We start from the raw sequence: 72,089 nt of genomic DNA on the forward strand, positions 1-72,089 counted from the left end.
TACACCTATGTGTGTGTGTATGCCTGTGTTTGTGTATGCCTGTGTGTGTGTGTGTGTGTATACACCTGTGTGTGTGTGTGTGTACGCCCGTGTGTGTGTATCCACCTATGTGTGTGTATGTACACCTATGTGTGTGTGTGTACACCTGTTTGTGTGTATCCACCTATGTGTGTGTATGTACACCTATGTGTGTGTATCCACCTATGTGTGTGTATGTATACACCTGTGTGTGTGTACGCCTGTGTGTGTATCCACCTATGTGTGTGTACACCTGTGTTTGTGTATGCCTGTGTGTGTGTGTCTGTGTGTGTATATATACACCTATGTGTGTGTGTGTACGCCTGTGTGTGTGTCTGTGTCTGTGGGTGTGTGTGTGTGTATACACCTGTGTGTGTGTACGCCTGTGTGTGTGTGTCTGTGTATATACACCTATGTGTGTGTGTGTGCCTGTGTGTGTGTGTCTGTGTGTGTGTGTATACACCTGTGTGTGTGTACGCCTGTGTGTGTGTGTCTGTGTATATACACATATGTGTGTGTGTATGCCTGTGTTTGTGTATGCCTGTGTGTGTGTATACACCTATGAGTGTGTGTATGCCTGTGTGTGTGTGTCTGTGTGTATACACGTGTGTGTGTGTATACACCTGTGTGTGTGTGTGTGTATATACACCTATGTGTGTGTGTATGCCTGTGTGTGTGTGTCTGTGTGTGTATATACACCTATGAGTGTGTGTATGCCTGTGTTTGTGTGTCTGTGTATATACACCTATGTGTGTGTGTATGCCTGTGTGTGTGTGTCTGTGTGTGTGTATACACCTGTGTGTGTACACTCTGCGCATGTGTCAGCACAGCAGCAGCTCTGCTTTCCTAGGTTTTCTGTCCCGTCCTGGCACCGTAGCAGCTGCAGAGGCTCCGCCCTATTGATGCTCCCGGGAGGAGGAAAGAATATGGCGGTGCTGCTGCCCCGGCTGGGAGCGAGAGGAAAAGGGTAGGACAGTACTGCACGGGGTGAGGTGGGATACTGGGGAGCATGGTATGGGGGCGATTTGTGGGAGAGGCTGCTGGGTGCACCGCGGCCATTACCGGAGAATGCACCACCAACATCTGTACGGGAGAAGCCACAGACAGCTGTCACATGCCACATAGACATCACACCACAGGTGTCCTAATACAATAATCATCCCCCATATAAGTGTTCTCGTACATCCCCCCCATATATACGTGTCCTCGTACATCTCCCCCTATACGTGTCCTCGTACATCTCCTCCCCATATATTTTCTGTTTTTTTCTGTCACATTATTAAAAATTATTATTAAAAAAAGCCATTAGGTCTTCATCCAGCATCATCAAGCTAATACATACATATATATATAGAGAGAGAACTGCAAGAAGATGAAAGTCTAGAAATGTAGAAATAATAACAGCAGAGTTAGTAGCAGACTAAAAATTAGATCTTTGAGTGTAGTGTGGGCTCTCCTGATGCTTCCGGATTATCATCGACCAAAGGGGCGGCAAATTTTTCGACCGCCCCGGGCGCCACAAACAGTTGCTACGCCACTGGCCGTACCCCCAATACCAATAACCAACAGCCGTGAATTATAGTTGTTGTGATAGATACTTAAAAAACACCGCAGCCACAGAATAGGTTTAAAAACCTTATTGCCCAGCAAAGTATGGTGATAGCCGCAGCCACAACACAATGAGGACTGTACAGACCAGTAATCCGCTGCATGTGGTTAACGACAAAAGGTTGTTCCTTCGTTGGTCCTCCTGGGCTAAGGTTAAACCCTGGTTAGAGATCAGCTTACCATAGTACAAGGAAATCTGCAAGACAGAGACCCTGGACTGCGGGAAGATCAAACCAATAAGTTAGTACATGGATAATGGGCAGAGCATTGGGATGCACATACACTACTCATCCAGGAGATCACATCTATTCCGAACCCTTTGATGTCTAAACCCCCAAGTAAGGCCGGGGTCACACTAACCGACGCAAAACACAGTCCGTATTTTACATGCGTAATACGGATGAATTACCCCTAAAGAGTGCTCCGTATGTCATCCGTAAGCAAGATGTGGTCGCGTATTTTGCGCATGTCAGCATCCGTATGTAATCCGTATGGCATCCGTATGCTGAGATTTTCTCGCCGGCTTGCAAAATGGACATATAATGGAGCCCTATGACAGGGTTTATAACAGAAACCAAAGAATAGATATAGACACATAGAATGCATATATATTATATATTATATATATATATGTATTCTATGTGTATATATCTATTCATTCGTTTCTTTATTAAAACTGTCAGTGTGAGTTTACTGTAAAGCGCACTGAATTGCCGGCTTTGCTAAAAGACACCGGGTGTGTATTTCTCGCAGGTCACATGTGTGGTCCGTGTGTAATCCGTATTTTTTGCGCACCCATAGACTTGCATTGGCGTACTACGGCCGTAGTACGCTGACAATCTCAGCATGCTGCGATTGGCACGGAGCCTAGAATACGGATGAGTAATATACGCCTGGTGCGAGGGACCCCATAGAGAATCATTGGTCCGTGTCTAATGCGTGCTTTTAGCGCCTCTCACTCGGCCGTATTCCTCGCCAGTGTGACCCCGGCCTAAGGGTTGATTATTATTGAAGCTAAGGAAATATGCTATCTGCCAGGTAATATCTCCTGCCATTACCCACATAGGGCTTCTTATTAGAAGCACTGAAAGGGAAACGGGGATCACGCCTGTTTTACCTACAGTATGTTAGATACAGGGAGTCTGGACTCTGGAATCGATGAAAGTGGTGTTGGTGGGGGGGTTGTTGGTAAAAAACCTGTAATACGAGAGATTATTTCGAACTGCCTCTATACGAGTCATTAGTCCGGACATTATATATAAGTCAACTTATCTATCTATCTATATATACACACATATATACACGCGTAGCCTAAAAGGCAATTTTCTCAGTGATATTTATACACCCAGACTGCCATGGTGGGAGTAACCATACCCTATAGCTAGAGAGAGTAGTTTTCTCCCCATCACAGAGGGGGATTACCTACTGTGAGGCAATGGGACTATGGGTTCTCAACTCTAAGCGTCCAGGTTACCGATTCTTTATCTCAGGAGCCCTGACTGCTGTAAGGACAGTGTGTGTGGTATCCTCTGCCACCTGACGCAGTGCTGCTGTTTCGCCACAAGGTAATGAAAAAAACAGTGTTTAAGAGCCGTGTTGCTCGAAACGCATATGGTCTCATTACACACCACCCCCTGTCATTGCTGTGCCATCTGAGATGTCTGTTTTGTCATTTTGAATTTTTTAAGGATCATCCAATAAAATTTTTTTTTTTTTAAATTTTTAAATAAGCCTTGTGAGTGAGCTGGATCCACTTCTATTTTCCCTATTGCCTTGGAGGCTGTGCAGCAGTGAGGAAGCCGTGCTCCTTCTTGTGCTTGGAATTATATCTCGGGGGTGAGCTGAATGTTCTCTTTTGTTTTTACAAAGGCAATGATGCAGTTCCTGGTAAACATAATACAACAGACTTATGTGACAAAAATCTGTCTACTGGATGTTGATCAAGGCAACTAGTCTGATTGCCGTATGTGGAGCTGGGAAAGATTCTCTCCTTCCACCTCATGGGATTTACTGCTCCCAGGACCGTAGTATGTCCTTTGTAGGATGAATCCAAAGATGTATATCTCCCTTTAAAGCTAATTATGCAAGAGACTTGCCCTTAGCACTCAAGGCAGTAGCTCCTTGAGAGTTCTGTTCCAGACGGAAGAAATGCTACTTTACTAGGCCAATTCAAGCATAGGTGTTTTTTTTTTGTTTTGGCTAAGCTCGGATGCCAAGAATGAAGCAACAAAAGTTGGATCTGGGTCCAAACTGAAGGACTCTGGGCCTGAGATAAAACGTGAAGTGGTAGGCCAACAAAACAGGGTGCGGCCACACAACAAGGCCCAAGTCAGATGGTCTAAGCCAGAGGCCCACAGCCAGCGGCACAAAGCCACAACACCCGAAGTACTAGGAGGCACCATGATGTACCATGAAGCACTATGAAACACTAGTGATACACCCTGAGGCACAGGGCCACCAAAGCATTATGATGCCATATGATGCACCAAAGCATTATGACGCAATATGATGTATAGAGACGCTATGAAGCACTATGATGCCATATGAAAAAAGGCACTTATGAAGCGCTATGATGCAATATGATGCACAAAGGCACCCTGAAACACTGATGCAATATGATGCAAAAAGGTACTATGTTGCAATATGAAGTAATATGATGAGGGGCATGAGGCCTATGAAGCACTATGATGCAATATGAAGCAATATGAAGTAATATGATGAGGGGCACTGTGAAGCAGTATGCTGCAATATACACAGAGGCCTATGAAGCACTATGATGCCTAAAGGCAATATGATGCACTATAATGCGATATGATGCAGCGTTGCTGTGAAACACTCTGATGCAATATGATGTCGAATTACTGAGAAGTACTATGGTTCAATATGCAGAGGCACTATGAAGCACTATGCCATATGGTGCAACCTGATGTACTCAATATAATGCCTAGAGGCAGTATGACAGAGGTACTATGATGCAATCTGGTGCAACGTGATGCACTCCATATAATGCATAGAGGCACTATGATGTAATTATGTACAGAGGCATTATGATGCCATCTGATGCCCCGGGCACTATGGATGCAATATGATGCACTATGATGTAATATGATGCAGAGGCATCCTGAAGCAATATGATCCATAGAGGCACTCAATATAAAGCATTGAAGTATTATAATGCAATATGAAGCATAGAGGCACTCAATATAGCGCATAGAGGCAATATGATGCATAGAGATACTCAATGTGATGCTATGTTGAAATGATATGCACAGAGACACGTCCATATAAAGCATAAAAGCACTATAATGCGATATGAAGCATAGAGGCACTCAATGCATAGAAGCAACCTGATGCATAGAGATACTCAATGTAATGCGTAGAGGCAGTATGATGCAATATGATGTCCAGAGGCACTCCATATAAAGTATAAAAGCACTATAATGCAATATGAAGCATAGAGGCACTCAATGCAAAGAAGCAACATGATGCATAGAGATACTCAGTGCCATGCATAGAGGCACTATGCAATATGATGGACAGAGGCCCTCAATATAATAATAATAATAATAATAATAATCTTTATTTATATAGCGCCAACATATTCCGCAGCGCTTTACAGTTTAACAGTTTCAAAACACAAGTCATAAGTAACAACGCTAACAATACAATAATTAAAGCAAAATAAGACGAAATAAGACGACCCTGCTCGTGAGAGCGTACAATCTACAATGAGGTGAGGGAGATACAGAGTACAGGTGTGTATTTACAATGGTGTATGTACAATGAAGGTCCAGCCATCTTGCAGGAGTGAAGGATGGATGGAGATAGTGAATGGGCTACGCACGCACACTTACACAGAGAATGACTTTGATTAGTGAATGTGATAGGCCGCTCTGAACAGGTGTGTTTTGAGGGAGCGCCTAAAACTATGCAAATTGTGGATAGTCCTGATTTCTTGGGGTAGAGCATTCCAGAGGATAGGAGCAGCACGGGAGAAGTCTTGGAGTCGGGAGTGGGAGGTACGGATTAGTGCAGAGGTTAGTCGAAAGTCATTTGCAGAGCGCAGCGATCGGCTAGGCCGATAGACAGAAATGAGAGAAGAGATGTAAGGGGGTGCCGCACTGTGGAGAGCTTTGTGGGTGAGAACAAGTACTTTGAATTGGATCCTATAATGAATGGGCAGCCAATGTAAGGACTGGCGAAGAGCGGACGCGTCCGAGTACCGATTACCCAGATGGACGATCCTGGCTGCTGCATTGAGTATGGACTGGAGAGGGGATAGTCGAGTGACGGGGAGGCCAATTAATAGAGCGTTGCAGTAATCCAGGCGAGAGTGGATCAATGCAACAGTGAGGGTTTTTGTTGTTTCCATAGTGAGAAAAGGGCGGATTCTAGAGATGTTCTTTAGGTGTAAGCGGCAAGAGCGGGTAAGGGATTGTATATGGGATGTAAAGGAGAGATTGGTGTCAAACATAACACCCAGACAGCGCACCTGCTGCCGGGGTGTTATTGTGGTACCACCCACGGAGAAGGAAATGTCAGATTTAGGGAGGTTAGTAGACGGCGGGAGCAGAAGAAGTTCAGTTTTGGAGAGGTTGAGTTTCAGATAGAGAGTGGACATGATATTGGAGACTGCGGACAGACAGTCACTGGCGTTCTGTAGTACAGCGGGGGTAAGGTCGGGGGAAGACGTGTATAGTTGTGTGTCATCAGCATAAAGATGGTACTGAAAGCCAAATCTGCTGATGGTCTGTCCAATTGGGGCCGTGTAGAGAGAGAAAAGAAGGGGGCCAAGGACTGAGCCCTGAGGTACCCCGACAGCAAGAGGAAGAGGAGATGACGTGGAGCCAGAGAACAAAACACTGAAGGAGCGGTCAGAGAGATAGGAAGAGAACCAGGAGAGTGCAGTGTCCTTAATGCCTAGTGACTGGAGCCTAGAGAGTAGGAGATGGTGGTCAACAGTATCGAAAGCTGCAGATAGGTCAAGAAGAATGAGCAGAGAGTGGTCACCGTTACGTTTTGCTGTCAGAAGGTCATTGGTCACTTTGATGAGTGCAGTTTCAGTCGAATGAAGGGGTGGAAGCCGGACTGTGAAGGGTCTAGAAGGGAGTGAATGGAGAGGTAACGGGTAAGGCGGGAGTAAACTAGGCGTTCCAAAAGTTTAGAGATGAAGGGGAGATTGGAGACTGGTCTGTAGTTGTTTGTGCAGGATGGGTCGAGAGCAGGTTTCTTTAGTAGTGGAGTAACGATGGCGTGTTTGAAGGAGGATGGGAAAATGCCGAGGAGAGGGAGAGATTAAAGATTGTAGTTAGGTGGGTTGTGACGACTGGAGAGAGAGACTGGAGGAGATGTGAGGGAATGGGGTCGGTAGTGCATGTAGTCGGACGAGAAGAAGAGAGGAGTCTGGAGACTTCTTCTTCTGTTATGGGATCAAATGTGGAGAGTGAGCCAGGGGAGATGTAGGAAGGGATGGGAGTCACAGCACTTGGTGGTTGGGAGCAGATTTCTTGACGGATATTATCTATTTTTTCTGTAAAGTGGGAGGCCAGGTCATCAGCACAAATGTCTGTGATAGGGGCTTGTGCTTTTGGCCTGAGGAGGGAGTGAAAAGTGTCAAAAAGTTTCTTGGGGTTGTTGGCTAGTGAGGAGATCAGGGTGGTGAAGTAGGTCTGTTTGGCAAGGTGAAGGGCAGCGTTATAGGTTCTTAACATAAATTTGAAGTGGATGAAGTCTTCTGGTGTGCGGGTTTTTCTCCATAGGCGTTCAGCACTCCTGGAGCATCGCTGGAGAAGTTGAGTTTGCGATGTGAGCCAGGGCTCTTTTACTCTGTGTTTGGAGGTTCTGAGGGTGAGGGGAGCTACTTGGTCAAGGGTGCTTCTAAGAGTGTCATTGTAGTGATGAACAGCCAGATTAGGACAGGAGAGGAGATTGGGGACAGAGATGAGTGTAGGGAATCTGAAAGTGTCTGAGGGTTAATAGCTTGTAGATTTCTGACTGTGTGGTAGGTAGGAATGAGCTGGGGTGGGCGAGGATTTGTGAGTGTGAAGGAGAGAATGTTGTGGTCAGAGAGTGGAAGCGGTGAGTTGTTTAGGTGGGAGATTGAACAGAGCCGGCAGAAGACCAGATCAAGGGTGTTACCGTCCTTATGTGTCTCAGAGGTTGAAAGCTGTGAGAGGCCTAGAGAGGTGGTTAGTGATAGAAGCTGGGATGCAGATGTGGAATTAGGGCTGTTAATGGGGATGTTGAAGTCTCCCAGGATGAGGGTTGGTAGTTCTGAGGACATGAAGTGTGGCAGCCAGGCTGAAAAGTGGTCAAGGAAGAGGGTGGGTGAGCCTGGGGGCCGGTATATGACCGCTACCCTGAGGGAGAGGGGACGGAAGAGCCTGATGGTGTGGACCTCAAAAGAAGGGAATAAGAGTGATGGGACTGGGGGGATGACCTGGAAAGTGCATTGTGGGGACAGGAGTATGCCAACTCCACCACCAGGTCTGTTTGTGGGTCTCGGGGAGTGAGAGAATTGTAAGCCACCGTAGGAAATGGCAGCAGGAGAGACAGTGTCAGAATCCTGAATCCAGGTTTCAGTGAGGGCCAACAGATTAAGAGAGTTGTTCAGAAAGTAGTTGTGTAGGAAAGGAAGCTTGTTACAAGCAGACCGTGGATATATATAAAACATATATATAAAACATATATATATAAAACATATATATAAAACAATATAAAACATAAAAGCACTCTAATGCGATATGAATCATAGAGGCACCCAATATATTGCATAGAAGCCATATGGTGCAGAGAAACACTCAATGTAATGCATAGAGGCAGTCTGATGCAATATGATGTACAGAGGCCCACAATATAAAGCATGGAAACGCTATAATGCAATCTAAAGCATAGATGCTCAATATAATCCGTAGACCCAACCGTTGCTCTCAATCCTGTTGAGTGGTGGGATTTTCTTTCTTTACCTTTCCCTCTGTGTCTCTACGGCTAGGGCCATGAGCTGCCACTCTGAACGGAACATCTCATTTGTCAGCCTGACCCCACCCGAAGGAGCTAATTACTGAGCTGCAGCTGGAGGGCCTTCATGGAGACACTGTGCTGCATTAACCCCCTGTGTCCTCCTATGGATAGAGTAGTTAAGTCGAACCATGAGATGTAACCTGGACATATGGCCTTATTATAGCCTAGAGGTGCAAGGCTTATCTGCATATATGTGAACAAATACCTCATCACCTGAGCAGCTTTCAGCACAAAGGCATGAGACTAGCATCCGTCCAGAGGCCTAGGCCATCAACAGCATTCCACCATGCACTTACCTGTGCTGGCTCCATACCTGCTAGAAAACAGGGGGAGCTGGTAATGCCGAGTGCCCACCATGGAGGGAAGCGGCGTCCCGTCAGGCATGCTGCATTACTGCCAATGATTTCTTCTCCTGTGCCCCACGAGATCCAGGAAACTCGCCCGTTGCCTGTCTCGTTCTGCACAACCGCGTTCTACAGCGGAACGCACGCCGACCTGCTCTGGCATTACCGGAGGAGCGACGCCTTCTTCTCCCCCGATTTCCGTAAGTAGCAGTGGCTTGCAGGCCGGCATCAGAGCCGAGAGCCTCGACTGTGGGAGGAAGCGGCTCTACCCAGGAGCCTCGTCCGCACCCTGGTCTCTGTGGCTGAGGGACCCCCCTAGGAGGGTTTCAGCCCCGGGCTGCTTGACAGGGGGAAGGTTTGGCCCAGCCGCCCGATCCCCCTGGGCCCCGTCAAACGTTCACCTTCTATCTTCACTCCTCCTGGAGCAACCTCTCCTATGACTGTCCCTTTTGGGACAGGAAAAACACTGGAGGCTGGAGGGACCTTTTAACCTCTCTGTGATCCTGTCCCGCTATAGGTCAAGGGAGGACTTCCTCCATGGTGTTGTCCAGAGGGACGAAATGGAAAACATGAATATTTCAATGTGAAGCGAAAAAAAGAGAAATATGCAGCACTCCAGTCTTGGACCCGTAGAAGCGAGTAATCGCGAAATGGCCGTTGTCCGGCACCTCCCTCCCCTAGCATTCCTCTAACATCCTGCATGTCCACTTAACTATTGATGGAATTTATGTGAAATAAAGACGCACAGTTTTTCAGCTATATCGGTGAGTGCTGCATATTTCTCCTTTTTTCGCTTCACATTGAAATAGATCTGTGGCTGACACCGCTGAACCCACAGCCAGGCATGGTTGTATGTGACAATGGCTGGAACCTGGTGGCTGGTCTGTGGCGATGCGAGCTCACACATGTGCCATGGCTGGCTCATGCGCTTAATCTCATTAGTCAATGTTTTCTGAAAAGCGACACAGAGCTGACAGATCTGCTAGAAAAGTACAACTCTCTGCGTACCCATTTTGAAAGTCATCTCCATCTTCATCCGCCCTTGCTGTGCCTCAGCGGCGCTTGCAGCTTCTGGCTCACTGACTGGTGTGTGATGTCCTCAGGGGATGGAACTCTACACTGCAGATGTTGGAAAGGATTTGTGAGCAGAAGAGGGCATTTGGTGACTAATCTACCAGCATCAACAAGGTTGTCGGTAATCAGTTCTGACTTCACACATAAGATCTCAGGAGTGGAAATGGATTTCAGACATATGTGCCATCCTCCAAAACTTTGAGGAATGCACCAAGTTGGTGGTTATTTATATAGAGCAAACATATTTGCAGTTTAACAGTTTCAAGCACAACAGTCCTAAGTAATAACGACAACAATATTACAATAATTAAACCAAAATAAAATGACTCTGCTCGTGACAGCTTGCATTCTACACTAAGTAACAACGATATCAATAATTAACCCCCAAAAATGCAATCCTGCTCGTGACAACTTACAATTTACAATGAGGTGGGGGAGATAAAAACTACAGGGGTATATTTACAAGAATGAATTTACAACTAGCTGAAGAGCCCGGCGCTGCCTGGGCATAGTTACTAACTGTGGTTAGTTATAGCAAATTATAATTATCCTCCATCCCATAGTCCCGTGCCCATATACCCATCGTACATAACCACTATCCCATAGGCCTGTGCCCATATACCTGTAGTACATATCCTCCATCCCATAGTCCAGTGCTCATATACCCATCACACATCCTCCATCCCATAGTCCCGTGCCCATATACCCGTCATACATATCCTCCATCCCATAGTCCAGTGCCCATATACGCATCACACATCCTCCATCCCATAGTCCCGTGCCCATATACCCGTCATACATATCCTCCATCCCATAGTCCAGTGCCCATATACCCATCACACATCCTCCATCCCATAGTCAACCATTATGACATCATAATGAGCGGCAGGGCTTGCAACCTATGATGACATCAGCGTCGCCATGGCAACCATTATGACATCATAATGAGGGTCGGGGCTTGACATGCACACACTCTTTCCCCATTATGTAGATAGGGGCATTATGACATCATAATGAGGGGCGAGGCTTGACACGCACACTCTTTTTCCACATTATGTAGATAGGGGCACAATTATTTGGTAAATTGGAATGCGCAGGGTTAAAATTTCACCTCACAACATAGCTTAGGACGCTCTCGGGGTCCAGACATGTGACTGTGCCAAATTTTGTGGCTGTAGCTGCGATGGTGCGGATGCCTATCCCGGACATACACACACACACACATGCATACATACACACTTTGAGCTTTATATATAAGATGATGTTTTTACAATGATATTACTGAGGTTAGTCGAAAGTCGTGGAGGCCTGAGGACAAGGAGGAGGAGATCATGGTCAGTCGTACTCTTGGTAAGGACACGGAAGTATTGACTGTTAGCAGTCTTACACGCATGGCTGAGTTTATGTTACGCTGCTTTTCCCGTCACCCTTGCATTTTCAAAATTTTGCTTGATGGGCAATACTGATTGGTGACACTTATAGACCCACGCTACAAGGAGAACTTTATATCTCTTATTCCAGAGGCAGACAGGTGTACTAAAATGTTGGAGGACCAGAGGGCCCTTCTTGCGGAATTATGAAAAAAATTCTCATATGAAAACGCTGACAGCAGAGGTCTCAGTTCATTGGCGAAGCAAGGAGTACAGGTGAGAGAGACACAACTCCAATCCAGCAGACGCAGTGGTACACTGGCAAAGTTCGGGGAGAGTTTTCTCAGACCATCCCATCGCCCTGACCCCGAGGCACGGGGGACTCTCACAAAGAGTGCAAAGTTTGGGAAAATGCTGCGGGAGTACCTTGCTGACCGCACCAACGTCCTCTGTCATTCCTCTGTGCCTTATAATTATTGGTTATCCACGCTGAACACGTGGCATGAACTTGCTCTCTCTACTGCGCACGTGCGTGGTACTCATGGTCAAGGAACGCACAGCGCCTCGCTCTCTGGTGGTCAGTGGGCACACAGCGCCTCGCTCTCTGGCAGTATCACTTTTAGCGGCGGGAGCCAACGGTAACAGCCCTTTGCAGCGCCAGTGCTCTAAGGATGGAGCACACTGCTCAGCCTCCTATGCGCTGCTTGTCCACGCCAAAAATCTCTGCTGTCATGCCCGCTTTCTCTTAAGCTGGCCCCCTGCCTCTAGGTCACTGGGTCTGTCCGTCTGCTACAGTTTGACGCGGCGTTGGCACTTTGGGTGCGTAGTGCACTGCCCCCCTTGCTGCTCACACGCTCACAGCTGGGGACTCACTCCTACTTTGCATTTTTTTCCTCAGCTTCCGGACAGGTTCCCTGTCTAAACATGCCCCCTCTTCCTGGGTAATGGGGTCTGTCCGTTCCCCTATTCCTTCCCCTGGGAAATAGGGGACGCAGCCTTGACAATTCCGGACCCGATGCAGCACATGTACCCGCAGCCCGGTCATCCTGACCCTGTACATATCTGGCCAATCAGTTCTTTAATGCAAGCATCATTACATCCAGAACAGTTTCATTTTGAAGGACTTTGTGGCTCATATCAATCCACAAGATGACACTAGTCATCTTGTCTCCTAGTCTCCAGCATCCATACTACCCAGTTGCACACAGTATGTTACCTGCCTCACTAGAGACAACAAAACAATGGACTTGTTCTTTGCCAATGTGAGAGGGGCATATGCCTCGTCAGCCCTACCGCCCCTTGGAAGATCGGATCACAACCTAGAGCACCTCCAACCCGTGTACAAGCCACTTGTACAGAGAACCTGCTGTCACTCGCACAGTGAGGATATGGACTGAGGAGAGTGATGATGCTCTGAGAGACTGCTTTGAAACAACCACTTGGGAAGTGCTGCAAGATTCATATGGTGATGACATGGATGGTCTCACACACTGTATAACAGACTACATTAATTTCTGTGTAGACAACATGGTACCCACAAAAGTAGTGAGGTGCTTCTCTAACAATAAACCAGGGATCAGCCCCGGAATAAAGGCTCTTTTCAAAGAGTAGTTGGCCTTCAGATCAGGTGACAAGGGCAGGCTGAGAGAGGTGCAGAAAGATCTGAAGAATCTAATCAGGCAGGGAAAGGCTAATTATAAGACAAAGATTGAACTGAAATTGTCACAGAAAAGGATTCATGAAGTCTGGGAGGGTCTAAAGTCTATATCTGGGCATAGACAGACTGTCGCCAGGATGGTTGTAGATAAAGAGGGGCTTAATGAACTTAATCTATTCTTTAACAGATTTAATCACACACTGGCTGCTCCTGCCCCTGCATATCATTCACACCTCTCTGCTACAATAACCTCACCCCCTGCTGCAACTTGTCAACTGAGCCAGGGTCTGTTCTTCACAAGTACCCAGGTTGCAAAAGAACTGGATAAGATCAAAGTTTTGAAGGCTGCAGGTCCTGACGGTGTTGAGGTAGGGCTAAATTAACCCTTCACGGTTGAGCCAGTGATTTCCAAATTAATTCACAGGGCGTTGCTAGCAACTGGGAATGACCACACGGAGACGGGGGTCTCTGTACGGGAGGATCGAGGCAGATCACTGAGCCCCTTTACTGAATCTCACATTACATGGCATTCTGCTTAATTATGCAAAGTATACCGCTACCAATAGAATCGTAATACATGTAAGCCAATAGTATTGCAAGAGAATCAGAATATGTCCCTAGCTGCGTGACGTAGAATATAGAACAATAGCACATTCTTTTAGGGTCTCATCTCATATCTCATATCTTGTACAAGCTGGAACAGTCTGGCTTCATAACAGCCGTGAACTTTCATCTAGTTAAGTTACAAAATTTAACTCGTAAACAGCAAAATGGCGTCGCAAGCACAAAAATGGATCCCGGAGAACAAGATGTCCTGTACATCTGAATACTGTACTTCACAATTCCCCCCTAGATAAATTTTGATAACACATATGCAGCATCAGAGGTGCTATCCCAAGCTAACAGCTTGAGGGGTACTGGTCTTCACATGACTGATGCCGTGTTACCAGTCATGGCTGTCGCGGCGCACCCGTCCCCCCCTGTATACTGCAGTTCACGAATAACAATTTTTGATGCCGGTGGTGGAGATCTTTTGTAGGTAGCCATGCGCTTGGCTTCAACTTCTTCATCAAGTAGCCTTTTAAGATTGGTGTAGAGAAGAGCAGGGGCAACGACACCTTTGGTATCATCATTATCTGGCTTAGTGCAGAATTTCCTAATACATACAGAAATACACCAAAGAACAAGTTTTAGTATCACATATACAACAAGGATACAGGCAGCAATGTGTAACAAGCTCTGTAAGATCCCAGCTCTCCAGCCCCCAATTCCCTTAAACCAATTGGCTGGATTGAGAAAGGAGAAGGTGTCTGACCACCAACTGTCCTTAGTACGATCATTGTCTTTATCGTATTGATCTCTGAGTCTTTGAATGTCTTCTAACTTTAACTTCATAGTACTGTTACGATCTATATAATGACAGCAAGCGGGTCCAATGACCTGACACATACCACCTTGTGCTGCTGTTAAGTAGTCCAGCACTATAGTTTGTTGATTAGTGACTATAATAAGTTGATTTTGGACAGCAACAGTAGTGTTAAGTATGTCCAATATATCCCAAATTTGATCATCTAGATAATCTGTGGCCCTAACCAATTTATCCCACATTTGTGTAATCATAGGGTAAATGAAAATGGAACTGACAATTTTATTGGCCACACTCATCTGTACTATATGTGGTCTCCCTGAAGGGCGGGGTGAATTGTCCGCAGCTCTTTTGTATAATAATAATAATAATAATCTTTATTTATATAGCGCCAACATATTCCGCAGCGCTTTACAATTTAACAGTTTCAAAACACAAGTCATAAGTAACAACGCTAACAATGCAATAATTAAAGCAAAATAAGACGAAATAAGACGACCCTGCTCGTGAGAGCGTACAATCTACAATGAGGTGAGGGAGATACAGAGTACAGGTGTGTATTTACAATGGTGTATTTACAATGAAGGTCCAGCCATCTTGCAGGAGTGAAGGATGGATGGAGATAGTGAATGGGCTACGCACGCACACTTACACAGAGAATGACTTTGATTAGTGAATGTGATAGGCCGCTCTGAACAGGTGTGTTTTGAGGGAGCACCTAAAACTATGCAAATTGTGGATAGTCCTGATTTCTTAGGGTAGAGCATTCCAGAGGATAGGAGCAGCACGGGAGAAGTCTTGGAGTCGGGAGTGGGAGGTACGGATTAGTGCAGAGGTTAGTCGAAAGTCGTTTGCAGAGCGCAGCGATCGGCTAGGCCGATAGACAGAAATGAGAGAAGAGATGTAAGGGGGTGCCGCACTGTGGAGAGCTTTGTGGGTGAGAACAAGTACTTTGAATTGGATCCTATAATGAATGGGCAGCCAATGTAAGGACTGGTGAAGAGCGGACGCGTCCGAGTACCGATTACCCAGATGGACGATCCTGGCTGCTGCATTGAGTATGGACTGGAGAGGGGATAGTCGAGTGACGGGGAGGCCAATTAATAGAGCGTTGCAGTAATCCAGGCGAGAGTGGATCAATGCAAGAGTGAGGGTTTTTGTTGTTTCCATAGTGAGAAAAGGGCGGATTCTAGAGATGTTCTTTAGGTGTAAGCGGCAAGAACGGGCAAGGGATTGTATATGGGATGTAAAGGAGAGATTGGTGTCAAACATAACACCCAGACAGCGCACCTGCTGCCGGGGTGTTATTGTGGTACCACCCACGGAGAAGGAAATGTCAGATTTAAGGAGGTTAGTAGACGGCGGGAGCAGAAGAAGTTTAGTTTTGGAGAGGTTGAGTTTCAGATAGAGAGCGGACATGATATTGGAGACTGCGGACAGACAGTCACTGGCGTTCTGTAGTACAGCGGGGGTAAGGTCGGGGGAAGACGTGTATAGTTGTGTGTCATCAGCATAAAGATGGTACTGAAAGCCAAATCTGCTGATGGTCTGTCCAATTGGGGCCGTGTAGAGAGAGAAAAGAAGGGGGCCAAGGACTGAGCCCTGAGGTACCCCGACAGCAAGAGGAAGAGGAGATGACGTGGAGTCAGAGAACAAAACACTGATATAATGTATGTTTGGGCATAGCCTGTGTATCCAACTGTTTGTTCGGAATAACTAAGGTGGCCGGGGTCAAGCGACCCAGAGAACAAGTACCTCTTACCCCTACTGGCAACCATTTATAAGCATTGTCTCCACATACCCAGAACATGTCATCAGGTAAATCCCATAGGGCTGAATGTTGCAGTACCAATCTATAAGTTAAGTCTATGAATGCAGATGCATTCTGAAGCATACACCAAGCTGGAGATTGTCCTAAAGGACTACAATCACCTACATCGGGATTTCCACAAGTGGGGGTTCCTGGCACATATTCAGAGGACTCATTACAAGATATATTGCCAGAAATACTGGCACAGGTTTCGTTAGAACCCTGGGGAAACAAATTAGAAAATTCCCATGACGTGTTATGTAACCTTCTTTCTAGCAACATTGGTTTGAAGGCATCAGTAGAGTGTGAAGTTACATTGAAACTGACTTGTAGACCATACGTTGGAACTTGCCCCAGATTGGTTAGACTAGTCTTATTCTTAGGGACCCAAGCCCCCCCTTTGTAGGCCAAATATTGAAGTTGTGTATTACTTCCTGAAAGGTTACCTTGCCACCAGGGGTATCCCACCCATCCCACAATAGGTATACCAACAGTTAAATTCCATAATTTAGCATTATCTGTGGCACTATTAGCGACTGTGTCAGAACAGTCAGTCCAAGCAAATAACTCCTCGGGTGGAACAGGGATAGCCAAAAAGGGGATGCTTGTGGCTGACACTGGTGAATACGTGCAGATCCAACAGTCTGCCAGAGACTGGGAATTGTCCAACAAATCTCTCAGTAATTTTTCATGATGTTGTATAAACTTATTATTCAAGGACGTTGGGGAATTTAGGCTGTCCCATGCGGTTACCAATAATAACATGGAAAATGCGAAAGACCAAAACATTATGCCCCTTCATTTGCTATTGGCTTGTTGGGTGATGTGGAGGACTTCATAGGGACCGTCATACAAAGGTTCTAGTCCGTGCTTCCTGACATGCCTTTTCACGACTACCAAATCACCAGGCTTCAGGTTATAGCAGGTGTCGGTTTCTGCTGAATCTGGAAAAGAAGAGGAAACTAGAACATGGGCACATGGGTGTTAGTAAAAGATCTTGCTAAGCTGAATAACATATTGAACAGCACGGTCAGTTTCTTCTGATAACTGCTGAGGCTGGAAATTTGCAACTGGGGGCCTAGCACCAAACAATATCTCATATGGGGACAGGCCATATTTTACAATAGGGGTAGTACGAATATGGTATAGTACAATGGGTAGGAGCTCTGGCCATGGAGCCGTAGTCTCCTGCATCATTTTGGTCAATTGTCCCTTCAGTGTGCCATTCAACCTCTCAACTTTCCCACTGGATTGTGGGTAGTACGGAGTATGGAGGGCTACAGTGGATCCAAGCATTGTCAAAACTTCTTGGTACACATGAGAAGAAAAGGCCGGACCTTGGTCACTTTCAACAACTTCTAGAACCCCATATCTGCATATAACTTCCATCACCAGTTTCTTCGCTGTGGTCTTTGCAGTCATGTTGGTAACAGGGAATGCTTTCGGCCAACTGGAGAACCGGGGCCCAGTAGAATTTTTGCACCAGTGCGAGGGCCTGATTCTTTCCTCGATGTGTAGGCTCATGTGCCCATATGGCAATAGCAGGGTACATCCGCTTAGGGAGACACACGAGTTGGTCCTTTTTCCAGAGACCATTATCCATACGTGCCCCATCAGTCTTCCATTGCTTCACCTCTTCCTTTGGAGACATTCTCTGCATCGTCATTAAGCGGTCTCACGGGGTTCGACAGAAAACTTCAGTCTGTTGTAGATCCTCAGGTTCTTGTAGGGTCAGTGCTTCTTGTAACTGTTTACGCTAAGAGCGTGTGGTCACCACAGTTGGTATGGTTGGTTCAACGGGTTACAGAGCGACGGCTTTTGCTTGCATATCCGCAAATGCGTTGCCAACAGTCTGTGGTCTGGTCCTAGGACCGTGCACCTTAACTTTGATAATGGCCAACTGAGTAGGTAATTTGATCGAGTCCATGAAGGTTTTAACAGCTTCAGCATTTTTCACTGGGGTTCCGGCAGTAGTAATAAACCCTCGATTGGCCCATAGAGCCCCAAAATCGTGAGCAATACCAAATGCATACCGTGAATCCGTGTATATATTAGCCCGTCTGTTCTTGGCCAAAGTACATGCAGTAGACAGAGCCTGGAGTTCTGCTTCTTGTGCTGACTGTGAGGGCGGGAGGGCAGCTGTGTGCACTACAGTGTCCTCTGTGGTAACAGCATATCCCGAGTGGAATCTACCAAACTCGTCAGCATATCTTGAACCATCCGTGTATAACACCAGATCAGGATTTGGGAGTGGATTCTCACTGACATTTGGTGGAGTAGCTGTTTCTTCAGTCAGAAGTTGGGAACAGTCATGTTGGAGGTAATCCTCATCACTGCCATCTTTCCTTATAGTTCATTATACCGTCTTTCAAGGCGTTGTAAAGGGGTTGCATTATGCGGGATGCATCCGGTATCCACTGACAAAAATAAATACATAGTCCAAGAAAACGCTGGAGTTCAATTTCATCTTTTGGGATAGGAAGGGAGCTGACAGCTATTTTTCTTTCTTCTGCGAGGTGTCTGGCACCCTGAAGGAGACAGTGACCCAAGAATATCACTTGACCAAGGCAGAAGTGAAGTCTCGAGGCCGAAACTCGACAGTTCAGTGCTTCCAGATGCTTAAGGAGGCTAGCAATGGCAGAAATGGCAAAAGACACCTGCTCATATTTTTTTTTTTTTTTTTGCAAACTGGTTGGGATTGTTTTAGGCCCCTTGTGGCATAACTGTCCATATTAACTGTCGGCCCTGATAAGTGAATGCAAATAGAAACTGGCAGTCTGGGTGTAACGGAATGCTAAAGAAGGCATTGGTAAGATCAATAACTGTAAACCAAGCAGCATCCTGGGGTATTTGGGACAAAAGAGTATGAGGATTAGGCACCAGGTTTGAGAAACACTTTTACTGGTTCTACAGGCATTTTCCCTATATCAATTGACCCTTTTGACCAGAGTTTAGATAGTATCTCTGAGAGGTATGGGGTGAGTCGTTGATCCTCAGGCAATATTGGGAGTGGATCTGAGCCTATCAGGGCCATCATAACAGTAGGAAGGGCATGCAAAATACAGATTTCCTCACTGTCTTCATCTACATAGGGATTATATAACAAAAAAAAACATCTGACCATCATCTTGGAATTGTATTCCAGAGCGGAACTGTGATAATTAATCTACCCCTAGTAAATTTACTGGACATGTGGGAGAGATCACGAACTGAGCAGTAACGAGAATTAGCAGGGAGGGGCCGAGGAGCAAGATTCCCACTAGCTGAAGTCTGAAGAAGGGGGGCGAGAGTTTGCTGTGTGGGCTGAAGGGCACACTGTGTGCTCGCAGCTGCGGTGGGGGCTAGAGGCTGCTGTTTGCTCTTTTTTTTTTTTTTTTCTCTCTCTCTCTCCTGAACAGAGCAGGTTAAAGTCTGAAAACTTTTTTTTACTTTCAATGCATCAGCCGGGGTGGAATTCTCAACGTCAAGTCTAACTGAAATTATTGCCTCTTGCAATTCGGGTCTGAGGCCGGACATCAAAGCTGCCACAAAAAGATATGTATGGGCTTCATTATACAGTGAGCATCCTGGGGTATTTGGGACAAAAGAGTATGAGGATTAGGCACCAGGTTTGAGAAACACTTTTACTGGTTCTACAGGCATTCTCCCTATATCATTTGACCCTTTTGACCAGAGTTTAGATAGTATCTCTGAGAGGTATGGGGTGCGTCATTGATCCTCAGGCAATATTGGGGGTGGATCTGGGCCTATCAGGGCCATCATAACTGTAGGAAGGGCATGCAAAATACAGATTTCCTCACTGTCATCATAACGTAAGAGCCATCTGACCATCATCTTGGAATTATATTCCGGAGCGGAACTGTAATAATAAATCTGCCCCTAGTAAATTTACTGGACGTGTGGGGGAGATTACAAACTGAACAGTAACCTTGGGAAAAGGTCCCACAGAAATAGGGTTTATAAAAGTATATTAATTGGGTCTACCATCTACTCCGATTAAAATAGCAGGGGAATGACAATCTCTGAAAATGTTCGAGTCTGGCACAGTGCCAGCATTAGCAGGGAGGGGCTGAGGAGCAGGTTTCCCAGTAGCTGAAGTCTGTGGGGGGGGCAGAGTTTGCTGTGTGGGCTGAAGGGCACACTGATACTGATAAGGGACTGTGAACTCGCAGCCTCGCTGGGCACAATGGTGGGGGCTGGAGCAGCTGCTGGCTGCTAGCTTGCTTTTTTTTTCTCTGTACGCTGAACAGACGGGTTAAATTCTTCTGAAAACTTTTTTTTTTTCTTAGCGGGGACTGAGGCTGTCAGCGGTGGCTGATAATAGATACTGTGAGCGTTTAACAAAGAAAAGGTGGGGGCTGCCTCTCGGTCTTCTTGTACAATTCTCATCTAGCAAGGAGACCTCTTCTTTCAAATCATCACTTTTAACTATTAGTCTGCCTAACACATTAGTATCATTAATCTCAGTTCCTTCTTTTAATCACTTCCTCACACCACAGACACTTGCTTGAACCACAATACATCCCGTCCTTGCCATAATAATAGACAATTTTTCCTTCTTCAACATAGCAGTAACAGAAACAATCAGAATTCACTTCCTCTGTTCTTCCTAACACCTTCGTCACACAATTCATGTGCCAAGCCACAAAATTCTTCTTTTCCTTCCACAGATTCTCTCATTTAGAGCTAAATATCCTTTAGTTGTGCACAATACTGGAGCGGCCGTCTCAGTTTGTTCCACCAGGTCAACCCCATCTGGGAAGCCCAAAATTCGCGGTACTCAGTGAAAGGAGGAGGGCGTCTCAGACTATCCCTCCGGACACCTCTGGTTATATACAGTTGTGGCCATAAGTATTAACACCCCTGCAATTCTGTCAGATAATACTCAGTTTCTTCCTGAAAATGATTGCAAACACAAATTCTTTGGTATTATTATCTTCATTTAATTTGTCTGAAATGAAAAAACACAAAAAGAATTGTCCTAAAGCCAAATTGGTTATAATTCCACACCAAACATAAAAAAGAGGGTGGACAAAAGTATTGGCACTGTTCGAAAAATCATGTGATGCTTCTCTAAATTGTGTAATTAACAGCACCTGTAACTTACCTGTGGCACCTAACAGGTGTTGGCAATAACTAAATCACACTTGCAGTCAGTTGACATGGATTAAAGTTGACTCAACCTCTGTCTTGTGTCCTTGTGTGTACCACATTGAGCATGGAGAAAAGAAAGAAGACCAAAGAACTGTCTGAGGACTTGAGAAACCAAATTGTGAGGAAGCCTCAGCAATCTCAAGGCTACAAGTCCATTTCCAAAGACCAGAATGTTCCTGTGTCTACCGTGCGCAGTGTCACTAAGAAGTTTAAAGCCCATGGCACTGTGGCTAACCTTCCTAGATGTGGACGGAAAAGAAAAATTGACAAGAGATTTCAACGCAAGATTGTGCGGATGTTGGATAAAGAACCTCGACTAACATCCAAACAAGTTCAAGCTGCCCTGCAGTCCGAGGGTACAACAGTGTCAACTCGTACTATCCGTCGGCATCTGAATGAAAAGGGACTGTATGGTAGGAGACCCAGGAAGACTCCACTTCTTACCCCGAGACATAAAAAAGCCAGGCTGGACTTTGCCAAAACTTACCTGAAAAAGCCTAAAACGTTTTGGAAGAATGTTCTCTGGTCAGATGAGACAAAAGTAGAGCTTTTTGGGCAAAGGCATCAGCATAGAGTTTACAGGAGAAAGAAAGAGGCAATCAAAGAAAAGAACACGGTCCCTACAGTCAAACATGGTGGAGGTTCCTTTATGTTTTGGGGATTCTTTGCTGCCTCTGGCACTGGACTGCTTGACCGTGTGCATCGCATTACGAAGTCTGAATACTACCAACAAACTTTGCATCATAATGTAGGGCCCAGTGTGAGAAAGCTGGGTCTCCCTCAGAGGTCATGGGTCTTCCAACAGGACAATGACCCAAAGCACACTTCAAAAAGCACTAGAAAATGGTTTGAGAGAAAGCACTGGAGACTTCTGAGGTGGCCAGCAATGAGTCCAGACCTGAATCCCATAGAACACCTGTGGAGAGATCTAAAAATGGCAGTTTGGAGAAGGCACCCTTCAAATATCAGACACCTGGAGCAGTTTGCCAAAGAAGAATGGTCTAAAATTCCAGCAGAGCATTTTTAAGAAACTCATTGATGGTTACCGGAAGCGGTTGGTCGCAGTTATTTTGGCTAAAGGTTGTGCAACCAAGTATTAGGCTGAGGGTGCCAATACTTTTGTCTGGCCCATTTTGGGAGTTTTGTGTGAAATGATCAATGTTTTGCTTTTTGCTTAATTCTCTTTTGTGTTTTTTTCATTTAAGACAAATTAAATGAAGATAATAATACCAAAGAATTTGTGTTTGCTATCATTTTCAGGAAGAAACCGAGTATTATCTGACAGAATTGCAGGGGTGTCAATACTTTTGGCCACAACAGTATGTATATATCTATATATACCTGAGTTACGTATCCTACCCATACTGATTGGTGACACTTATAGACCCACGCTACAAGGAGAACTTTATATCTCTTATTCCAGAGGCAGACAGGTGTACTAAAATGTTGGAGGACCAGAGGGCCCTTCTTGCGGAATTATTAAAAAAATTCCCATATGAAAACGCTGACAGCAGAGGTCTCAGTTCATTGGCGAAGCAAGGAGTACAGGTGAGAGAGACACAACTCCAATCCAGCAGACGCAGTGGAACACTGGCAAAGTTCGGGGAGAGTTTTCTCAGACCATCCCATCGCCCTGACCCCGAGGCACGGGGGACTCCAAAAAGAGTGCAAAGTTTGGGAAAATGCTGAGGGAGTACCTTGCTGACCACACCAACGTCCTCTGTCATTCCTCTGTGCCTTATAATTATTGGTTATCCACGCTGAACACGTGGCATGAACTTGCTCTCTCTACTGCGCATGTGCGTGGTACTCATGGTCAAGGAACGCACAGCGCCTCGCTCTCTGGTGGTCAGTGGGCACACAGCGCCTTGCTCTCTGGCAGTATCACTTTTAGTGGCGGGAGCCAACGGGAACAGTCCTTTGCAGCGCCAGTGCTCTAAGGATGGAGCACACTGCTCAGCCTCCTATGCGCTGCTTGTCCACGCCAAAAATCTCTGCTGTCATGCCCGCTTTCTCTTAAGCTGGCCCCCTGCCTCTAGGTCACTGGGTCTGTACGTCTGCTACAGTTCGTCGCGGCGTCGGCGCTTTGGGTGCGTAGTGCACTGCCCCCCTTGCTGCTCACACGCTCACAGCTGGGGACTCACTCCTACTTTGCATTTTTTTCCTCAGCTTCCGGACAGGTTCCCTGTCTAAACATGCCCCCTCTTCCTGGGTAATGGGGTCTGTCCGTTCCCCTATTCCTTCCCCTGGGAAATAGGGGACGCAGCCTTGACAATTCTGGACCCGATGCAGCACATGTACCCGCAGCCCGGTCATCCTGACCCCGTACATATCTGGCCAATCAGTTCTTTAATGCAAGCATCATTACATCCAGAACAGTTTCATTTTGAAGGACTTTGTGGCTCATATCAATCCACAAGATGACACTAGTCATCTTGTCTCCTAGTCTCCAGCATCTATACTACCCAGTTGCACACAGTATGTTACCTGCCTCACTGAGAGACTGCTTTGAAACAACCACTTGGGAAGTGCTGCAAGATTCATATGGTGATGACATGGATGGTCTCACACACTGTATAACGGACTACATTAATTTCTGTGTAGACAACATGGTACCCACAAAAGTAGTGAGGTGCTTCTCTAACAATAAACCAGGGATCAGCCCCGGAATAAAGGCTCTTCTCAAAGAGAAGTTGGCCTTCAGATCAGGTGACAAGGGCAGGCTGAGAGAGGTGCAGAAAGATCTGAAGAATCTAATCAGGCAGGGAAAGGCTAATTATAAGACAAAGATTGAACTGAAATTGTCACAGAAAAGGATTCATGAAGTCTGGGAGGGTCTAAAGTCTATATCTGGGCATAGACAGACTGTCACCAGGATGGTTGTAAATAAAGAGGGGCTTAATGAACTTAATCTATTCTTTAACAGATTTAATCACACACTGGCTGCTCCTGCCCCTGCATATCATTCACACCTCTCTGCTACAATAACCTCACCCCCTGCTGCAACTTGTCAACTGAGCCAGGGTCTGTTCTTCACAAGTACCCAGGTTGCAAAAGAACTGGATAAGATCAAAGTTTTGAAGGCTGCAGGTCCTGACGGTGTTGAGGTAGGGCTAAATTAACCCTTCACGGTTGAGCCAGTGATTTTCAAATTAATTCACAGGGCGTTGCTAGCAACTGGGAATGACCACACGGAGACGGGGGTCTCTGTACGGGAGGATCGAGGCAGATCACTGAGCCCCTTTACTGAATCTCACATTACATAGCATTCTGCTTAGTTATGCAAAGTATACAGCTACCAATGGAATCGTAATACATGTAAGCCAATAGTATTGTAAGAGAATCAGAATATGTCCCTAGCTGCGTGACGTAGAATATAGAACAATAGCACATTCTTTTAGGGTCTCATCTCATATCTTATATCTTGTACAAGCTGGAACAGTCTGGTTTCATAACAGCCGTGAATTTTCATCTAGTTAAGTTACAAAATTTAACTCGTAAACAGCAAAATGGCGTCGCAAGCACAAAAATGGATCCCGGAGAGCAAGATGTCCTGTACATCTGAATACTGTACTTCACAATGGCATCAGTGCAAGGCTAATCAAAACCTGCGGGCACCAGCTGAGTGAGATCATTACATATCTGTTCAATATGAGCCTGAGAATAGGTATAGTACCACAATTGTGGAAATTATCGTGTGTAGTACCAGTTCCGAAGAAACCTTATCCGAAAGACCTTAATGACTATAGACCTCTAGCATTGACATCACACCTGATGAAGGTACTAGAGAGATTGGTTCTCACACGTCTCCGTCCTCTAGTGAGCTCGGATATGGACCCTCTCCAGTTTGCCTACAGGCCGGGCATTGGTGTGGATGATGCCATTATCCACCTTCTAGATAGGACTCTCTCTCACCTGGAGAAACCTGGTGTCACGCTCGCGCCTTGGCTGAATGGCGCGAGCCGGGGGGTTGTGGCCCCACTGTGCCACAAACCAGACTACCCTGGAAGGGGCGTAACTACGGCAGCTTCCTTGGTCTTCACTGGAGCCTCTGATGGTGAGGTCAGGCTTGTGCGGCAGGTAGCTGCCGGGTGCCACTCCAGGGTGGTGTCTGGCTGTGGCTGCTGATTCCACTCGGGAACAGGACACCTTGACAGAGGCTATAGACAGGCAGGCAGGTGGACACGGCAGGCACGGCTTGGAGACACAGGACAGGCGGGCACGGCTTGGAGACACAGGACAGGCGGGCACGGCTTGGAGACACAGGACAGGCGGGCACGGCTTGGAGACACAGGACAGGCGGGCACGGCTTGGAGACACAGGACAGGCGGGCATGGCTTGGAGACACAGGACAGGCGGGCACGGCTTGGAGACACAGGACAGATTGGCGTGGTATGAAAAGGAGCAGGTAGGGACCTGTTCACACAGCAGGTGTAGGCAGGAGGGAGTAGTGCATTCTGGAACAAGATCTGGACCTGTTCACACAGGAGGTGTAGGCAGGAGGGAGTGGTGTAAGCTGGAACAGGATCTGGACCTGTTCACACAGGAGGTACAGGTATGGATATAGGCAGGAAGGAATGGAGTATGAAGGAACAGGTTTGGGCCTGTTCACACAGGAGGTGCAGGTAGACAGAGCCGCAGGAGTGCGGAGCAGGCAGACAGAGCCGCAGGAGTGCGGAGCAGGCAGAGGCGCAGGAGTGCGGAGCAGGCAGAGCCGCAGGAGTGCGGAGCAGGCAGAGCCGCAGGAGTGCGGAGCAGGCAGAGCAGCTAGGGAGCTGTGCAGACAGAGCTGCGAGCGTGCAGATGCACAGATAAAGTGGACACAAGGAAAGACACGGCAGGGAAGGAACCACAAACAAGGAGACTGACAGACAGAGGTAAGACTGAGTTCAGACAGAGGCACAGGGACAAAGACACTAGGACCAGGATATTCAGCCTCCTGGTAGGCAGACAGGGTACAAAGCAAGACTAGAGAATCCTCCAGAGAAGGAGACACACAGAACAGGGCCTGGCTTCCTCAGCAGCGAGATACTAACTGAGTATAGACATTGCTCAGGCAATGTTTCAGTGGGAGTGGCGAAACTAAATAGTCAAGGGCTCCAGGTGATTGGTCAGGGACAGATTACACAGGTGCACCCAGACTGCATAAGAACCAGAGAGTTCAGGCGCCGCCCCCCTATACACACAGTCTGGAAACATGGAGAGCAGAGGCACAGAGCTGGCAACAGACAGAATTCACAGCATGGCTTGAAGCAGAAAGTAAGTTGGTGTGCGAGGGATGGGAGACCATGCAGTGATGCCAGCAGGGTTGTTACAGTACCCCCCCTTTACGGCCCCTCTTCCTCAAGCCTGCCAGAATGACCAGAAGAAGGAGTACGGGACCACACACAGTCCAGGTTGACATGACATCCTTCAGGTAGGGTGGAGTATGTGTGCCATCAGGAATCACAGATTGCCCGGTTTCTTGGTGCCTAAGGGAGTCAGTTTCCAACACAGAGGGTACAAAGACTTCTTCCTCCTGATTGGCAGAGAGCAGGGACCTGGAAGCTTTGACCCCTACATCAGCCGGCCAGCTAGAAACAGCAGACACCTTCACCAAGTCCGACTTCAGCCAGACATGCCAGAAAAATTGGACCTCCTCCTCCCGGTTGGTGAGAATCGGAGATATGTGGGTCACTGTTCCAACCTCTTCACCCACCTGCCAAATGGAAGCTGGAGGCATACATACAGGGAGCCACTTCCACCTGTTACCCTGAAAAAACTGGGCTTCCTCTACCAGGTTAGAGGGTGAAAAAATCTCTGTCTCAGTATCTTCACTCACTGGCCACACAGGGGTTGAAGGCATATATTTAGGACCCATCTTCAGCCTGAAATCCAGGGGAGGACAATCAAGAGACAGGGATGCTCCTGGGAGCAGATCACTGGTATAGTCGCTGGAGACGTGTGAGGAGACTGACACCGCCTCCCCTTCTTCGGAGACGTCATCACCCCTTGACTCGACGACTAGCAGACCAGATGAAGAAGGTGACATTGCTGACCGACTCTGACGTAAGGGAACCAGACACTTCTTGTCACTTGATTGTTTCAAGCGCGGTGCCCTACTAGGTTTCCAGACATGGACGGGTACTAGAATCTCTGGATCAGAATGACCCATGGGCATACCAGTCAGCAGATGGAAGATGAACTTCTTCATGTATAAAGCTCCGACCTGGAGCTGTAGTTGTCCCTGCAGGACTAGACTGTTTTCCAACAGGGCTCGGCCACCTCGAGACAACGCCCACGTCGGCTTCGAGAGCTGTATGACAGAGACGACACACTGACTCCGTATGGCTGGCGGTTTATACACACCAAAGCTCCCAGAAGGCAGAGAAACAGTCATTGGCTTCACAGAACAGAGACCGTCGGGATGTTCCTTCATGAGACCAGATTGCGGCTGTAAGCTTGCCAGCCGCTTTTTCTTAGACCTCTTGGACCTTACACGGGAGGCCGCCTTAGCAGGCTGAGGAACAGGAGTGTCAGGGACGGTCACAGACGGATGAGAGGATTCACCCATAGGTTCCTCTTGTCTGGCCTGTATCTGGAAGCTTGAAGAGGAAGACTTTTCAAGAGCAGCTGGACGAGGCACGTCGAACACTTTACGGAAGGCCACCAGGAAGGCCCCCAGGCTCATGACGACAGGGTCCCCTGCTTCCCAAAGGGGACAATCCATATCAAGGCATCACCAGCTAGGTAGGACATGATGTATCCCACCTTGACCCGGTCAGAGGGGAAACAAGCTGCATTCTGCAGGATGTAGTGCAGGCATTTCTTCAGGAACCCTTGGCACTCTTTAGGGTCCCCATAGAACCTAGGCAGATCTGCTGGGTTGTGCTCTTCATAGGCCAGGAGCTGATTGTAGAGGGCATTGGAGACGATGATTGGTTCAGAGGTCTCCACAATCGGAACCACGCAGGACGGAACAAATTCCTCTGGTTGCTCATACTGGTGGAACACAGGTTCATGACGCTCTGCGAGCGTAAGGACATGGGACTCAGCGGGGACCATGGCCTGAGCAAACTGTCACGCTCGCGCCTTGGCTGAATGGCGCGAGCCGGGGGGTTGTGGCCCCACTGTGCCACAAACCAGACTACCCTGGAAGGGGCGTAACTACGGCAGCTTCCTTGGTCTTCACTGGAGCCTCTGATGGTGAGGTCAGGCTTGTGCGGCAGGTAGCTGCCGGGTGCCACTCCAGGGTGGTGTCTGGCTGTGGCTGCTGATCCCACTCGGGAACAGGACACCTTGACAGAGGCTATAGACAGGCAGGCAGGTGGACACGGCAGGCACGGCTTGGAGACACAGGACAGGCGGGCACGGCTTGGAGACACAGGACAGGCGGGCACGGCTTGGAGACACAGGACAGGCGGGCACGGCTTGGAGACACAGGACAGGCGGGCACGGCTTGGAGACACAGGACAGGCGGGCACGGCTTGGAGACACAGGACAGGCGGGCACGGCTTGGAGACACAGGACAGGCGGGCACGGCTTGGAGACACAGGACAGGCGGGCACGGCTTGGAGACACAGGACAGGCGGGCACGGCTTGGAGACACAGGACAGATTGGCGTGGTATGAAAAGGAGCAGGTAGGGACCTGTTCACACAGCAGGTGTAGGCAGGAGGGAGTAGTGCATTCTGGAACAAGATCTGGACCTGTTCACACAGGAGGTGTAGGCAGGAGGGAGTGGTGTAAGCTGGAACAGGATCTGGACCTGTTCACACAGGAGGTACAGGTATGGATATAGGCAGGAAGGAATGGAGTATGAAGGAACAGATTTGGGCCTGTTCACACAGGAGGTGCAGGTAGACAGAGCCGCAGGAGTGCGGAGCAGGCAGACAGAGCCGCAGGAGTGCGGAGCAGGCAGACAGAGCCGCAGGAGTGCGGAGCAGGCAGAGGCGCAGGAGTGCGGAGCAGGCAGAGCCGCAGGAGTGCGGAGCAGGCAGAGCCGCAGGAGTGCGGAGCAGGCAGAGCCGCAGGAGTGCGGAGCAGGCAGAGCAGCTAGGGAGCTGTGCAGACAGAGCTGCGAGCGTGCAGATGCACAGATAAAGTGGATTATCTTATCTTATCTTAGTCTCATACTTCAAAATTTTGGTGGTAAATCAATTCCCCATTGTTAGGTTGTGTATGTTTTGATTTATGACTTTGGACGGCTCAGTCCACATACGCTTTCCAGACGCCAGCCATTTAACATTTCCACTGGCCATCCAGACTCTCTACTTTGTCCTTCTTTTGGCTACCATTGCAAGGATTTATTTATTTCAGTAAACGAGATTTTTCTGATGAAGGTCCTATGCTGGACCGAAAACGTTTAAACCTTTCTGTCTGGATGCACAAAATAAAAGTGTCTGAATATTTCACATATTGACTGCAAAGATTTTTGTCATTTTTTGATTGATGGGTTGGATACCCGACTTGAGCACCAACAACCAAGCTATTCCTGAGTGCCGTGCTCTCTTTATAGGATTGATTTGACTTATGTAACATCAATTGGGTGATAATTATTCACACCTATTTGCTTCACAATATATTCATCTTTTTCTTCAAGGCTTCGGAATATAATGTTGTAAAAGTGAAAGCAAATTGGTGAAGAGAGTTTTAACTCAAATGTGAAACTAATTGTCATCTTTACTATTTCTCCATTCCGTGTGCGGCTAACCACCTCATTGATCTTATTGAGTTTCTTTGGCAGGAAAACAACAGCTCCATCAATACCATGTGTTTTTCCTATTAATTCATCATGCTGGTAAAGCAGAGGTGAGATTAGGGATCTAAATTACATTTGTGGACTGTAGTAAAAATGACACTGTGCAAGACCCACTAGGGTCTAGCTACCAATTTGACATACCATATATACTCGAGTATAAGCCGACCTGAGCATCACCCGAGGCCCCTAATTTCGTCACAAAAAACTAGGAAAACTTATTGACTTGAGTATAAGCCGAGGGTGGAAAATGCAGCAGCTACTGGTAAATTTCAAAAATAAAAATAGATACTAATAAAAGTAAAATGGTGGCCCCATAAGATGCTCCATATTAATATATGCCCCATATAATGCTGCACAAAGGTTAATGGTGGCCCTATAAGATGCTCCATATTAACCCCTTTCTGTCATATGATGTACTATCCCGTCCATGTGACCTGGGACTTAATTCCCATGGACGGGATAGTACGTCATAGCGATCAGCAGCGCTCACGGGGGGAGCGCCGCTGATAGTGGCCGGGTCTCAGCTGATTATCACAGCTGACACCCGGCACTATGTGCCAGAGGCGGTCACGGACTGCCCCCGGCACATTAACCCCTGGCACACTGCGATCAAACATGGGCATAGGGAAGAATCACGCAGGGAACAGTGCAGGCCCCCGGATCCAAGATGGCCGCGGGGGCCTTCGGGGTCCTGCAGGGAGGTGGATTTCTCAGTACCTGCTGAGATTAGGCGTTGAGAAAGCCTCCTGCAGTACATGTCAGATCGCTGATCTTACACAGTGCACTGCAAAGTGTCAGATCAGTGATCTGACACTTTACAGCAGAGGTCTCAAACTCGGCAGAATAAATGTGCCGCACATAAAAAAAATTTGAGCTGGCGGGCGCCATTCCTTTCAAACTTAATACACCTCGTACACACACGGCTCCGCTCCATCCACCTCATACATACGTGGCTCCACTCCGTACACCTCGTACACATGCGACTCCGCTCCGTACGCCTCGTTACTGTAGCCATTATCAAAGTGATCAGACCCATAGAAAACCTTGAAATAATCTTAAGCCAACCTGTTAATAATCATATCAAATTATAGATGCCGATACAGTTGAAAGCAGTAATGAAGGAGAGAGCATCATGTGATGGGGGGACTGCACTATACTTTGGTGTGTGTGTGGGGTTGACTGCACTATACTGTGTTGTCTGCACTATACTGTGTGTAGGGGGCTGCACTATACTGTGTTGAGTATGTCTGCTGCACTATAATGTGTATGGGGGGACTGCACTATACTTTGGTGTGTGTTTGTCTGCTGTACTATACTGTGTGTGGGGGACTGCACTATACTGTGTTGTCTGCATTATACTGTGTGTGGGGAGAATGCACTATACTGTTTTTTTGTGTGTCTGCACTATTCTGTGTGTGTGGGGGGACTGCACTATACTTTGTATGTGTGGGGGCTGCATTAAACTGTGTGTGGGGGCTGCATTATACTGTGTGGGGGGCTGCATTATACTGTGTGTGGGGGCTGCACTATACTTTGTGTGTGTTTGTGGGGGGATGAATTATACTGTGTGTGTGGGCTGCATTATACTCTGAGGGGGCTGCTTTATACTCAGGGGGTCTACATTATACTGTGTGTGTGGGGGGCTGTATTATAATCTGAAAGGGCTGCATTATACTCTGAGGGAGCTGCATTATTCTCTGAAGGGGCTGCATAATACTGTGGGTGTGGGTTCTGCATTATACTGTGTGTGAGGGCTGCACTATGTGTGTGTGTGTGTTTGTGGGGGGCCGCATTATACTCTGAGGGGCTGCTTTATACTCTGAGGGGGGTTGCAGTATACTCTATCAAGGACCATGGGAGCGCATTTTACTATATGTACTATATGGGACCTGCATTATACAGTATCAAGGACTATCTGCACCAATCATTCTCCCTCAGCCAGAGTAAGGGTAGGTGCATACGGTCAGTAAATGATGTGGGTTGGATGCTGCGTACCTGTGCAGCATCCAGATGTTACAGCATAGCGGATGGGATTTCAAGAAATCCCATGCCTACTGTGCGTGCACCGATGCCCGCGGATCACCCAGAGATGGACATGTGGCGTGTCTCTCCAGTTCGCAGCATGTCTATTTATCTTGCAGAGACACAAGCCTCCGTAAGATAAATCTCACCCGTACAATGTATTTGAAGGTTTAATTCCGCACAGTTCAATGGACACATTCAGAATCACCTGCATTCAATAGCTGGCAACACTATGGACGTAGCGGACATGCGCTGCATACAAATCGCTGCCAATTACTGAACGTGTGCAGATACCCTAAAAATTCCAGGAAACAAGCGTTGAATGACTTCAATATTGTCGATCGGGCTCGTTTAGCGGCCTGAACTCAGTGCAAGTAAATACAACAGAAATGTTTCTGAGTGATGGAGCGATATGTGAGCATTTGCAGACCCACTTTAAGCTTTTGCCAAGGGCCCCACTTTGTCTAAAACCGACCCTGCATGGCGGACGCATCCCTCAAAGATCAACCCAACCCACCTCGTCAAGGAATCTCTGAAAAGGGACATCTCATTTGGTGTAAAGTTCATTAATAAAACCTAGTTGATAAAATGATTTTTAGCCCCAAATACATGAATTTTAAGGAAAAAATACCCATATCCCAACAGTAGAAAAGTGAAGGGTATATGTCAAAGACTGAAATAAAAAAAAAAATTGAGAGTTAAAAAAAATTGGGGGCAATAAATATTATAATATGATTACACAGACAATATTTGTCACAGTACGTACAGGTATAAATGTGAAACTATCACATTTTCTGCTTTTATTTTTAAGAAAGTTTTTTGCATTCAGGAAACTTTCTGATGTTCTATTCTCTTTAGATTTATTTGTGAGAATACTGACGATCTGCTGACAAAACCGTTCACTGGTGGTATTGATGATGATGGTAGTGATGATCTCACTGGTGGTAATGATGATGATGGTAGTGATGAGCTCACTGGTGGTAATGATGATGATGGTAGTGATGATCTCACTGGTGGTAATGATGATATTGTTGATGTTGTCCATCTTGAACTGTCCTCCCACCTCTCCTCCTGCTCCCTCTTTGACCGCTTACAATCAGGCTTCCGACTGCACCACTCAACTGAAACTGCCATAACTAAAGTCACCAACGACCTACTAACCGCCAAGAGCAAGCGACAATACTCAGTCCTTCTTCTCCTGGACCTGTCTTCTGCCTTCGACACTGTGGACCATTCCCTCCTGCTCCAGATTCTCTCATCTCTGGGCATCACAGGCTTGGCCCTATCCTGGATCTCATCATATCTAACAGACTGATCATTCTGTGTCTCCCTCTCCCACACCACCTCCTCACCTTTCCCATTCTCTGTCAGTGTTCCTCAAGGCTCAGTTCTAGGACCCCTACTCTTCTCCATCTACAACTTTGGCCTGGGACAGCTCATAGAATTCCACAGCTTGCAGTATCATCTCTATGCCGATGACACGCAGATCCACCTATCTGGACCTGACCTCACCTCCTTACTGACCAAAATCCCACAATGTCTGTCCGCTATTTCAGCTTTCTTCTCTGCTCGCTTTCTAAAACTGAACATGGACAAAACAGAATTCATAATCTTTCCCCCATCTCACTCTACCCCTCCACCAGACTTATCCATCAATGTCAATGGTTGCTCACTTTCCCCAGTCCCGCATGCTCGGTGCCTCGGGGTGATCCTCGACTCTGCCCTCGCTTTCAAGCCACTTATCCAAACCCTAACCTCCTGCTGTCGCAATCTCAAAAATATTTCCCGGATCCGTGCATTCTTGACCATGACACCGCAAAAACACTAGTGCATGCCCTTATCATCTCCGGCCTTGACTACTGCAACCTCCTACTCTCTGGCCTCCCCTCTAGCACTCTGGCACCACTCCAATCCATCCTACATTCTGCTGCACGACTAATCCACCTGTCTCCCCGTTATTCCCCAGCCTCTCCCCTATGCCAAGCCCTTCATTGGCTTCCTATTGTGCAGAGGCTCCAGTTCAAAACCCTAACTATGATATACAAAGCCACCCACAGCCTGTCTCCTCCTTACATCTGTGACATGGTCTCCCGGTACCTACCAGCATGCAACCTTCGATCCTCTCAAGATCTCCTTCTCTACTCTCCTCTTATCTCTTCTTCCCACAACCGCATACAAGACTTCTCCTGTGCTTCCCCGATTCTCTGGAATTCCCTCCCCCTACACATCAGACTCTCGCCTACCATGGAAACCTTCAAAAAGAACCTGAAGACCCAGCTCTTCCGACAAACCTATAACCTGCAGTGACCCACAGTCTACTAATCCGCCGCACAACCAGCTCTACCCTCTCCTAGTGTATCCTCACCCAACCCTGTAGACTGTGAGCCCTTGCGGGCAGGGTCCTCTCTCCTTCTGTACTTATGTGTGTCTTGTACTGCTCATGTTTATTGTACTTGTCTATATTTGCCCCTTTTCACATGTAAAGCGCCATGGATAAATGGCGCTATAAATTGTATAATAATAATAATAATAATAATAATAATGTTGTCTATAAATCTTGATTGTATTCTTTCTTCGTCTCTTTCAGCCTTCCACTGACCTTACCCAGTCCACTATTTCCTCTTTTCTGATATTGAAGGGACGCTCTGCGAAAAACAGGAGAAGATAATGTAATTATTTCTTTGGGTGTAATGGAGGAGGCCAACTCAAAATTAGTAAAGGTACTGTCACACTAAGCGATATCGCTAGCAATATCGCTATAACTTGTGACGTTATAGCGATATTGCTAGCGATATCGCTGTGTGTGATACCTACAACCCGCTCCCCCCTGGTTATCGCTGATCGCGCGAGAACGTTCAGGACCGCTTCTCGTCGTCAGCTTCCTGTTGTGATGACGAGCGACGCGTGGAGCCGGGTGGGAGGACGCAGGATCGCCTGGTGTGACAGGTAAGTAGCGACCCCCGTCCCCAGCGATGTCGCTGGTGAGATCTGCCAGTGTGGCAGCTCACTAGCGACCACTTAGCGATGCACCAGCGATCCTGACCGCGTCATATCGCTGGTCGGGATCGCTGGTACATCGCTAAGTGTGACAGTACCTTTAGGCCTCATTCAGATGTTTTGGGGTTGTTTTTGCATGCAAAGAGAAAATTTTCATCCATTTTTGGTCAATGTGTCCGCTTTTTCCATCACGGTACAATCGTTTTTTCCTCTATCCAAAAAATAAGTTCTCCTACCCTTTAAGCAGTAAAAAAAAATATGCAGTTCATTTGCTTTTTTTTTTATAGACCCACATTATTGTACTTACCTGGGTCATCACTTATTATTTCTATCAGCTCATCTTCTTCCTGAACCTTTGTTTTGTTACTGAAAATAGGAAATAGAGAAAATCTTTAATCTCCTTATCATGGGCAGGAATTCTAGAAGGAAGCAATGTGCAGAATAATGCATTGTCCAACTCCAGGAAATGCACCCTATTAAGAGCGGTTATAGGAAGCTTCGCCCCCAGCAATTTGCCTCCAGCAGTTCGCCCCAGGTACATTTTGCCCCCAGCATTTGGCCCCCAGGATGTTTCGCCACCGCACATTTCGCCCCCAGCGTTTCGCCCCTGGATGTTTCGCCCCCGGATGTTTCACCTACAGCATTTTGTCCCTGGATGGGTCGCCATCTGATGTTTCGCCCCTAGCATGTTGACCCCTGATGTTTCACCCTCAGCTTTTGGGGTCAACATGCAGGGAACAAAACATATAGGGCTGAACATACCTGAGGGTAAAATATACAGGACCCCAATTGCTGGGGATTCCTGTGGCTGCCTTTTCAGCAGCTCACCCAGTGTCTCATCTGGCTGGCCTTAAAGGAGTATTATCACCCTAGAACACAAAAAAACTGACATACTTACCTGTCACAGCTGCAGCTCCTTGGGTATGGGGCGAAATGTGCGGGGGTGAAATGTGCGGGGTCGAAACACCCTGGGGGCAAAATGCTGGGGGCGAAATGTGCGGGGGCGAACTGCTGGGGGCGAACTGCGGGGGGCGAAACATCCAAATCTCATATAACACAGTCCACATAGTATATAACACAGTCCACATAGTATATAACACAGCCCACATAGTATATAACCCAGCAACATAGTATACTTTATAACACAGTCACATAGTATATAACACAGGCCACATAACATATAACATAGCCTATAAAGTATGTAACACAACCACATAGTATATAACACAGTCCACATAGTATATAACACAGTCCACATAGTATATAACACAGCCCACTTAGTATATAACACAGCCACATAGAATATAACACAGCCCACATAGAATATAATACAGCCCACATAATATATAACACAGCCCACATAGTATATAACACAGCCACATAGTATATAACACAGCCCACATAGTATATAACACAGCCACATAGTATATAGCACAATCCACATAGTATATAACACAGCCACCTAGTATATAACACAGCCCACATAGAATATAATACAGCCTACATAGAATATAATACAGCCCACATAGTATATAAACACAGCCACATAGTATATAACACAGCCACATAGTATATAATACAGCCACATAGTATATAACACAGGCCACATAGTATATAACACAGCCCACATAGTATACAACACAGCCACATAGTATAAAACACAGCCCACATAGTATATAACACAGCCACATAGTATAGTGTATAACACAGCCACATAGTATATAACATAGGCCACATAGTATATAACACAAGCCACATAGTATATAACACAGCCAACATAGTATATAACACAGTCCACATAGTATATAACACAGCCCACATAGTATATAACACAGGCCACATAGTATATAACACAGCCCACATAGTATATAACACAGGCCACATAGTATATAACACAGCCCACATAGTATATAACACAGTCCACATAGTACATAACACAGTCCACATAGTATGTAACACAGCCCACATAGTATATAACACAGCCCACATAGTATATAACACAGTCCACATAATATGTAACACAGCCCACATAGTATATAACACAGCCACATAGTATATAACACAGACACATAGTATATAACACAGCCCACATAGTATATAACACAGCCACATAGTATATAACACAGCCACAAAGTATATAACACAGCCACATAGAATATAACACAGCCACATGGTATATAACACAGCCACACAGTATATAACACAGCCCACATAGTATATAACACAGGCCACATAATATATAACACAGTCCACATAGTAAATAACACAGTCCACATAGTATATAACACAGCCAAATAGTATATAACACAGCCACATAGTATATAACACAGCCACATAGAATATAACACAGTCCACATAGAATATAACACAGCCACATGGTATATAACACAGCCACATAGTATATAACACAGCCACATAGTATATAACACAGGCCACATAATATATAACACAGCCCACATAGTAAATAACACAGTCCACATAGTATATAACACAGCCACATAGAATATAACACAGCCACATAGTATATAACACAGGCCACATAATATATAACACAGCCCACATAGTAAATAACACAGTCCACATAGTATATAACACAGCCACATAGAATATAACACAGCCCACATAATATATAACACAGTCCACATCCCCCCCCCCCCGAGAATGGCCCCACAGTCCAGAACTCACTGATATATTAAAAAACTCCACAATTTTCACCTCTCCTCGTGCCATGCGCTGCTCCCGTCTGGCTCCTACATAAACATAAAAAGTACCAGCACAAAGTCAAGAAAATTTCATGTATATAAACTCAGATACATATCAGAAAATACAGAGAAAAAAATGAGTTTACCATATACAACGAAAAATAAGTATTTATTAATACAGAAGTTCATCAATTACATAAATAGTAAAATGTACAATAAAATATATCATATGTCAATTAGTATGTATGAATACACATGATCCACAAGACTGATGGCCACAGACTATGAGCAGAACATAATAGCAGGACAGAGCAAAAAATAACCTATGTCAAACCAATAGTAATAGAAAGAGTTAATGTAAACATCAGGCAGCTGATTCACTCAGTATCAGGAGGCTCATATAGCCAACCATGCAGTGCAATGGTATGCTGAACAAGTGCCCCTAAATCATAAACATCACCATGGTAGTGTGGGAGGAATGGCCCCCGTCGAGTGTCCGGACCGGAACCAAGGGAGCCGTCATCTGGGTTCCGGGGGAAACTGTCCCCGGGGCACAGAGTTCGAGGACAGGCTGTTGTGACAGACAGATGGGCTGGAGGAGGGAACAATATAAAGGAGGCAGGGAATCCCCAGGACGATGAGTGAGCAGACTGTGACAGAGGCAGCAGGAGACTGTGGGAGCGACTGCAAGATAGAGCGACCTACCAGTGCCAGGGAAGATGCCGACTGAGGACTCCAGAGGGACGGTGGCAGGGCGATCATCCGAGATTTGCTGCCCCGCTCCAGCCCGCGGCTGCAGCCTACCCGCGGTCGCCCGCGGCCGCTGCCATCTCGCTCCACCCCGCGGCAGCGACCTGTTCCCCGCCACCCGCAGTCGCCCTGCTCTCACCAGTGTTCGCGGCAAGTACAGTGCCGCCGCCGGCCACCACTGTCCCGCACCGGTTCGCAGCAGGGGCCGAGCCTCTGCTGGCCGTGGACTCCCCGTCGCAGCCGTTAGCTGCGCGGGTGGTCTGTGATTCGCCACCCTACATCGCTGCCACTTGCCCCAGTCTGGGAACTGCGGCCCATCCGTCCAAGGACTCAGCCGGGGCCTGTGGGGCTCCAGTGTCATCAGAGCGCTGGAGCGTGCGAAGACTACGCCAACGCCTCAGCAACTGGGCCCAGCGACTACTACGCCGAAAGACCACCATCCCGAATGGCGAGGGACGCCTGGACGGCTAAGTTGACTATATATTTACGGACCCGTAGTCAGCCATACCGCGGCCCTATAGTGACCGGCTATTGCCGGAAGTAGTCGTGTTCTACCCGTTTGTGTTTGCTTGTTTTAGAGCCCCTGCGAGGGCAACCCGTGTTACTGTGGCACCCCGGAGGCTTCAGTCGCCACAGAGGTACTGCACCTCCTCCTGAGGTGTGGTGCCCCACCATCCAGGTAAGGTGAGAACTCCTGACCACGCTGCAACACTCGCATCCCACACAACATGGTAGTTCAGCAAAGCCACATTGCGGCTCCTTGCTTAGAGGGTAGCAGAGCACCTTTGGTGGTTCCCTGCTTGGAACACGAAACGTGCTGGGAGGCAGGTGGAGTTTAGACTACATAAAGAGCAGGAAGAGTTAGTTAGTCAGTCAGTCAGCGAGAGAGAGAGAGAGTCACTCGGAGAGGAGTGAGGATTCCTGGAAGAGGGATGGAGGAAGGAGTGCTGCAGCTGCCTCAGTGATCTGAGCCAGCTGGCACAGGAAAGGAAAGAAGGAGAAAGACATTGGACTGAAACCTGACCTTCTATGAGAGGAATTAGTACAGAATGAAGGAGAAAAATGGAACAGAGAGGACGTTGGTTAGAGGAGAAACCTGCCTAGAAGTTCTAAACGCAAGGCCGGGGCCCAGTCCCCGAGGTTGTATGGATACTGAAGGCTCTGCAGCAGACACCGGTGGAGTAGTGAGCTACTCCCATCTAAGACTTGGGGGCACAACAGCAACTTGGATAGTGAGCTGGGACTCAGGAGTAAGGCGTCCCCGAAGCAGGCTACAGCTGTCTGCTGTACAAGTAGAGTTCTTGGGAACATCTGTCAGGAGGCACTCCAGTGTAACTCAGTACTAGGAGTACTTCAGTAAAAGGCGCTATAGAGGAGACATTCAGAAAGGTACATGTTGGCGGAGTGTTCGAAGGGAGCATCCTATCTTGCCTGGAGGTTGACTGAGCCCAGGACCCGGAGGACACAGCACGGAGGCAGGCATCTGTGTGAACTGCAGACTGTGAGTAAAGCTTTGGAACTACATGCCCTGGTGTCCTCCACTTATTCCCGCATCACTACACCCTGCAAAGCTACATCTGGGCAACGGCCTCTACACCGCCTGTGCCTCTCCTCCATTGCTACATCTACACTGCCCTGGGACTACGGCTCCACCTGTGGGGAGCTTCACCATCTTGGCTGCAACCCACCACCAGTCCCAGAGGATCTGCATGCAGCGTCGGTCTAACACCTCACTTGCCGAACACCACAGGTGGCGTCACAAACTATTCATAAACTTTATTTCATTGTTCATTCACCCCCTTTTTTGCCATGGAGCCCCAGGGCCACGGACCGGGTCACAGCTTCCGTGACACTCCCATTGAGATCAACGGGCCCGATACCGAGTACCCCGCTAGGCCCTGGTGTCGGCGCTCCATTACCGCTTTTGGTGATCAAGCCGTGACTGAGGAAAGTTCCCTCTAGTTTTATAAAAGTTATTATAGAAAGCACCAAATTGTCTCGCGACTCGTCACTGCATCCTGCGTACCTGCAATTACCACAGTATCAACAATAAATATATTTATGTATACATTACGTATGCAAAGACCGCTACATGACTAAGTAAAGAATGAAGAGGTTAATTACCCATAATGACTGCCCGTGCTGTGACCACGTTCCCCAACGCACGTTTCGCTTGATATTTCGTCGCTTCCTCAGGGGGCTCCTGTCTCAACGGCTGCACTGCCTGGCACACAGTGAGTGCGCGATGACGTCATCACACACCCGCAATGTCAGAAGCAGAGGGGAATGATGGGAGAGGAGGCATCAGCTGACGCTCTCTCCTCCATCATTGCTTTGAACCGGAACCACCATGAGCACCGCAGGAAAGGCTATTAAATGCAAGGCCGCTATTGCCTGGGAACCATGCAAGCCCCTCAGCATTGAAGATATTGAAGTAGCTCCTCCAAAGGCTCATGAAGTCAGAATAAATCGTGCAGAGCTTGCGATGGCCAACACAGTAACATCTGCAAAAAATTAGAGTTTGCATTTGGAGCTCAATCAGGACTGATGGATGATGGTACAAGCAGATTTACCTGTAAAGGGAAAGCGATTTATCATTACTAGTGTTGAGCTTTCCGATACCGCAAGTATCGGGTATCGGCCGATATTAGCTGTATCGGAATTCCGATACTGACTTCCGATACTTTTTTCGTATCGGATAACGGAATGGGAAGTTCCCATAATGCTATCAGCCCGCTCGCTTTGATTCAGCCAATGGGAATCCTCAGAAGTGTGGGCACATCCTGTTAGGCATGTAAACTATTGGCATGGCTGTGATTGGCTGCTGAAATGATGTCATGATGCACTATAAAAGCCGCCGCCATTTCTGGTCACTCGGCTGTGAATTCAGTTAGGGACAGGCTGCTGTTGAAGACTGTGAGGGACAGTTAGAAATAGCGATTCTCAAAACAATATTGTGCTTTACCCAGGCTACATAAACCACCACTGTAGCTTTCTTTTCCCTTGCAGCAGTGTTTACAGCTGTCTGCAAGGGCTGTGTGAGTGCAGCTCACGCTGTGGAGTGGGTCCTGCAGCCACGTCTGGTTGTAGGCCGCCCAGCGTGCCTCACTGCTGCCTCATACATATTTTTCTTTTTGAGCTGCTTATTTTTAAAAAATTCTATCTAGTGTGCTTCCATCCGTATCAATATACGTTGGTTGCAAACACTAGTAGTAGACAGCGGAGCCTTTCTGCAGCCTTTCAGTGCTAGTGCCCACTTAGCTGCACTATTCACGGCTGTCTGAGAGGTCTCTGACTGTGTGTGAGTGCAGCTCACGCTGAGTAGTGTGTCCTGCAGCTATGTCTGGTTGTAGGCTGCTCAGCGTGTCACTGCCTCACACATTTTTCTTTTATTGCAGCTCATTTTTTCTCCTATTAGTGTGCATCCATCCGTATCCATATATGGTGGTTGCAAACACTCTAGGAGTACACAGCAGAGCCTTTCTGCAGCCTGTCAGTGCTAGTGCCCACTTAGCTGCACTGTTCACGGCTGTCTGAGAGGTCTCTGACTGTGTGTGAGTGCAGCTCACGCTGAGTAGTGTGTCCTGCAGCTACGTCTGGTTGTAGGCTGCTCAGCGTGCGTCACTGCCTCGCACATATTTTTCTTTAATTGCAGATCATTTTTTCTTCTCCTATTAGTGTGCATCCATCCATATCCATCTACATTGGTTGGTTGCAAACACTATATAGGAGTAGAGGAGCCTTTTTTCTGGCTTGTGCCCTTCAGCTGCAGCCAGATTAGTATTACCCAAATTTTTTGGAGCCTCATCTTTTGCATTGTAGGTTACCTGCCAGCATTGTAATAGCTCCAGAAAGTTGGTGATACTCTCACTTTCAAATATTTGATCACATCATTTTAGTTTTTTTTCCCCCCAAAAAAAACAGCAAAGTTCACCAAACACTACATTTGAAAGTTGTGTAGGCCACATTAGCTCCCATTAAAGTGTAGTCGATACACACACTTCATAAAATTAGTGTTTCTTATACCTGTAACCAGCTGTTCAAGAATAAGCACACTAAGTCCCCCCTTTGTACTTTTCTGCCTATCTTTCTCAGTCTAGCAAGATGAAGAAGGCAGGGAGTAAGGCACGTGGGCGTGGAGTTTCAGCAGGGAGAGGGCGTGGGGATTCTGCAGGGAGAGGACGTGGGGATTCTGCAGGGAGAGGACGTGGGGATTCTGCAGGGAGAGGACGTGGGGATTCTGCAGGGAGAGGACGTGGGGAGTCTGTGCCTGCTGTTGGCACCAGTGAGTCAGCATCCCCCAGTTTTAGCAGGCAACAGTCCTTTATGCGCAGCTTTGTAGGACCTCACCGTACCCCACTGCTGCGGGAGGAACAAATTGAAGCCGTTGTGGGATGGATGCCAGCTAACGCATCGACTTCACTTACTTCCACATCCTCTCAGGACCAGAGCACCGAAGAGCAACCATCTGTCTCTTCACCACCTGCCAAAGTGCCCAGGCAGTCAGAGAGCACTGGACAGGAGCCATCACAGTCTCTACTTCTGTTCTTGGAATATGTTGGTTTGGAAAGAGGGGGCCAGCCAAGCAGCATTCCAGATTGTGAAGAAGAGGGAGTATGCAGTGATGCGCAACTTCTTTGTCCCTCTGAATCTGAAGATGGGGGTGGGCCAGTGCCTATGATCAGCACACCTCAGTACGCATCAGATGATGACGAGACACAGTTGCCACTTTCTGTTGCGTACGGTGCTGGCGAGACAACCCAGGAGAAGCAGGTGTTTGAAGAGGGGAGTGTAGATGATGAGGTCCTTGACCCATCATGGCGTGAGGAACAGGAAGGTGGTGGGAGCAACTCTGAGGAAGAGATTCCCCGAACGGCCAAAACCGGAGGGAGAGGGAGAGGGGCAGACTTGGTTGCCTGTAGCCTCCACTTCGGCACACGTTAGGAGCATTCCACTTTCAAAAGGCAAAACGGGCGCTCCCAAGACTTGCAGTGCGTGGTCCTTTTTTGACACAGTTGCAGATGACATTTGCTTTGTCAAATGCAAGCTGTGTCATCAGAGAGTCAAAAGAGGGAAAAATGTCAGCAACCTCAATACCACTAATATGTGGAAACATGTGCGGACCAAGCACGAGGTGGAGTTACACAGACACACTGAAGACGTAGGCCAACGTACAGCACCACCTACCACCTCTTCAGCTCGTGTTGGGGCCTCTTCCTCCAGCTCACACACAGCTGGTTCGGCTTCCTCACAGGATCGCCAAGGAAGAACCTCTGGCACTGTTGTCCGGAGACCCTGTGACATTCCACCCACAGCACCACATTCCAAGTCATCCTCACACTCCCAGGCCACTCGACAGCCATCGGTAGCACAGGCATGGGAGAAAGGTGACCATACTCGGCAAACCATCCCCGAGCACAGGCTCTGAATGCTGGCATTGCCAAACTACTGGCACTTGAAATGCTGTCATTCAGGCTGGTGGAGACTGACACCTTCCGGGACTTCATGGCATTGGCGGACCCACAATACACGGTGCCCAGCCGCTTTTATTTCAGCAGGCGAGCCGTCCCTGCCCTGCAGAAACATGTGGAGGCAAACATAAAACATGCGCTACTAAACGCCGTCAGTAGCAAGGTCCACCTGACCACCGATGCGTGGACCAGTAACCATGGACAGGGACACGATACCTTTCCCTCACTGCCCATTGGGTCAATGTTGCTGAGCCGGGTACAGATCTGGAGAGTGGCGCTGTACGTGATCTGCCAATTCCACGGATTGCAGGAATCCAGTCTGTACACATTGACTCCTCCTCCTACTCAAGTTCCTCTGAAACAGCGCAGCAGGAGCCTGTTATGACCGATATGAGCACAGCCGTGGCCAAACGTCAACAGGCCATACTGAAATTAATTTCTTTGGGGAATCGAAGCCACACAGCGCAGGAGCTCTGGAATGCCATCAAGCAGGAGAGCGACGTGTGGTTTCTGCCAGCGAATCTCCAGCCGGGCTTGGTAGTGTGTGACAATGGCCGAAATCTGGTGGCAGCTCTTGGCCTTTGCAACCTCACTCACATCCCATGTCTGGCACATGTGCTCAACTTGGTCGTGCAGAGCTTTCTGAGCGACTATCCGGATCTTGATGCACTGCTGCACAAGGTCCGCATAGAGTGCGCTCACTTACAGCGTTCCAGCACGGCAAGGTCGCGCCTTGCTGCTCTGCAGCGCCGATTACGCCTTCCGGAACATCGCATCATATGTGACTTACCCACCAGGTGGAATTCTACGTTACATATGTTGGAGCGGTTGTGTGAGCAGCAGGCAGCAATCATGGAGAACCAGCTGCATCAGGCGCAAACAAGTCGCACTGTGCGCCAGTCACACTTCAGCACCACTGACTGGGCCTCTATGAAGGACATCTGCCTCGTTTTGCGTGCCTTCGATGATTCCACGCGGATGGCGAGTGCAGATGATGCACTAGTCAGCATGACTGTCCCCCTTATCTGTCTGCTTCAAAAAACACTGCAAGCACTAAGGGATGAGGTTTTGGAAGAGGTGGAGGATGAGGAGTCCCAAATGCCATCTGCTACTGGACAGTCTGCGCTACGTGCTTCCTCACAAAGGCCTAGGCAGGGGACACTTTGTGAGGCGGATGAGGAGGAGTCGATGGAGGAGGAAGACATCTCTCCAGAGGAGGGAGGTACACAAAGCTCTAGTCAGTATGTACAGCGAGGGTGGGGTGATGCAGAGCAGGCAGAGATCACGCCTCAAGCAGGGGACAGCGGTTCTTTGGCAGTTGGGAGTCTTCAGCACATGGTTGACTTCATGCTGCAGTGCCTGATAAACGACCGTCGCATCGCCCACATTCTCTATACGGCTGATTATTGGGTGTACACCCTCCTAGATCCTCGCTACCGGGACAACTTGCAAACCCTCACACCAACGTTGAACCGGGAGTGTAAACTGCGGGAGTACCAAGACACACTGGTGCAGTCCATCATGTTTTCCATTCCACCCGACAGCAGTGGAGCTAGTGCTTTACAAAGCACCTCTGTGCGTTAAGCCAGTGGAGGAAACTCGGCACAAAGAGGGAGCAGAGGCAGCGCCTCAGCACAAGGCAAGACCACTATGGCCCAAATGTGGCAAAGTTTTGTGTGTCCGCCACAATTGTCTACACCATCACTGACGGCTCCAGTCAGCAGGAGGCAACGTTTCCATCAGATGGTGACAGACTACATGTCTTGCCCTGTGAGTGTACTCCCAGATGGCTCTTCCCCCTTCAAGTTTTGGGTCTCTAAGCTGGATACATGGCCAGAGCTTAGCCAGTATGCATTGGAGGTGCTGGCTTGCCCTGCTGCCAGTGTATTATCGGAACGCGTCTTTACTGCCGCAGGTGGTGTACTAACAGACCGTCGCACGCGACTTTCTTCCGATAACGTTGAAAAGGCTTACTTTTCTGAAAATGAACAAGGCCTGGATCTCCCCAGAATTTGCCAGTCCTCTTCCCGACTAAATAATTGGTTGGCAACTGTATCCAGGTCTCCTGTTGTGTTCATGTTTCTACCACCTGAACTATAATCCCTGGGCTTCAACACAGCCAGTTGTCGCTCAGATGTGTCGTCTGCACAGAGAAAAACACTAGCTCCTGTGTTATTGGGGTTCAGTAATGCCAGCTGCTCCCCTGCTGTGTGGACTGCAAAGTCTCCTGCTCCATCCACATTCAAACTACTACTGATTTTTAACCATGCTTCACTTAGGCCTCTGGCTCCACTGTCTCTAGTATTTCCCCTGGCCTCCAACCCCGCCAGTTGCTGCTCTGAAGTGGCGTCTGCACAATCCACACTTCTTCCTGAGTTACTGGGACTCAGTCACGTCAGTTGATCCCCTGATGTGTGTCCGGCAAGGTCTCCTGGTCTGTCCACATTCCCATTACTAGTAGTATGAATGAGGACAGAGCAGGAGACCTTGCCGGACACACATCAGGGGATCAACTGACAGGACTGAGCCCAAGTAACACAGGAACAAGTGTGGATTGTGCTGACGCCACTTCAGAGCTGTCACTTGTGGGGTTGGAGGCCAGGGGAAATACTAGAGACAGTGGAGCCTGAGGCCTAAGTGGAGCACGGTTACAATCAGTAGTAGTCTACAACCTCTATAAAACGTGCTGCAAGTTGGCCTCAGCCTGCTCCATGCTTCATCCAGGGCTCCAACAACGCCAGTTGGTGTTCAGAAGTGCCGTCTTCACAGAACAAAACACACTAGCTCCTGTGTTAGTGGGATTCAGTAATGCCAGCTGTTCCCCTGCTGTGTAGACGGCAAAGTCTCCTGCTCCATCCACATGCCAACAACATCAGACCTCAGCCTGCTCCATGCCTCATCCTGTGCTCCAACAACGCCAGTTGGTGTTCAGAAGTGCCGTTTTCACAGAGCAAAACACACTAGCTCCTGTGTTAGTGGGGTTCAGTAATGCCAGCTGTTCCCCTGCTGTGTAGATAGCAAAGTCTCCTGCTCCATCCACATGCCAACAACATCAGACCTCAGCCTGCTCCATGCCTCATCCTGTGCTCCAACAACGCCAGTTGGTGTTCAGAAGTGCCGTCTTCACAGAGCAAAACACACTAGCTCCTGTGTTAGTGGGGTTCAGTAATGCCAGCTGTTTCCCTGCTGTGTGAATGGCAATGTCTCCTGCTGCCTCCAAACTCACACTGCAACGCATTTTCTCCTCGCTCCAAGTAGGCCTCAGCCTGCTCGGAGCATTGATCCTGGGCTACAACACAGCCAGTTGTAGCTTGGAAGTGCTGTCCGCACAGATTCAAACACTCGCTCCTGTGTCTGTGGGGTTCAGTAACGCCTGCTGTTCCCCTGCTATGTGGATGGCAAAGTCTCCTGCTGCCTCCAAAATCACACTACTACTGATTTTCCACCGTGCTCCACTTAGGCCTCTGGCTCTACTGTCTCTAGTATTTCCCCTGGCCTCCAACCCCGCCAGTCGCTGCTCTGAAGTGGCGTGTGCACAGTCCACACTTGTTCCTGTGTTACTGTGGCTCAGGCACGTCAGTTGATTCACTGATGTGTGTCCGGCAATGTCTGCCGCTCTGTCCCCATTCCCATTACTAGTAGTCGGAATGTGGACAGAGCAGGAGACCTTGCCGGACACACATCAGTGGATCAACTGACGTGACTGAGCCCCAGTCACACAGGAACAAGTGTGGATTGTGCACACGCCATTTCAGAGCGGCGACTGGCGGGGTTGTAGGCCAGGGGAAATACTAGAGACAGTAGAACCAGAGGCCCAAGTGGAGCCCGGTTAAAATCAGTAGTTGTGTACAACCAATATAAAACTAGCTCGAAGTAGGCCTCAGCCTGCTGCATGATTGACCCCTGGGCTCCAACATCGCCAGTTGCAGCTCAGAAGTGTCTTTTGCACGGGTACTCCCTCCTGCTCAGCCTGGTTCCAGCACCGTCAGCTGGTTCCCGGCAGAGCCTTTGGCCTAGGTGCCTCCTTCTTGGTATCCGAGTTCCAGCAACGTCTGCTGGTCCTTGGTAGTGCTTTTTAGCACAGGTACCTCCTGCTTAGAAACCGTGTTCCAGCACCGTCAGCTGGTCCACGGTTGTGCCATTGGCTCTTGTTCCTTGTGCTGCCCCTCTGAGTTCCAGCACCGTCAGCTGGTTCTCGGTAGTTCCATTGACTCTTGTAGCTTCTGCTACCCATCCGGGTTCCAGCACCGTCAGCTGGTTCTCGGCAGTGTCTTTGGCACGGGTACTCCCTCCTGCCCAGCCTGGTTCCAGCACGCCTGTTTCCGGGTAGTGTCAATGTAACTTTGCCACCGATACGTTGTCCTGTCGTGTTGCGGTCGGGTTTGCCGAGTCTATGGTGCCTGCAGTTTTGGTGCTTTCTATGTGGGCTGCGGGTTCTGGTAATAAAGGCTGGTTCTGTAGTGCCAATAGGACAAGCACCCCCTGTTGGACTGTGGGTTTCGGAAACTGCGTCCTGCTCGCGGCCTTGCAACTTTGTTGATCATGGGTACCTTCTGCTACCCATCTGGGTTCCAGCACCGTCTGCTGGTTCCCGGCAGAGCCTTTGGCATTGTTGCCTCCTTGTCGGTATCCGAGTTCCAGCAACGTCTGCTGGTTCTTGGTAGTGCTTTGCAGCACAGGTAACTCCAGCTTAGAAACCGTGTTCCAGCACCGTCAGTTGGTCCACGGTTGTGCCATTGGCTCTTGTTCCTTCTGCTGCCCCTCTGGGTTCCAGCACCGTCAGCTGGTTCTCGGTAGTTCCATTGACTCTTGTAGCTTCTGCTACCCATCCGGGTTCCAGCACCGTCAGCTGGTTCTCGGCAGTGTCTTTGGCACGGGTACTCCCTCCTGCCCAGCCTGGTTCCAGCACGCCTGTTTCCGGGTAGTGTCAACGTAACTTTGCCACCGATACGTTGTCCTGTCGTGTTGCGGTCGGGTTTGCCGAGTCTATGGTGCCTGCAGTTTTGGTGCTTTCTATGTGGGCTGCGGGTTCTGGTAATAAAGGCTGGTTCTGTAGTGCCAATAGGACAAGCACCCCCTGTTGGACTGTGGGTTTCGGAAACTGCGTCCTGCTCGCGGCCTTGCAACTTTGTTGATCATGGGTACCTTCTGCTGCCCATCCGGGTTCCAGCACCGTCTGCTGGTTCCCGGCAGAGCCTTTGGCATTGTTGCCTCCTTGTCGGTATCCGAGTTCCAGCAATGTCTGCTGGTTCTTGGTAGTGCTTTTCAGCACAGGTAACTCCTGCTTAGAAACCGTGTCCCAGCACCGTCAGTTGGTCCACGGTTGTGCCATTGGCTCTTGTTCCTTCTGCTGCCCCTCTGGGTTCCACCAGCACCGTCAGCTGGTTCTCGGTAGTTCCATTGACTCTTGTAGCTTCTGCTACCCATCCGGGTTCCAGCACCGTCAGCTGGTTCTCGGCAGTGTCTTTGGCACGGGTACTCCCTCCTGCCCAGCCTTGTTACAGCACGCCTGCTGTTTCCGGGTAGTGTCAACGTCACTTTGCCACCGATACGTTGTCCTGTCGTGTTGCGGTAGGGTTAGCCGAGTCTATGGTGCCTGCAGTTTCGGTGCTTCCTATTTGGGCTGCGGGTTCTGGTAAAAAAGGCTGGTTCCATAGTGCCAATAGGACAAGCACCCCCTGTAGGACTGTGGGTTTCGGTAACTTCGGCCTGCTCGCGGATGCAAAACTTTGTTAATCATGGGTACCTTCTGCTACCCATCCGGGTTCCAGCAACGTCAGCTGGTTCCCGGCAGAGCCTTTGGCCTAGGTGCCTCCTTGTCGGTATCCGAGTTCCAGCAACGTCTGCTGGTCCTTGGTAGTGCTTTGGAGCACAGGTACCTCCTGCTTAGTAACGGTGTTCCAGCACCGTCAGCTGTTCCACGGTTGTCCCATTGGCTCTTGTTCCTTCTGCTACCCATCCGGGTTCCAGCACCGTCAGCTGGTTTTCGGCAGTGCCTTTGGCCTAGGTGCCTCCTTTTTGGTATCCGAGTTCCAGCAACGTCTGCTGGTCCTTGGTAGTGCTTTGGAGCACAGGTACCTCCTGCTTAGTAACTGTGTTCCAGCACAGTCAGCAGGTCCACGGTTGCGCCATTGGCTCTTGTTCATTCTGCTGCCACTTCGGGTTCCAGTACCGTCAGCTTGTTTTCGACAGTTCCTCAGCCTTCTTGTAACTTCTGCTACTTTTCCAAGTTCAAGCTTGTGGAAATGGTTTTTGATTCTCACTCTGGATCTCCATGAAAATGACCCTGAAGACAAATACCCTGAAGACCACACAGAAGAATACCTAAAAGATGACCCTGAAGAAGATGACCAAGAGGACAAAGAACAGGAAGACAACCACCAAGATGCAGAACAACAAGAGACAGAAGACCAAGAAGCATAAAAAACAAAAGCAGAAGAACATTAAGCATAAGACTAAAAATCTGAGCAAAGGATATTATCAAATTTATTAGCAGAAGAAGACTAAGCAGTGTATGGGGGGGTGTTATGAAAGAGTCACCGAAGGAGGAAAAAACAAAAATACAAGCCAAGTCCAGAAAAACTGGAGAGGTTGGTAGCTATCGGATTGCAGACCCCTGATCCTATCCACAACAACTAACAGTAGCCGTGGGGGGTTCCTACGATGCCCTAGACCCCTCGATCACAGCCAGAGAACAAAATAGGCCTAAAGAAAGAAAGGTGAAATCTAAACTGCCCCAGAGCAGACCCCAAAGCAATAGGCAGCCCCCAACAAATAATGACGGTGAAGCAAGATGAAAACACTAACACAGATAGAAAGATAGGTTGAGCAAACGATGGGGCCTAAGCTAACTAAAAAGGACAGGATAGAAAAGCTGCTGTCTGCAATCCGTAAAAAACCCTACCAAAAACCCTACCAAAAAATGTCCCAACCGTCTGATAGGAAAAACAGGCCCTGAAGTCGCTATATCAGCACTCAGGTAAATTCTGAAGACAGAGCCAAGAGACAAAAATGGAACTCAGCACACCCCCGACCGGGGATGGCTGAACTCCAAAAAACAAGGTAAACAAAACAAAACTAATAAGTTCAATAGCAGAGCAAAAATTTATCTTTGGGAAGCAGGAATCAGACTGGTCTCCAAGAATCCAGCAGAGAAATCACCAGCGACTCAGAAGGGCGTCGGCTGCCTTATATCCAGTCAGAATTTCCTGTTACCCAGTCATCATCTACCAGAACAAGTTTTTGGTAATCAGCCTCACTACCTTCCTTCACCAGAAGAGGGAGTTCATCAGACAGCGACGGTGAAGGGGAAAATGAACTCACAACAGGGGTGTGTCCGTTCCTCCTCGTGGTGCCCCTGGAAAAGGCCTGCTGCTGCAGGACAAACTGAACGCGGACAAATCCTGTTGTAAATCTTTTGTGACAGGCTGAACGGAAGGTGTAATCTTCAAACTTTTATAGATAACAACTACAGGAATGCCTGACACAAATAAGAATATGATGAAGAAGAATAGGAAGAAGATGAAGAAGTAGAATATGATGAAGAATAATAGTTGAATAAGAAGAATATGAAGAATGTAAAAAAAAAAAAGAAAAAGAAGAAAAAAATGAAGAAAAAGAAGAAGAAGTTGATGAAAAAGATGCTGCTGCTGAGGATCATGAAGGAGAAAGTGTGGGAGAAGTAAAAAAGAAGGTAAAGAGCATGGAAGTAGTGAAACATACATATCTGACAAAAAATTAAAGACTTTAACATAGTCAATATCTTTGTAACTACGAACGTCTTTAAAAAAAAAAAAAATCCTGCTATTCCATTTGATTGGGCTAAACCTCTATGGCTTTAATGTCTCCTACACCTCCCGCAATACATTCTACATTATTATTAGTTGTTTTTCTTCATGTAGAATTAACCTACAGGGAAAGAAAGGGTTTGTTTTAATTCCGATATTTCTGTTCCATTGACTTGAATGGGACTTCCGGGATCGGAATCTGCGATACCCGATACTTTTTTTTAGATCGGCCGATCCATTCCGATACGATATTTTTCAGTATCGGGTGGTATAGCTCAACACTAATCATTACGCATGCACAAGTACATTTACTGAATACACAGTGGTGTCTGACATTTGCGTTGCCAAAGTGGATCTGTGGCGCCCCTGAGGCTCAGTCGCCACAGAGGTACTGCACCTTCTCCTAAGGTGTAGTGCCCCACCACCTAGGTAAGTAGGGAACTCCTTTCCACACTCCAACACCTGCACCCCACACACAGGATAGTTCAGCAGGACCACATTGCGGCTCCATGCTTAGAGGGTAGCAGCGCACCTTTCGTGGGTCCTTGCTTCGTAACACGAGATGTGCTGGGAGGTGGGTGGAGTTGAGATATATAAAAGGTTGGGAAGGTTTAGAATTACAGATCAGTCTGGAGGTTCAGTCTGACAGAGGGTCAGAAAGGAAGGAAGGGAGCCAGTCGGGAGGCGTGGGGATCCCTGGAAGAAGGGATGGAGGAAGGAGTGCTGCAGCTGCCTCAGTGACCTGAGCCATCTGGCACGGAAAAGGAATAGAAGGAGAAAGACGTAGAACTGCAACCTAAGCTTCCATAAGAGAGAGAAGAAACAGTGCGGAACGAAGGAGTAGTAGAACAGAGAGGAGTTGTGGGTTGGAAGAGGAACCCTGCCTATAGGTTCTCAGCGCAAGGCCAGGGACCGGTCCCCGAGGTTGTATGGACACTTATGGTTCTGCAGCAGACACCGGTGGAGTAGTTGGCTGTAAATGCTCTACTCTCATCTAAGACTTGGGGCACAACAGCAACTGAATAGAGAGCCAGGACTCCGGAGAAGGGAGTCCCCAAGAGAGGCTACAGCTGTCTGCCATACGAGTAGAGTTGTTAGGAACATCTGACAGGAGGAACTTCAGAGTACCACGGTGCTCGAGCTCTTCACACTAAAAGGCGCAATAGAGGAGTCGTTCAGGAAAGGTACATGTTGGCGGAGTGTTGGAGAGGATAATCCTGACTAGCCCGGGAGGTTGATTGAGTCTCTACCCCGGAGTCAGGCACCAGTGTGTACCATGAACTGTGAGTAAAGCTTTGGAACTGCAAGCCCTGGTGTCTTCCATTCATTTGTGCGCCAACACTGTCAGCACCGCTACATCTGGCTACCAACATTCCTCACACCGCCTACGCCTATACACTGTCCTGGGGTTACAGCTTCACCTGTGGGGAGCTACACCATCTATGCTGCAACACACCATCAGCCCCAGAGGATCTGCACGCAGCGTTGGCTTACCATCTTGCTTGCCAAACACCACAGGTGGCGTCACAAACTATCACATAAACTATATTACAAACCACCATTGATTTGGGCGCCCAGGGCCACGGACCGGGTCACAGCTGCTGTGACTTATCCCACTTACATTGGCCCGGTACCGAGTACCCCACAGCCCTTGGAGGGCGACCCAGATGCCCGTGCCCTTGTTGAAGTTTGTCTTATAGGCTGTGGATTTGCTACTGGATATGGTGCAGCTGTCAACACTGCTAAGGTGACCAAGCGCTCTAGTTGTGCTGTTTTTGGCTTGGGAGGAGTTGGTTGTTCAGCAATTGTAGGATGCAAGCGCTACACGAATCATTGGCGTAGGTTCACATAAGGATAAGTATCCAAAAGCCCTACAACTGGGAGCCACTGAGTGCCTAAACCCAAAGGATTATGATAAACCCATCCATGAGGTCATTACAGAGCTAACTAACGGAGGAGTGGATTTTGCCATTGAATGTGCAGGACGCACTGAAACCATGCTGACTGCTCTCCAGTGTACTTACTGTGGAAATGGTGTTGCTGTTGTGTTGGGTGTGGCATCTCCCAAGGACACACTTTGTTTGCATCCAGGTTTGCTTGTCACAGGGCGTACCTTGAAAGGATCTATATTTGGAGGCTACAAGGGTTCTGATATCCCAAAACTGGTTACAGATTATATGAACAAAAGGAACAATCTGGAACATTTAGTAAGCAAGAAGCTAGCCCTGGAAAAAATCAATGAAGCATTTGAACTGCTTAGCAGTGGGGCAGGAGCTCGGAGTATTGTGATATTCTAATCGTACTGCAAGTGAAAATATGGAAGTAGACCATGGAGCTGTCCTTGTAGAAATGCACTTTACAGCTTCTGATTAATCATATCTTATATGCATACATTCTCCTATCTGATTGGTGTATGATTTTTTTGTTCACAGTGATAGAATCCACTTAAGAATTTCGGCATTTGCTTTGGTTCAACTTCTATACTAATGCAGACACCGGTATAGTTCAATGTGGCGGCGGTGGGGGGAGTCGCCACTAGCGGCAGGTGGGCCCCCCCGCCTCACGGGCCCCCCCGCCTCACGGGCCCCATAGCGGATGTGTGATGTGCCGCTACCCGGGGGCCCCTGGGTTAGCGGGGAACCTAGGCAGCTGCCTGGTCTGCCTGCCCCTAACGCCGTTACTGCTCCTGGGACTCGCCATGGTGGGAGGAAAGAGGATCAGGGTGAGGATTCTGTGGTCCAGACTCCTGGCTAGTGAGACTGGACCGTGTGGAAGACAGGTAGTGCTGGGAAATACTGGAAGCATTATCTGCCATTTAACCAACCACCTGTTTGCACTGATCTGGCTTTAAGAGTGGTGTCCTGCAACCCTCTGCAAAATGGGACAGGAACCTACGTCTCATGGATGATCGTGTTTGTTGTGTTCCCAAAGCATGCATAGTTTCACTTGGCCAACGGCTTTGGCCTCTGCGTGCACCATCAGCAGCACGTAAACTTCTCTGTCCCTTACCCCACGCCTTGTGCTTTTTTAAATTACGTATATAATTTATGCATGCAAATTTTCTGGTATTAATAGGTAAAAGAAAATATGTTGCCTTGAAAAGGACTTTTGTTTTTAGCTTACAGCAGCAGTATACCTATGGAAGGCCTGTAAGGCAATAAATCCTGCCTGTATGCCTCTAATCCAAAACTACTTGAGAATGGCACTTGAGCACCCGCGATACTCAATCGAGTAACGAGTGTAACCAAGCACCACGATCAGTGGCGTAGCAACTGTTTGTGGCGCCCGGGGCGGTCGAAAAATTTGCCGCCCCTTTGGTCGTTGATAATACATAAGGGGCTGGGGGCCCCACCTATAGCGTCAGACAGAGGGCCCCCACCAAACAGCGCCACACAGAGGGTCCCCACCAAACAGCGCCACACAGAGGACCCCCACCAAACAGCGCCACACAGAGGGCCCCCACCAAACAGCGTCACACAGAGGGCCCCCACCAAACTGCGCCACACAGAGGGCCCCCACCAAACAGCGCCACACAGAGGGCCCCCACCAAACAGCGTCACACAGAGGACCCCCACCAAACAGTGCCACACAGAGGGCCCCCACCAAACAGCGCCACACAGGGGGCCCCCACCAAACAGCGTCACACAGAGGGCCCCCACCAAACAGCGCCACACAGAGGACCCCCACCAAACACAGTCACACAGAGGGCCCCCACCTACAGCGCCACACAGAGGGCCCCCACCACATAGCAAGTGCCAACCATGATGCTACCAAAGAAAGGAAACCAAAATAAATGTCTCACGAAGATAAACCCTGTATACCCGTCATTGCGAGGTGGTCACCTGCCCAGGACCCCCATGTATTAGCAAGAGCTGTGTGGATTAAAGATGTTTGTGTATTAATACCACAAATATCTGGCCGTCCCCAGTAAACGTGGATTAACAGCGAAACCCTGTCTGCAATGAAACAATCCAATAAAATATCACAGAAGAAAATAATAAATCCAAAACCTGTTGGTCGCGTTGCTGTACGTCCTGGTGTGCAGTAGCGTGACAGCGCAAACACCGGCACCAGGGCATCCAGAAAGCTCATCCAGCAATTTGACCATTCTGCATTTATAATGCTTTTGCTTAAATTCAGCTTACTTACAGATGTAGCAGAGCCATGTTTGTCATTTGGCATAACTCACTCATCTAATATATAAAGCTCAAAGTGTGTATGTATGTATGTATATATGTACAGTTGTGGCCAAAAGTATTGACACCCCTGCAATTCTGTCAGGTAATACTCAGTTTCTTCCTGAAAATGATTGCAAACACAAATTCTCTGGTATTATTATCTTCATTTAATTTGTCTTAAATTAAAAAACACGAAAGAGAATGAAGCAAAAAGCAAAACATTGATCATTTCACACAAAACTCCAAAAATGGGCCAGACAAAAGTATTGGCACCCTCAGCCTAATACTTGGTTGCACAACCTTTAGCCAAAATAACTGCGACCAACCGCTTCCGGTAACCATCAATAAGTTTCTTACAATGCTCTGCTGGAATTTTAGACCATTCTTCTTTGGCAAACTGCTCCAGGTCCCTGATATTTGAAGGGTGCCTTCTCCAAACTGCCATTTTTAGATCTCTCCACAGGTGTTCTATGGGATTCAGGTCTGGACTCATTGCTGGCCATCTTACAAGTCTCCAGTGCTTTCTCTCAAACCATTTTCTAGTGCTTTTTGAAGTGTGTGTTTTGGGTCATTGTCCTGCTGGAAGACCCATGACCTCTGAGGGAGACCCAGCTTTCTCACACTGGGCCCTACATTATGCTGCAAAATTTGTTGGTAGTCTTCAGACTTCATAATGCCATGCACACGGTCAAGCAGTCCAGTGCCAGAGGCAGCAAAGCAACCCCAAAATATCAGGGAACCTCCGCCATGCTTGACTGTAGGGACCGTGTTCTTTTCTTTGAATGCCTCTCTTTTTCTCCTGTAAACTCTATGTTTATGCCTTTGCCCAAAAAGCTCTACTTTTGTCTCATCTGACCAGAGAACATTCTTCCAAAACGTTTTAGGCTTTTTCAGGTAAGTTTTGGCAAACTCCAGCCTGGCTTTTTTAATGTCTCGAGGTAAGAAGTGGGGTCTTCCTGGGTCTCCTACCATACGGTCCCTTTTCATTCAGACGCCGACGGATAGTACGGGTTGACACTGTTGTACCCTCGGACTGCAGGGCAGCTTGAACTTGTTTGGATGTTAGTCGAGGTTCTTTATCCAACATCCGCACAATCTTGCGTTGAAATCTCTTGTCAATTTTTCTTTTCCGTCCACATCTAGGGAGATTAGCCACAGTGCCATGGGCTTTAAACTTCTTGATGACACTGCGCACGGTAGACACAGGAACATTCAGGTCTTTGGAGATGGACTTGTAGCCTTGAGATTGCTCATGCTTCCTCACAATTTGGTTTCTCAAGTCCTCAGACCGTTCTTTGGTCTTCTTTCTTTTCTCTATGCTCAATGTGGTACACACAAGGACACAGGACAGAGGTTGAGTCAACTTTAATCCATGTCAACTGGCTGCAAGTGTGATTTAGTTATTGCCAACACCTGTTAGGTGCCACAGGTAAGTTACAGGTGCTGTTAATTACACAAATTAGAGAAGCATCACATGATTTTTCGAACAGTGCCAATACTTTTGTCCACCCTCTTTTTTATGTTTGGTGTGGAATTATATCCAATTTGGCTTTAGGACAATTCTTTTTGTGTTTTTTCATTTAAGATAAATTAAACGAAGATAATACCAAAGAATTTGTGTTTGCAAAGATTTTCAGGAAGAAACTGAGTATTATCTGACAGAATTGCAGGGGTGTCAATACTTTTGGCCACAACTGTATGTATGATGTATGTGTGTATGTATGTATGTGTGTATGTCCGGGATTGGCATCCGCACCGTCGTAGCTACAGCCACAAAATTTGGCACTGTCACACGTCTGGACCCCGAGAGCGTCTTAAGCTATGTTGTGAGGCGAAATTTTAACCCTGTGCGTTCCAATTCACCAAACAATTTTGCCCCTGCCTACATACTGGGGAAAAAGTGTGTGCGCGTCAAGCCCCGCCCCTCATTATGATGTCATAATGACCCTATTTGCATCCTGGGGAAGCAGTGTGTGCGTATCAAGCCCCGCCCCTCATTATGATGTCACAATGGTTGCCATGGCGACGCTGATGTCATCATAGGTTGCAAGCCCTGCCTCCGCTCATTATGATGTCATAATGGTTGACTATGGGATGGAGGATGTGTGATGGGTATATGGGCACGGGACTATGGGATGGTGGATATGTATGATGGATATATGGGCACGGGACTATGGGATGGAGGATGTGTGATGGGTATATGGGCACTGGACTATGGGATGGTGGATATGTATGACGGGTATATGGGCACGGGACTATGGGATGGAGGATATGTATGACGGGTATATGAGCATGGGACTATGGGATGGAGGATGAGTGATGGGTATATGGGCACTGGACTTTGGGATGGAGGATATGTATGACGTGTATATGGGCACGGAACTATGGGATGGAGGATGTGTGATGGGTATATGGGCACTGGACTATGGGATGGTGGATATGTATGACGGGTATATGGGCACTCGACTATGAAATGGCGAATATGTATGATGGGTAAATGGGCACGGGACTATGGGATGGAGGATATGTATGACGGGTATATGGGCACGGGACTATGAGATGGAGGATGTGTGATGGGTAAATGGGCACGGGACTATGGGATGGAGGATGTGTGATGGGTATAGGGGCACGGCACTATGGGATGGAGGATATGTATGACGGGTATATGGGCACGGGACTATGGGATGGAGGATGTGTGATGGGTATATGGGCACGGGACTATGGGTTGGAGGATGTGTAATGGGTATATGGGCACGGGACTATGGGATGGACTATGGGATGGAGGATATGTATGACGGGTATTTGGGCACGGGACTATGAGATGGAGGATGTGTGATGGGTAAATGGGCACGGGACTATGGGATGGAGGATGTGTGATGGGTATAGGGGCACGGGACTATGGGATGGAGGATGTGTGATGGGTATATGGGCACGGGACTATGGGATGGAGGATATGTATGACGGGTATATGGGCACGGGACTATGAGATGGAGGATGTGTGATGGGTATATGGGCGCGGGACTATGGGTTGGAGGATGTGTGATGGGTATATGGGCACGGGACTATGGGATGGAGGATATGTATGACGGGTATATGGGCACGGGACTATGGGATGGAGGATGTGTGATGGGTATATGGGCACTGGACTATGGGATGGAGGATATGTATGACGAGTATATGGGCACGGAACTATGGGATGGAGGATGTGTGATGTGTATATGGGCACTGGACTATGGGATGGAGGATATGTATGACGAGTATATGGGCACGGAACTATGGGATGGAGGATGTGTGATGGGTATATGGGCACTGGGCTATGGGATGGAGGATATGTATGACGGGTATATGGGCACGGGACTATGAGATGAAGGATGTGTGATGGGTATATGGGCACTGGACTATGGGATGGAGAATATGTATGACAGGTATATGGGCACGGAACTATGGGATGGAGGATGTGTGATGGGTATATGGGCACGGGACTATGGGATGGCGGATAATTATAATTTGTTATAACTAACCACAGTTAGTAACTATGCCCGGGCAGCGCCGAGCTCTCCAGCTAGTTGTCACATAATAAGGCAATTGTTTTTGCATTGGGTCCTACTATATATCAAGCAATTGCATTGTGAGCAATTCCCTGGCAATCTTTCTTTTTTTCCCCTCAGTTCTCATCAGTTGTGTCAACCGCCTGCTGTACGACATGCACAAGGGGTGTAAAAAAGTCAAGTCGTAAGGGTACGTAAAATTCAGGCTCCTAAACTGGGCTAAAAGATGTGGAATGGGAAAGTGCTTACAATGCAATTGCTTCACTGCTTGTACAGCATGCAGTTATATGACACACCCAACTCTGCTATATCTGTGCATAACCACATCACTATTATCAGCTCTGAGCTGCTGCTGCAGAACCTCTTGGCAGGGATCACACATACAGAGGGCATGCAGCCTGGTGAAGCAGTTTCTTCCATTAATAATAAAAAAAGAAAAAAAAAAAACTTCATGAGTTTTCTACTAGTTGCACATACTAATAGGATTAGCAGGGCTGCCCTGCTCTCCCCCCATGCCTGGGGCACAGATCCCTGCAGCAGAGCTTCCTGGCACTCTATAGCCCCTCACCCACACAGTGCCCCCAGCACAGCAGGGGGGCAGCTTACCTGCAGGGCAGGAGTGGGCATCAGCCTGGCAGAGGACTTGGTTCCCAGGCTGTACAGCTCCTGTCCCGGGCACATTCAGCATGAGTGAGAGCATGGAGCAAACCCTGCCCTGGATCCAGTGTATACACATCAGACTGGGCTGGCCTACAACAATCCCAGCCACCCCCATAACTGGAGGAAGGAGGAGACCTCCAGCACTGCTGCACCATCCACAGCCAGGGAGACTGGGCGGAAATGAGTTCTCCCACAGAGGAGAGGAATTGCTGCGGCTGCTACCGCGCCGCCCCCACACACGTGCCGCCTGGGGCGGACCACCCCCCCTGCCCCCCCCATGCTACGCCACTGACCGCGATGCTTGATCAAGTATTGAGCAGTGGCAAGCAGGCTTGCTCATCACTTCTAGATACACCTCTGGCTCATACTGTATATAGGGGGCTATGTGTGGTCTCATACTATATACAAAGTGCTATGTGAGGGCTCATATTGAATATAGAGAGGCTATGTGGGGGATCATACTATATATAGAGTGGCTATGTGGGGGCTCATACTATATATAGAGTGGCTATGTGGTGGCTCATACTATATATAGAGTGGCTATGTGGTGGCTCATACTATATATAGAGAGGCTATGTGAGGGCTCATATTGAATATAGAGAGGCTATGTGGTGGCTCATACTATATATAGAGTGGCTATGTGTGGTCTCATACTATATACAAAGGGCTATGTGAGGGCTCATACTATATATAGAGAAGCTATGTGAGGGCTCATATTGAATATAGAGAGGCTATGTGAGGGCTCATATTGAATATAGAGAGGCTATGTGGTGGCTCATACTATATGTAGAGGCTATGTGGGGGCTCATACTATATATAGAGGCTATGTGGGGGCTCATACTATATAAAGAGTGGCTATGTGGGGGCTCATACTATATATAGAGGCTATGTGGGGGCTCATACTATATTTAGAGTGGCTATGTGGTGGCTCAAACTATATGTAGAGGCTATGTGGGGCTAATACTATATATAGAGGCTATGTGGGGGCTCATACTATATATAGAGTGGCTATGTGGGGGCTCATACTATATATAGAGGCTATGTGGGGGCTCATACTATATATAGAGTGGCTATGTGGGGGCTCATACTATATATAGAGGCTATGTGGGGGCTCATACTATATATAGAGTGGCTATGTGTGGTCTCATACTATATACAAAGGGCTATGTGAGGGCTCATACTATATATAGAGAGGCTATGTGAGGGCTCATATTGAATATAGAGAGGCTATGTGAGGGCTCATATTGAATATAGAGAGGCTATGTGAGGGCTCATATTGAATATAGAGAGGCTATTTGGGGGCTCATACTATATACAGAGTGGCTATGTGGAGGCTCATACTATATATAGAGGCTATGTGGGGGCTCATACTATATATAGAGAGGCTACGTGGGTTCTGACAACGTATATAGAGGGGCTATGTGAGGAATCATACTGTATGTAGGAAGCTAAGTGAGAGCTCTTACAGTATAAAGAGGTATAGAGAAGAGCTGTATATGGGCTCATATGGTATGTATGGGGTGTCAGCATATTTAATTCTGCTCAATATTAAGTTATAAAGTTATTATTACTATAAAATAATAATTGTAATTAATATGTTACAGTCTATCATGTAGCCCCTTGGGATAAGTAATAGCCCAACCCTGGTATATAGTAACATTATCCTACAGTAGCATGTCCACCTCCCCATCCAACCATCCATATAATCTAATCTTCTATAATACTGGGATATATGAGTTATTATTATTGATTTATCACTGTTCAAATCAGTAGGAACTACTCCGGAATTACAGTGTATGGTAACATTGTGGCATTTTATAAAAGTTTTAAGAAGCCAAGGTGGATAATTAGAGTCCATTTCATGTATACGGTAATGAATTGGTTGTATGGCCGGCTCTGGTCTCTTTAAACAGCTGCTGCTCCTGCTGATGATGTCACAGAATGTTGAGGTTTCTGGCTCTGCCCCCTTGCATTATGACATCACACACAAACATTGTGTAAAGAGCTGCAGAGCCAACATTCCATCTGACAGTTGCAGACGGTGGAGAGAGGTAAGTCGGCGCTATGTCATCTCTTGTTGTGTCCTTCATTTTCTTCTATCATCTATTTCTCATTTATTTTTTATTCACTAAGGAGTCTTTATTCTCTATAATACAAGCAGGTCCAAAATAAATAGTGAACCCCTCATATTAGGAGATGTCCAAATTTTACAGCCTTTCTTCCAACAGTAAAGAGATACATAGGATGTGACGGGATTTATCTTCAAGTACAGAAATGACAATGATTTACCGATTATCCATCACATTTTACTGGTTTCTGACTTTCTTGCTCATCAGGTCCATAGATTAGTTATAATTAAGAGAATCCCCTCAGCCATAACTGGAACATGACGACTTCTTGATTTTTAGGCCATGTATTGTTATAGAATCATCCAAATCTGGGAGATTAAAGTTACATCCTGTAAAGGGAACACATGTAACATGAAGATAATTATGTAATTGTCGGATGTTATAGAGACACATAGTAAAATACAGTCCAGGTCAAAAATATAAATCCAACCAATATTGGGAAATCCTGGTACAACACCGATGTATATACATATTAGCTCCATATGTAGTAAAACTATTCAAATATTCCCCCACATTGGTAGGATTCATATAGTTTGATCTCTAATATATTGGACAATGCACTTCAGTGGAAGTGAGGTTGTTGGATCCGCACCCACTAGCTGCTACTTGCGATGTCACGGAATGTGGTAATTGTTGGCTCTGCCCACATTAGCTGTTCCTTGTTATGTCTTAGAGCAGCGTTCCCCAGCTCCAGTCCTCAAGAGCCACCAAGGATTCATGTTTGCAGGCTTTCCTTAGTATGGCCTACGTGATAATTGCAGTACCTGCACAGGCAAAAATTCCATCACCTGGGCAATACGAATGAAATCCTGAAAACATGAACCGTTGGTGGCTCTTGAGGACTGGAGTTGGGGAACACTGTCTTAGAGTGATGGGATAGTTGATCCACCCCAAATAGCTGCGTCATATGATGTCACGGAAGATTATGGTTGTTGGCTTCATTCACATTAGCTCTTATTTTTCATTTCACGGAATGTTTTGGTTGTTAGCTTTGCCCCCATAAGACACTACTTGTGATGTCACTAAATGTTTTGGTTGTTGGTTTCACCCCCATTACCTTCTACTAGTGATGTCACTGAATGAATAAAAGTAATAGAAATGTTAAGCTAGTCCTACCTGTATGCCTCAAATTAATGGTCTTGTTGTGGATAAATTTTACATTCTGTCTTTATACTAATGATCACCCCAAAGACTTATAATAACGCACAATTTCATCTGCTTTTTAGGTGGAAATTGGTCCCCTTACCTCTTGTCCTGTCTGCAGTTGTACAAGTTGCACCAACATGTCCGCCCCTGTCCACCCCTGAATGGAGAGATAGGAAGGATGACACTACAGCTACAGAGGTGACCGTATGATAGCCTAGCTTGACAATCCATTTCTCACGAAGACCCTTTCAGCTTTTCAGACATGGGTGGAGCACATGATCTCTGAAAATAGGGTCCCACAGCTGCACCCCAACAGTTTGAGCATCACTCTTAGAAGAGTACATACCCTCAGAGCAGAAGGCGGCGAATCGCCCCTCACTGTGTCACTGAGGAGGATAGCATTCGCTAGGGATTACTCCGGAGTGGTGGTTGTGGTGGGATGCAGGTCTGGACAGCTGTCGTCATCCTAGTAGATAGATAAAAATTTATATATGTCTGTTTATGCTTTAAATAGAATCTGTCATCCCCCCGTGAGACGTCTATGGCCTATTAATATGGGCATACAGGTAATATAAATGTTAAGATACTCCTACCTGTATGCCTCATATTAATGGTATTGTTGAGGATACATTTTAGATTCTGTCTTTATGCTAATGATCAGCCCAATGACTCATCATAACGCACAGCTTCATCAGCTTTGGAAGTGGAAATTGGTACCCTTACCACTTGGCCCGTGTGCAGTTGCACAAGTTGTACCAACAACATGTCCACCCCTGTCCACCCCTGAATGGAACCATAGGAAGGATGACACTACAGCTACAGAGGTGACCGTCTGATATCCTAGCTCGACTACCCACCTCTCCTGAAGACCCTTTCAGCTTTTGAGACTTGGGTGGAGGACATCATCTCTGAAAATAGGGTCCCATAGCTGCACCCCAACAGTTTGAGCATTACTCTTAGAAGAGTACATACCCTCAGAGCAGAAGGGGGCGCGTCGTAGCCATTCACTTTGTCACTGAGGAGGATAGCATTCGCCAGGGATTACTCCGGAGTGGTGGTTGTGGTGGGATGCAGGTCTGGACAGCTGTTGTCATCCTATTAGATAAATAAGAATTTATATATGTATGTTTTATGCTTTAAACTGAATCTTTCCCTCCCCACCCGAGACGTATATGACTTATTAATATGGGCATACAGGTACTAGAAATGTTAAGCTAGTCCTACCTGCATACCTCATATGAATGGTCTTGTTGTGTATAAATTTTATATTCTGTCTTTATGCTAATGATCACCCCTATAACTCATCATAACGCACAGCTTCATCTGCTTTGGAGGTGGAAATTGGTCCTCTTACCTCTTGGCCCGTGTGCAGTTGCATCAACAACATGTCTGCCCTTGTTCACCCCTGAATGGAACCATAGGAAGGATGACACTACAGCTACAGAGGTGACCGTCTGATAGCCTAGCTCGACTACCCACCTCTCCTGAAGACCCTTTCAGCTTTTGAGACTTGGGTGGAGGACATCATCTCTGAAAATAGGGTCCCACAGCTGCACCCCAACAGTTTGAGCATCATTCTTAGAAGAGTACATACCCTCAGAGCAGAAGGAGGCGCATAGCCATTCACTGTGTCACTGAGGAGGATAGCATTCGCCAGGGATTACTCCGGAGTGATTGTTGTGGTGGGATGCAGGTCTGGACAGCTGTCGTCATCCTATTAGATAGATAGATAATGATTAATATATGTACCTCATCGCCCGTGTGCAGTTGCACAAGTTGTACCAGCAACATGTCCTCCCCTGTCCGCCCCTGAATGGAACCATAGGAAGGATGACACTACAGCTACAGAGGTGACCGTCTGATAGCCTAGCTCGACTACCCACCTCTCCTGAAGACCCTTTCAGCTTTTGAGACTTGGGAGGAGGACATCATCTCTGAAAATAGGGTCCCACAGCTGCACCCCAACAGTTTGAGCATCACTCTTAGATGAGTACATACCCTCAGAACAGAAGGGGGTGCGTAGCCATTTACTGTCTCACTGAGGAGGATAGCATTCGCCAGGGATTACTCCGGAGTGGTTGTTGTGGTGGGATGCAGGTCTGGACAGCTGTCGTCATCCTATTAGATAGATAGATAAGGATTAATATATGTACCGCATCGCCCGTGTGCAGTTGCACAAGTTGTACCAACAACATGTCCGCCCCTGTCCACCCCTGAATGGAACCATAGGAAGGATGACACTACAGCTACAGAGGTGACCGTCTGATAGCCTAGCTCGACTACCCACATCTCCTGAAGACCCTTTAAGCTTTTGAGACTTGGGTGGAGGACATCATCTCTGAAAATAGGGTCCCACAGCTGCACCCCAACAGTTTTAGCATCACTCTTAGATGAGTACATACCCTCAGAGCAGAAGGGGGCGCGTAGCCAGTCACTGTGTTACTGAGGAGGATAGCATTCGCCAGGGATTACTCCGGAGTGGTTGTTGTGGTGGGATGCAGGTCTGGACAGCTGTCGTCATCCAATTAGATAGATAAGAATTTATATATGTCTGTTTATGCTTTAAATAGAATTTGTCACCCCCCCCGCAAGACGTATATGGCCTATTAATATGAGCATACAGGTAATAGAAATGTTAAGCTAGTCCTACCTGTATGCCTCATATTAATGGTCTTGTTGTGGATAAGTTTTAGATTCTGTCTTTATGCTAATGATCAGCCCAATGACTCATCATAACGCACAGCTTCATCAGCTTTGGAAGTGGAAATTGGTACCCTTAACTCTTGGCCCGTGTGCAGTTGCACAAGTTGTACCAACAACATGTCCGCCCCTGTCCACCCCTGAATGGAACCATAGGAAGGATGACACTACAGCTACAGAGGTGACCGTCTGATAGCCTAGCTCGACTATTCACCTCTCCTGAAGACCTTTTCAGCTTTTGAGACTTGGGTGGAGGACATCATCTCTGAAAATAGGGTCCCACAGCTGCACCCCAACAGTTTGAGCATCACTCTTAGAAGAGTACATACCCTCAGAGCAGAAGGGGGCGCGTAGCCAGTCACTGTGTTACTGAGGAGGATAGCATTCGCCAGGGATTACTCCGGAGTGGTGGTTGTGGTGGGATGCAGGTCTGGACAGCTGTCGTCATCCTATTAGATAGATAAGGATTAATATATGTACCTCATCGCCCGTGTGCAGTTGCACAAGTTGTACCAACAACATGTCCGCCCCTGTCCACCCCTGAATGGAACCATAGGAAGGATGACAGTACAGCTACAGAGGTGACCGTCTGATAGCCTAGCTCGACTACCCACCTCTCCTGAAGACCCTTTCAGCTTTTGAGACTTGGGTGGAGGACATCATCTCTGAAAATAGGGTCCCACAGCTGCAACCCAACAGTTCGAGCATCACTCTTAGATAAGTACATACCCTCAGAGCAGAAGGGGGTGCGTAGCCCCTCACTGTGTCACTGAGGAGGATAGCATTCGCCAGGGATAACTCCGGAGTGGTGGTTGTGGTGGGATGCAGGTCTGGACAGCTGTCGTCATCCTATTAGATAGATAGATAAGGATTAATATATGTACCTCATCGCCCGTGTGCAGTTGCACAAGTTGTACCAACAACATGTCCGCCTCTGTCCATCCCTGAATGGAACCAAAGGAAGGATGACACTACAGCTACAGAGGTGACCGTCTGATAGCCTAGCTCGACTACCCACCTCTCCTGAAGACCCTTTCAGCTTTTGAGACTTGGGTGGAGGACATCATCTCTGAAAATAGGGTCCCACAGCTGCACCCCAACAGTTTTAGCATCACTCTTAGATGAGTACATACCCTCAGAGCAGAAGGGGGCGCGTAGCCAGTCACTGTGTTACTGAGGAGGATAGCATTCGCCAGGGATTACTCCGGAGTGGTTGTTGTGGAGGGATGCAGGTCTGGACAGCTGTCGACATCCAATTGATAGATAAGAATTTATATATGTCTGTTTATGCTTTAAATAGAATCTGTCACCCCCCCCGCGAGACGTATATGGCCTATTAATATGAGCATACAGGTAATAGAAATGTTAAGCTAGTCCTACCTGTATGCCTCATATTAATGGTCTTGTTGTGGATAAATTTTAGATTCTGTCTTTATGCTAATGATCAGCCCAATGACTCATCATAACGCACAGCTTCATCAGCTTTGGAAGTGGAAATTGGTAACCTTAACTCTTGGCCCGTGTGTAGTTGCACAAGTTGTACCAACAACATGTCCGCCCCTCTCCACCCCTGAATGGAACCATAGGAAGGATGACACTACAGCTACAGAGGTGACCGTCTGATAGCCTAGCTCGACTACCCACCTCTCCTGAAGACCCTTTCAGCTTTTGAGACTTGGGTGGAGGACATCATCTCTGAAAATAGGGTCCCACAGCTGCACCCCAACAGTTTGAGCATCACTCTTAGATGAGTACATACCCTCAGAGCAGAAGGGGGCGCGTAGCCCCTCACTGTGTCACTGAGGAGGATAGCATTCGCCAGGGATTACTCCGGAGTGGTGGTTGTGGTGGGATGCAGGTCTGGACAACTGTCGTCATCCTATTAGATAGATAGATAAGAATTAATATATGTACCTCATCGCCCGTGTGCAGTTGCACAAGTTGTACCAACAACATGTCCGCCCCTGTCCATCCCTGAATGGAACCATAAGAAGGATGACACTACAGCTACAGAGGTGACCGTCTGATAGCCTAGCTCGACTACTCACCTCTCCTGAAGACCCTTTCAGCTTTTGAGACTTGGGTGGAGGACATCATCTCTGAAAATAGGGTCCCACAGCTGCACCCCAACAGTTTGAGCATCACTCTTAGAAGAGTACATACCCTCAGAGCAGAAGGGGGTGCGTAGCCAGTCACTGTGTTACTGAGGAGGATAGCATTCGCCAGGGATTACTCCGGAGTGGTTGTTGTGGTGGGATGCAGGTCTGGACAGCTGTCGTCATCCTATTAGATAGATAGATAGATAAGGATTAATATATGTACCTCATCGCCCGTGTGCAGTTGCACAAGTTGTAAAATCAACATGTCCACCCCTGTCCACCCCTGAATGGAACCATAGGAAGGATGACACTACAGCTACAGAGGTGACCGTCTGATAGCCTAGCTCGACTACCCACCTCTCCTGAAGACCCTTTCAGCTTTTGAGACTTGGGTGGAGGACATCATCTCTGAAAATAGGGTCCCACAGCTGCACCCCCAACAGTTTGAGCATCACTCTTAGATGAGTACATACCCTCAGAGCAGAAGGGGGCGCGTAGCCAGTCACTGTGTTACTGAGGAGGATAGCATTCGCCAGGGATTACTCCGGAGTGGTTGTTGTGGTGGGATGCAGGTCTGGACAGCTGTCGTCATCCAATTAGATAGATAAGAATTTATATATGTCTGTTTATGCTTTAAATAGAATCTGTCACCCCCCCCGCGAGACGTATATGGCCTATTAATATGATCATACAGGTAATAGAAATGTTAAGCTAGTCCTACCTGTATGCCTCATATTAATGGTCTTGTTGTGGATAAATTTTAGATTCTGTCTTTATGCTAATGATCAGCCCAATGACTCATCATAACGCACAGCTTCATCAGCTTTAGAAGTGGAAATTGGTACCCTTAACTCTTGGCCCGTGTGCAGTTGCACAAGTTGTACCAAAACATGTCCGCCCCTGTCCACCCCTGAATGGAACCATAGGAAGGATGACACTACAGCTACAGAGGTGACCGTCTGATAGCCTAGCTCGACTACCCACCTCTCCTGAAGACCATTTCAGCTTTTGAGACTTGGGTGGAGGACATCATCTCTGAAAATAGGGTCCCACAGCTGCACCCCAACAGTTTGAGCATCACTCTTAGATGAGTACATACCCTCAGAGCAGAAGGGGGTGCGTAGCCAGTCACTGTGTCACTGAGGAGGATAGCATTCGCCAGGGATTACTCCGGAGTGGTGGTTGAGGTGGGATGCAGGTCTGGACAGCTGTCGTCATCCTATTAGATAGATAGATAAAAATTAATATATGTACCTCATCGCCCGTGTGCAGTTGCACAAGTTGTACCAACAACATGTCCGCCCCTGTCCACCCCTGAATGGAACCATAGGAAGGATGACACTACAGCTACAGAGGTGACCGTCTGATAGCCTAGCTCGACTACCCACCTCTCCTGAAGACCCTTTCAGCTTTTGAGACTTGGGTGGAGGACATCATCTCTGAAAATAGGGTCCCACAGCTGCACCCCCAACAGTTTTAGCATCACTCTTAGATGAGTACGTACCCTCAGAGCAGAAGGGGGCGCGTAGCCAGTCACTGTGTTACTGAGGAGGATAGCAATCGCCAGGGATTACTCCGGAGTGGTTGTTGTGGTGGGATGCAGGTCTGGACAGCTGTCGTCATCCTATTAGATAGATAGATAGATAAGGATTAATATATGTACCTCATCGCCCATGTGCAGTTGCACAAGTTGTACCAACAACATGTCCACCCCTGAATGGAACCATAGGAAGGATGACACTACAGCTACAGAGGTGACCGTCTGATAGCCTCTCTCGACTACCCACCTCTCCTGAAGACCCTTTCAGCTTTTAAGACTTGGGTGGAGGACATCATCTCTGAAAATAGGATCCCACAGCTGCACCCCAACAGTTTGAGCATCACTCTTAGATGAGTACATACCCTCAGAGCAGAAGGGGGAGCGTAGCCCCTCACTGTGTCACTGAGGAGGATAGCATTCGCCAGGGATTACTCCGGAGTGGTGGTTGTGGTGGGATGCAGGTCTGGCCAGCTGTCGTCATCCTATTAGATAGATAGATAAGGATTAATATATGTACCTCATTGCCCGTGTGCAGTTGCACAAGTTGTACCAACAACATGTCCGCCCCTGTCCACCCCTGAATGGAACCATAGAAAGGATGACACTACAGCTACAGAGGTGACCGTCTGATAGCATAGCTCGACTACCCACCTCTCTTGAAGACCCTTTCAGCTTTTGAGACTTGGGTGGAGGACATCATCTCTGAAAATAGGGTCCCACAGCTGCACCCCAAGAGTTTGAGCATCACTCTTAGATGAGTACATACCCTCAGAGCAGAAGGGGGCGCGTAGCCATTTACTGTCTCACTGAGGAGGATAGCATTCGCCAGGGATTACTCCGGAGTGGTTGTTGTGGTGGGATGCAGGTCTGGACAGCTGTCGTCATCCAATTAGATAGATAAGAATTTATATATGTCTGTTTATGCTTTAAATAGAATCTGTCACCCCCCCCCCGCGAGACGTATATGGCCTATTAATATGAGCATACAGGTAATAGAAATGTTAAGCTAGTCCTACCTGTATGCCTCATATTAATGGTCTTGTTGTGGATAAATTTTAGATTCTGTCTTTATGCTAATGATCAGCCCAATGACTCATCATAACGCACAGCTTCATCAGCTTTGGAAGTGGAAATTGGTACCCTTAACTCTTGGCCCGTGTGCAGTTGCACAAGTTGTACCAAAACATGTCCGCCCCTGTCCACCCCTGAATGGAACCATAGGAAGGATGACACTACAGCTACAGAGGTGACCGTCTGATAGCCTAGCTCGACTACCCACCTCTCCTGAAGACCCTTTCAGCTTTTGAGACTTGGGTGGAGGACATCATCTCTGAAAATAGGGTCCCACAGCTGCACCCCAACAGTTTGAGCATCACTCTTAGATGAGTACATACCCTCAGAGCAGAAGGGGGCGCGTAGCCCCTCACTGTGTCACTGAGGAGGATAGCATTCGCCAGGGATTACTCCGGAGTGGTGGTTGAGGTGGGATGCAGGTCTGGACAGCTGTCGTCATGCTATTAGATAGATAGATAAGAATTAATATATGTACCTCATCGCCCGTGTGTAGTTACACAAGTTGTACCAACAACATGTCCGCCTCTGTCTACCCCTGAATGGAACCATAGGAAGGATGACACTACAGCTACAGAGGTGACCGTCTGATAGCCTAGCTCGACTACCCACCTCTCTTGAAGACCCTTTCAGCTTTTGAGACTTGGGTGGAGGACATCATCTCTGAAAATAGGGTGCCACAGCTGCACCCCAACAGTTTGAGCATCACTCTTAGATGAAAACATACCCTCAGAGCAGAAGGGGGCGCGTAGCCTGTCACTGTGTCACTGAGGAGGATAGCATTCGCCAGGGATTACTCCGGAGTGGTGATTGTGGTGGGATGCAGGTCTGGACAGCTGTCGTCATCCTATTAGATAGATAGATAAGAATTAATATATGTACCTCATCGCCCGTGTGCAGTTGCACAAGTTGTACCAACAACATTTCCGCCCCTGTCCACCCCTGAATGGAACCATAGGAAGGATGACACTACAGCTACAGAGGTGACCGTCTGATAGCCTAGCTCGACTACCCACCTCTCCTGAAGACCCTTTCAGCTTTTGAGACTTGGGTGGAGGACATCATCTCTGAAAATAGGGTCCCACAGCTGCACCCCAACAGTTTTAGCATCACTCTTAGATGAGTACAT

At 47.7% G+C, this 72,089-nt stretch overlaps 1 pseudogene; it reads left to right on the top strand.

Annotated features, from left to right (window-relative positions):
• The first annotated feature begins 22,053 nt into the window (after positions 1-22,053).
• On the top strand, positions 22,054-54,186 carry LOC141088155 (NADP-dependent alcohol dehydrogenase-like; annotated as a pseudogene).
• The last annotated feature ends 17,903 nt before the right edge of the window (positions 54,187-72,089 follow it).

This window comes from Dendrobates tinctorius, unplaced genomic scaffold, assembly GCF_039654945.1.
Source record: "Dendrobates tinctorius isolate UK_male_01 unplaced genomic scaffold, ASM3965494v1 ptg000038l, whole genome shotgun sequence".
NCBI classification, from domain to species: Eukaryota; Metazoa; Chordata; class Amphibia; order Anura; family Dendrobatidae; genus Dendrobates; species Dendrobates tinctorius.